Source organism: Lagenorhynchus albirostris, chromosome 9 (genome assembly GCF_949774975.1).
Source record: "Lagenorhynchus albirostris chromosome 9, mLagAlb1.1, whole genome shotgun sequence".
NCBI classification, from domain to species: Eukaryota; Metazoa; Chordata; class Mammalia; order Artiodactyla; family Delphinidae; genus Lagenorhynchus; species Lagenorhynchus albirostris.
Genome location: NC_083103.1, coordinates 58,439,542 through 58,511,630, shown reverse-complemented (window position 1 = coordinate 58,511,630; position 72,089 = coordinate 58,439,542). Strand labels below are relative to the sequence as shown.

Sequence of the window (72,089 nt, the reverse complement as noted above, 5' to 3'; positions counted from 1 at the left end):
CCCTGCTATTGACAGTATTGCAATGAGAACATTCCTTAGCTCTGGAAGTATTTTCTGCTAGACCACACCTACATGCATAGAACACAACTAAAAAGACTTCCCTGGTGGTTCCACTATAGGTCATGATTCAAAGATTCATTTTCTTAAAAATGATTTCCCAGATGTCTGTTCCAAGGTGGAAAAAGAAAACAGAGGTTCTTCTCACAAATGACAGCTAAGGAAATTTCCGGTGTCAACCTCACACTGAATTTCTAAGAATAATATGCCTATGAAAGTAAAGAAGTAGCTGAAACTTCAACTCAAAGTGACTGAGTTGGGATCAGCAAGCATGGGGCTATTATCAAGAGAGTTAAGGCAAAATGTCTGAGAATTAGGTACCAGTTGAGTAATTTCATTTCTACCTCACACTCAAATACCTTGTTCTCTTTCAAGAACTATTCAGTGTGGCTAAATGGCACTTTAACTTTAATTGTAATTCAGAAACCTAAAATCACTTTATATTCATTTATCCAATCACTAACCCACCTTACTATTCATTTGATAGCAAATTTGATGATAACAATGAAACAGAGAGAGAAGTGTACCCATGGAAAAGAAAAATAGAATCCTGATATGTTTTTCACTTTTTTTCTCTTACAAGGTTAGGAAAAAAAAAACTATTACTTAAATAAAGGGTAAAAAGTATATATAGATAGAGAACTTTTGCATTCAGGTTTGACAGGGTAATTTATCAGAAAGATCTACAGATCTTTCTGTAGAGTTTAGATAAAGACAGATAAACAAAATTGCAGAATGAGTCACAACTAGCCAGAAATTGGCCTATCATTCTTGTAAGGAAAAAGTGTTAGAGGCATTTTATGAACACTTTGTCCAAATTCTTCTCCCCTTTTACAGGACAGTGAAGAGAATTACTAATATTTCTTTTGTTTGGAGCTAGAGCAGAGAAGATGCGAGACTCTGGAATGTAAGAGAGGTAGCTATGAGTCATGTGGGAACCTGAGGTCCAAGGAGATGAAGACAGAAGTCTTTCAATAACAACCTGTATTTAGGGAGCACCAACTATGTGTTAGGCATGGGGGAGCAAATAGTGAATAAGACAAAAGTCTGTTGTCTTGCCAGCATGTACAATCTAGTGGGGAATAAACCATTAAATGATAAATACAGTGAAATGTGAGACACTGCAGACTGCTGTGGTAAGTAAACCTAATCTAGGAGGTCGGGTCTGGCTTCAGAGGAAGGAGATTCTTTAAGATAAGCCCTGAAAAGCAAGAAGTATGCACATATCCAGAAGGAGAAGAATGTAGAGAGGCACATTTCAGATAAAGGGAAAATAATGTACGAAGACCCAGTGATGAAAGAAAACAAGCACAAGTGAAAGACTGAAATAGTTTTTGGAATGTCTGGAATAGGATTGAAGTAAGAGAAAGACAGATTGTCTCAAGATATGTTAAAGAAGTAAAACTGAGGAAAAATTCTATGATACCTGGTTAAGGAGATTGGGTTTGATCCCAAGGACAAGGGGACCCAATGAATGGTTTTAAAGGGGGATGTAACATATCAGATTTGCATTTCAGAAAAATTAATCTGGCTATCGCAGTGTGTAGAAAGAATTGTAGAGGATGAGATGTGAAGGAGGACTGAGATGAGACATATTTTGTAGAGGCTGGGGAGAGATGTTGGTGGCTTGAATCAGAAAGGAGAAAGACAGACAGATGTGAAGGATATTTTAGAGGTAGAATTGATGATCTTGTGACTAATTGAACGTATAGGGAAAGGGAGAAGTCAAGAATGACTTCCAGGGCTTCCCTGGTGGTGCAGTGGTTGAGAGTCCGCCTGCCGATGCAGGGGACACGGGTTCGTGCCCCGGTCCAGGAAGATCCCACATGCCGCGCAGCAGCTGGGCCCGTGAGCCATGGCCGCTGAGCCTGCGCGTCCGGAGCCTGTGCTCCGCAACGGGAGAGGCCACAACAGTGAGAGGCCCGCGTACCGCAAAAAAAAAAAAAAAAGAATGACTTCCAGGGATCTGACTAGTTTAGCCAGAGTACAGTGCTTATCAGGTTTAGGCAGTAAGACTAATTCCAGAAACCACCACTAATGCACTAAGTATAGACGATTTCCCACTGAGTTAGAAAATGATTGAAAAATTAGGTGCTTCTTTTTGATACTCTGCCTTTCTCACTGAATTGTATGAACTGAATGCAATAATATATACGAGAGGCCTTATGGATGTTATACCATTCCTAAGTGGAAGTCATTATTAGTAGCAGACAGTTGGGGAGGATCCCTTTTGTTTGGATCAGACCCGTCTGGTGAGTAGAAATATGAAAACTGAGTCCCCCCCTGTCTTAATTATTTTGGGATGTTATAACAAATTTCACAAACTGGGTGACTTATAAGCAATAGAAATCTATTTCTCACAGCTCTGAAGACTGGGAAGTTCAAGATCAAGGTGCTGACAGATTCAGTATCTCATGAGAGCCTGCTTCCTTGTTCATAATAGCCTCCTTCTCCTTGTGTCCTCACATGGTGGAAGGGACTAGGGAACTCTCTAGGGGCCTTTTTATAAGGACACTAATCCCACATATAAGGGCCCTACCCTTATGTCCAGTCACTTCCCAAAGGCCCTAAATACCATCTCCTTGAGGGTTAGATTTCAACATATGAATTTGGGTGGAGGGTGCAAACATCCAGTCTATGTTAACACCCAAGAAATGAGAACTGGAAATTGGCTCAGAATTTGACTCTGGTTCCAGATAAGACCATGCCGTGTACTTGAAATAGCTGTTTCTTTGTAAATTTGTGGGTGTGGGGGGATCAGAAATGTTCACATCAGCCTTAATAGGTATTGAGTTATGAGCAGCAAAATCAATTTCAGACACCAGTGACTAGTGGGACAGGGCACGCTCAGGAATAACTTATATATTAAGTAAGGCTGATCCTGCAGGCTGAAGTCTTAAGTTTCTGCAGGACATTAGAGTCAAGAAGGATTGGATAGATAAAGAAGGTCACACAAATCAATTTAACATCCTAGCAAAAAGAGACTGTTTAGAACAAAAAAAGAATAAAATATTTTGAAAACTTGGTAGTGATCACTGATGTACCAGGGAAAGCTATTAGCTTTGGAATATATGCTAGATTCTCATTAGGGAAATTATAATAAATTCAAATTTAAAAGAGTAAAGCATCCTAGCACCTTTACCGATGAAGAGAGGGTAAAAAAAAAATTGCACAGAATTTCTCTCACAAAAGTTTTGGGGCTTGATTTTGTAAGCTATGTAAGAATGTTTTCACTATTCAAAGTAAGCAGTGCTGTGTTTGTAGAGATGACAATTTGGTATCTCTTGCGGTAGCAAATGTAAAAATGAACTGTGAGAACAAAAGGCATCAGTACTGGGAAATGTCCATTTTCTAAATGCAATCTACTATATGTTCAAACATTTTAGAGCATTTTCATAATAATTCACATCTTTAATGCTCTCTGTTGGCAAATAGGGCAAGCATGATAAGGAAGAACTGTCTGTCTTAAAGGAGCTCAGAGCTCTGTTAGGAACAATTACGGCACAATGAGAGGAGTAAGTGGGAGTAAAATTAGTGACATACTGTGACATGCAAAAGATGTTCCTGACTGCCTGAGGGGGTTGCGAAAGACTTCATAGAGATGCCAAAGAGTAGGGTCATGGAGGATGAAGTGTAGTTCAGCAGGTGAAGAAGGAAAGAAAGGGTATTCTGGGTTCACATAGAGGCATCAAATAATAAAGAACGAGCTTAGAAAAGAATGAGGAGCTCCATGTGCAAGGAGAGAATCTGAGACATATTTAAAGGGCCTTGCATGCCTTGTTAAGGAGTTTAAACTTGACACTATAGAAAATGAGAAATAATGGGACATAAGTGACCAATGTTTTTTGGAAGGATAGCTGGTAATGCTGAGGAGGTATGATCAGAGTTTCGAAGAGACGGGTTAGAAATTACCAGAAAAGTCCAGTTAAGCGAGGGTAAAGGCCTAAACCCAGGCAAGAGTAATAACACAGAGAGAACTCAGGCTGGAAGACTATTACTGATACAGACTTGATAGGAGATATGATTTATAAATATTTACGCAGACCACGATCTTTCATAATCCATAATAACAGAGTCAGTAACTTGAACTGAAAGACCAGAGTTCTACCAAGAACTTACACTGTATTTGATCAAGAAGGCCTCTCTTTTTGATGTCTAATATTTTATTTAGAAATTTCACATACTGATATGGTGCTACTTCCACCCCCAATCCCAGTTTTTTTTTCTATGATGTTAGAAGGAAATTCTCCATATTAAAAGAGTGGATAGAATTATTTTATAAACTAGTTGAACAATTCAGAACAACTAAAAGGGGCTTATAGACCTAGCACAGCAGGAATTTATGAATGAAAATTCATGGTAGACAAGCTGAGTTCCTTCCTTTGATAAATTCTCAAAATTAGTGGATAGGAGGGAAAATGTGATATATTTAGGCATTAGCAAAACATCTGATACTATGTCTGATGATATTTTACTTGCAAATTTGTTTTAAATGAGCTTAGATGACAAGAAAATCAGTCAGATTAGAATCGAGGAAAGGCTTATAAACAAAAAGTAACAAATGCTAGGTCTGGTCTTATTTAATATTTTTATTAAAGATCTAGAATGATGGAATAAATGGCATATTAATAGAAATGCCAAATGACACTAAATTTACAGGATTACAAAGTGTGCAGATTTCAAACTGTGAGGAGAAAGAAAATTGACCCAAATATAACAAGGATTTAAATATGAGCAGAAAGAAAAATTAGACACAACTTTTCTTTCAATAATCACAGTAATAAAAACATGTAAACAGGAAAATGTCGAGGGCAGTGGATAAAGTATTAGAAAAAATGAGTTCTTGTTCCAATTCAGGTAATGTCTCATTCAAATGTTCCAACTCCTCTGTAACATCTGTTTTCCCAAGTTTAGTGTTACAATACTTCCCTCATAGGCCAGTCGTATAATTTGTGTGTGTGTGTGTGTGTATATATACATAAATATATATATATATATATGCAGTTGTATACTTTGTAAAACATAGTAGGCTGGTAATGCTTCTAGTTCTTTTCGCTTAGTTTATTTTTCTTATCTATCACAGTGAATAATTGATTATAATACAAGCAATATGCTTCTGAAGCCATAAAAAAGTTCTTAACATTTACTATCCTGCTATATTATTATAAAAAACCAGCATAAAAATTCTGTATTCCTATGGATTTTAAAGCTCATTGAGGACTATAAACTGAGTTAGAAGACAGTGACTTCTCCCTAATGTACTTCTTTATTTTATACACCTAGGCCTAATGTACTTCTTTATGTTATACACCTAGGCCTTAAAAAGTATGTTTGAAGAGTTTTATAATTAATTTTGTTTTGAAGACATACCTTTCCCATTGTCTTTCTCTTGACTTTCTGCGTTTGCCTTTCAGTCATAAAGACATCGGAGTTGTAATCTGCAAGCACGTTCTGACTGTACTAGTACAGAGAAAGGGTCTAAGTAAGAACTAGAATGGAAACTGTATTGTAAACCCTTCTGTAATTCTCCTACTGAAATTCTTTTTTTTTTTTTAACATCTTTATTGGGGTAAAATTGCTTTACAATAGTGTGTTAGTTTCTGCTTTATAACAAAGTGAATCAGTTATACATATACATATGTTCCCATATCTCTTCCTTCTTGCGTCTCCCTCCCTCCCACCCTCCCTATCCCACCCCTCCAGGTGGTCACAAAGCCCCGAGCTGATCTCCCTGTGCTATGCGCTGCTTCCCACTAGCTATCTACCTTACGTTTGGTAGTGTATATATGTCCATGCCTCTCTCTCACTTTGTCACAGCTCACCCTTCCCCCTCCCCATATCCTCAAGTCCATTCTCTAGTAGGTCTGTGTCTTTATTCCTGTCTTACCCCTAGGTTCTTCATGACATTTTTTTCCCTTAAATTCCATATATATGTGTTAGCATACGGTATTTGTCTCTCTCTTTCTGACTTACTTCACTCTGTATAACAGACTCTAGGTCTATCCACCTCATTACAAATATCTCAATTTCATTTCTTTTTATGGCTGAGTAATATTCCATTGTATATATGTGCCACATCTTCTTTATCCATTCATCTGATGATGGGCACTTAGGTTGTTTCCATCTCTGGGCTATTGTAAATAGAGCTGCAATGAACATTTTGGTATATGACTCTTTTTGAATTATGGTTTTCTCAGGGTATATGCCCAGTAGTGGGATTGCTGGGTCATATGGTAGTTCTATTTGTAGTTTTTTAAGGAACCTCCATACTGTTCTCCATAGTGGCTGTACCAATTCACATTCCCACCAGCAGTGCAAGAGGGTTCCCTTTTCTCCACACCCTCTCCAGCATTTATTGTTTCTAGATTTTTTGATGATGGCCATTCTGACGGGTGTGAGATGATATCTCATTGTAGTTTTGATTTGCATTTCTCTAATGATTAATGATGTTGAGCATTCTTTCATGTGTTTGTTGGCAGTCTGTATATCTTCTTTGGAGAAATGTCTATTTAGATCTTCTGCCCATTTTTGGATTGGGTTGTTTGTTTTTTTGTTATTGAGCTGCATGAGCTGCTTGTAAATTTTGGAAATTAATCCTTTGTCAGTTGCTTCATTTGCAAATATTTTCTCCCATTCTGAGTGTTGTCTTTTGGTCTTGTTTATGGTTTCCTTTGCTGTGCAAAAACTTTGAAGTTTCATTAGGTCCCATTTGTTTATTTTTGGTTTTATTTCCATTTCTCTAGGAGGTGGGTCAAAAAGGATCTTGCTGTGATTTATGTCATAGAGTGTTCTGCCTATGTTTTCCTCTAAGAGTTTGATAGTTTCTGGCCTTACATTTAGGTCTTTAATCCGTTTTGAGCTTATTTTTGTGTATGGTGTTAGGAAGTGATCTAATCTCATACTTTTACATGTACCTGTCCAGTTTTCCCAGCACCACTTATTGAAGAGACTGTCTTTTCTCCACTGTACATTCCTGCCTCCTTTATCAAAGATAAGGTGTCCATATGTGCGTGGGTTTATCTCTGGGCTTTCTATCCTGTTCCATTGATCTATCTTTCTGTTTTTGTGCCAGTACCATACTGTCTTGATTACTGTAGCTTTGTAGTATAGTCTGAAGTCAGGGAGCCTGATTCCTCCAGCTCCATTTTTCGTTCTCAAGATTGCTTTGGCTATTCGGGGTCTTTTGTGTTTCCATACAAATTGTGAAATTTTTTGTTCTAGTTCTGTGAGAAATGCCAGTGGTAGTTTGATAGGGATTGCATTGAATCTGTAGACTGCTTTGGGGAGTAGAGTCATTTTCACAATGTTGATTCTTCCAATCCAAGAACATGGTATATGTCTCCATCTATTTGTATCATCTTTAATTTCTTTCATCAGTGTCTTATAATTTTCTGCATACAGGTCTTTTGTTTCCTTAGGTAGGTTTATTCCTACGTATTTTATTCTTTATGTTGCAATGGTAAATGGGAGTGTTTTCTTGATTTCACTTTCAGATTTTTCATCATTAGTATATAGGAATGCCAGAGATTTCTGTGCATTAATTTTGTATCCTGCAACTTTACCAAATTCATTGATTAACTCTAGTAGTTTTCTGGTAGCATCTTTAGGATTCTCTATGTATAGTATCATGTCATCTGCAAACAGTGACAGCTTTACTTCTTCTTTTCCGATTTGGATTCCTTTTATTTCCTTTTCTTCTCTGATTGCTGTGGCTAAAACTTCCAAAACTATGTTGAATAAGAGTGGTGAGAGTGGGCAACCTTGTCTTGTACCTGATTTTAGTGGAAATGCTTTCAGTTTTTCACCATTGAGGATGATGTTGACTGTGGGTTTGTCATATATGACTTTTATTATGTTGAGGAAAGTTCCCTCTATGCCTACTTTCTGCAAGGTTTTTATCATAAATGGGTGTTGAATTTTGTTGAAAGCTTTCTCTGCATCTATTGAGATGATCATATGGTTTTTCTCCTTCAGTTTGTTAATATGGTTTATCACATTGATAGATTTGCATATATTGAAGAATCCTTGCATTCCTGGAATAAACCCCACTGTAATTCTTTTTTGAGTTTTTTTTTTTATTTTCTGTAGGTTTTTATACAGATGGTCATTTGAAGCCTTCAGCTTTAAGATTTGCCCTTTGATTTTGAAAGCCTGTAAACCCTGTTGAGTTCCTCACATTCCTGGACCAACTCTCGTTTCCCATCCCTTATATCTGGGACTCTTAGATCATCAACAACTTAGTTTAGAACAGAAAGGACCAAACTGCAATACAATTCAGCTGCAGCTGACCATGGGTACTAAGAACATCCTGGAATAGTTTGATAATGGATAAAAACCAGCTAACAACAGCTGGAATCAAGTAGCCAAATCACAGTACAGAAGTAGAAAGATGGTGGTAGTATAGATCGAGTTTTGAAAATGTCCCCAACAAAGGGTGGGGATATGTATTCTTGACAGAAGTCATTAATACTCTTATTTGGTCAGTTCTTTTCTTTCTCAGTAACACCTGTCTCCTATCCCCTCAGCAACTGCCACCTCATCTCCATCAGAAATATCTAATACCCCAAAACCATTAGCATCATGCCTACTCAGTTTCTGACTTATTCTGGACTCATGATAGGAAGAGTGATCGTGACAAGAAAGTGAATGTAATTGGTAGTTAATAATATTCACCAGTACCTACTTGCTTTGATATAGACAGTTAATGTTTTCTCAGTTCTAAATAAAGTGCTATATAAATACTTCAAATCCACCTTCACCATCATCCCTTCCTGAAAGATCGTTGATCCTAAACTTCCATCTTACCTGAGGAATTCATCAAGTCTTGTCATTTTTCTACCTACATTGATGATCCAAAGGATTTGATTTTTTGTTACCCTCTATCAATTTGAGGTTAGTGTCTTACCTTCTGTCCATTTATCTTCTCAGATTGACAAGCAAGTTCAGACTTTTTGTCTACATCTGGACTTGTTTCTCCTTCAGAAATTGACTTCCAATGTGTATCCCTGGTTGCATGTTCAGTTATTACAGAAAAGAGTTTCCATGAGCTATAAATTCATCCCAGTCCTACAGCCTACATGCCCAGGTATGTCCACAACTAATTCAGAGAGGTTTCCATTCCAATATAAAATTGTATTTCTCATCTCATTGTATCTTTCATTATGGTAATCATTTGCTTTCATTTTATTTTCTAATGATACATGGAAAGAAATTAAAAATAACAGGGATATAGTATATTTGCTTTCTAGTTATTTGCATATAATATTTTCCTGAATCTCCCTGCTGGCAATATTTTAATCCACCTATTATTTTTCATTCATCCAAGTCCTTTATTTACTCACTTTCATAATGTTAATAGTGTTAATCAATTGTAAAATGTCTAGAATGTAGCCAAGAAGGAAAGAAGAAATACCTAATAACTGACCTTAGAATCAGTATCTGCCAGAGGTATCATATGGCCAAAGTGCCCTTCCATAGCCCATCACTTTCAGAAAAGGTCTCTCATATCTATACTTAGATACGGCTCTGATCCTAATCAGCAGATTCTATTATAGGCCTTTAAGTCAAAAAAAAAAAAAAGTGAGAGAGAGAAAAGAAAAAAAATGCTGATGAAGGCCATAAAAATAAATGAGGCTTATTGCCTCTTGACATCTTTAGCACTTTCTTTGGCTTCCTGAGTGAGCAGCAGTAGCAGACAATAGCTTTAAGATTGTGTGTAAGATAATGAGAAAAATAAATGCATCCTCAGATGCAGCCAACAGGAACTGCTGTTAACATTCATTATCCAGGGTCTTGAATGCTCCCAAGATGATGTTGTTAATTTACAGAATGAGCTAAGAGGTGTGAAAGAAAGCTGATGTTTGCTTATAACCTTCTTGACCATCACTTTGAATATTAACCAAGGAGGTCAAATGTATTATTACTTTGATACTGTATTTCTTTTTATGGGAGTGATGCCAGCAGGCAGCATTGTGTCAGCATATACCCTTATAACCACTGGAGAAAGAGGAATGAAAAATGTATGTGGATGTATACTTGTATTCAACTTCAGCCAGCAATTCGGGCCCATGTCCAATGTACAATTTCTATATAACTCTTACAGGCTCTAACATTCTCCTCAGTTTTACAGATTCTTAAGTTAGCTATATAGAGTACATTCTTGTTTCAAGCACCTTAGAAAAATGTTTTCATTGTGCTGATTGACACACAGGATTGACTATGTCATTCGAAGTCTTGCCAAAAAAAAAAAAATCTGAAACAGAAAACAAAACTTTTTTTTCCAGTAATCTCCCTAGGTCTTGACACATCTTTAAGTCTCCAAAGTCTATCCTTTCTAGTCCCTGTCATATATTTCGTAGCCTATAATTATTTAAAATGAGATACTCTTTGCCTTACTAAAACTTCTTTCTGACATAATGCAAAATAATTCAAATTTCAGACACCTCTAGTTAGCCCCATTTGTGTTTCATCAATTGCTTATTATGCATCTTAGATGTCAGATATGGAATACTGCAATCCTATCAGAGGGCAATTAAACTCACTTATAGGGGTACAATAGAATGAGCAGGATAAGCTGTTGATTTTTAAAGCTTTTCTGAAAGTGTAGTCCAGAGAGCACGGTAGGTCTCCACGACCCTTTCAGGGGATCTGTCAGTTTCAGAACTATTTTCATAGTAATACTAAGGTGATATTTGCCTTTTTCACACTTGTTCTCTCATTATTGTAAGGTGGACATTTTCCAGAGGTTTTATGACATGTGATATTGCAAAAGATTAAATATGGCAGCAGTTATGAGAATTCAGCTGTATTTATTGAAGCTACGTATTAAAGAAATTTGCAAAAATGTAAACAAATGACACACATCATACCAAATTCTAAAATGCAGTATGAAATCCTATATCTTTATTCCATTCATAGAATTAGTGCCAAGAAATGATATAAAATGAATTGAGCTTAAATGATTAGGTACAATTGAAAAAATCCAGAATGTTCTTAGGGGTCTTATGTTTACAAGAAAACCATTCCTCACATGATTGATTATGAAATTATTTTTCTCAATGAAAGTCATTGTGTTCATAGAACAAAATTAAACAATGCTCAGTGGAATTGCTTACATCAATTTCATTGACACTGGTGACCTCATTCAAGCAAAATGAATGACTGTGACCTCTAAGTAAGAATATTCCCAGTTACCCCAGTAAATTTATATGAATGTGGCTATAGAACAAAATTAATCTGTATACTCACTAAGTGGCAGAATAGAGAATTAGAAAAATAAACATAGCAAAAATTTACTAAAAATTCAAAGTGAGTTGGAATTCAAATCTTGAAATTCTAACTTTATTCAGTTGATTTCTTTGGATTTGGCTATTTTAGAAATTTTATTTGTGAGGGTGGAAAACACTTCTGGGGGATTATATTTTTTTAAGCAAGTAGAAAAATGAAAACTGTATCAGTTACCTATTTAACAAGGAAAGGCAGATCCTTCTTCTGTAAACATTTTTTTTAGTCCCTATATTATTCCAGGAACATCTCTTATCTTTGCATCTAGATGAAATATTTTTTAACAACAGTGGAAGGAGTAAAAGTGGTTTAGTCAGGAAGGGGAGGAAAGGGAAAGTAGGACATCTCAGTGAAAAGGAGTTTTGTGGTGTGGAAATTATATTCAGTTTTAGAACACCTTCAATGGTAATGATAGAACACTGAGTCAGAGAAATACTTTGGGAAAAAATAATAAAAAGGAAAAAAAACTGTGAACATCATACTAAGGGATTTGAGTTTAAGTTTCTGAAGTATTCATTACTCACTTTTCTACAACTTTCCAACATTACATTGAAAAGACCTCAGTTAAGAGATTTGACATCAAAATGTTGGTGATAATGAAGCTATAGAAATCCCTAAGAAAATGGGAGGACAAAAGAGAGGAAGAAATTCACACTGAATAAATTTACTAAGCACTACTTGGGAAAAGTAGATTGTATTATCCCTATTTTACAGTAGAAGAAATTAAAATTTAGAGATTATAGCATGCTTTGTATAAACTGATTTAGCTAGTGGGGGCCCTAGCTTTGATCTGTTTTTGTTTTTCAATGCCCAATATCAACTCAAATATTAGTAAATAAGACAATGCACTAACTACTGACAATAAAAATACACATGCAAAAATTAGTACACTTCCTTATGCCAACAATACTGGCTATAAATAAAAAAATAACTCTATATACAATTGTGAAAAACTCTATAAAATACTTGGGAATGAATGTAAAAAACAGAAATGGGACCTATGTGAATAATGCTGTAAAATATATGGGGAACACAAAGCAATAAAATTTGATCAAATGGGTATATAAGCTATGCCCCTCAGTGGGAATACTCAGTATTATACACTATGTTAATTATTTTACAACCCATTGTGATTCAAGAGCCTCCACAGGATTTTTAAGGGAACTGAACAAAATTATCTTAAGTTTATATAAAAAACATTTGACTACCACTAAGATAATTTTAAAATAAAATAACAGAACAGGGGTAACATCTAACTTCAAAGTACCAAATTCATTCTTTAGTCTTCAGTTTATTCAACCCATCAGGAGAATTTGATATCGCTGATTCCTTTCTTCTTACCAAAACACTTTCTTCACTTCTGGGAAAGTTTTCTCTTCATTTTTCCTACTGTTGGATGCTCTGTTACAATCTCTTTTGCTGGTCGCTCCTCAATTTGCTCGCACTTAAGATATTAGACTATCTCAGAACTCAGTCCCTGGACTTTTTCCTTTTCTTTCTGCCCTCATTGTCTGTAACCTAACCTAGTCCTATGGGTATATATACCGTCTATTCAATGACAAATCCCAAATGTGTATTTCCAGCCTGGACCTCCTTCTTAATCTTCAGACACACGCATCCAACTGCCTAGTTGTCTTTTCCACCTTGATCTTTAATATATTCATCTTTAACATGCTCCAAAATAGACCCCGCTATTCCCTCAAAAGTCTGTTTGTCCCATAGAATCAGTAGGCAACTCTCCATTCTACCAGTTGCTCAGGTCAAAAATCTTGAGGCCATTCCTGACTATTATCTTTTTCTTAAATACCACATTTATTTCTTCAGTAAATTCTATCAATTCTATCCTCATATTAAAAAATGTAACCTATTCTAAGTACTTTCATAGCTACTTCTATGGTCCAAGACAACTAGCATTTCCCATGAATTATTTTAATAGCATTCTAACTGGCTTCTTTGCTTTCATCATTGGCTGCCCACAGTCTGTTTTCTACACAGCATCCAGAGAGATTTTGTTAGACTTCTGCACAAAACCTTCTAATGACTTCCTATCTCACATACAAGAGCTGAGCCAGGTTCCTGACAACTACTGACAAGCTCTCTTTTATATCATTTCTTACTACCCTCCCCTTAGGTCAAAGTGCTCCTATCTCTTCCCGGGACATCCTTGTTTCAGGGCTTTCATACTTGTTATTTGCTCTGTCTAGAAAGTGCTTCTCCCAGATACCCAAGTGACTCATACTCTCATATCTTTTGAAGCTTTAATAAAATATTAGTTTTTTGAGAGATCCCAATTAAAATTTCACCCTCCATATAATCTTCTTTTATATATGTATGTATTGTGTGTATTTATTGTTTAGCATCCTATTTCTCCCACTAGAATATGAGTTCTGTGAAGGCAAGAATTGTTCCTTTTTTTCTCTATTGCTGTGTCCTTAGCTCATGAAATACAGTACATAATATGGAGGACATAATTTTGCCTACAGAAGGAATCTGGAGATTCATGATACCATGATTATAAATGATGATGTTGATAGCGATGATGATGATGATGATGTTAGAGGCTGATTTTACTGATCATTTATTAAGTTTCAGGGATTCTGCTAAGCACTTTATATACATTGCTTTATTTAACGCTCACAAGAGTCAGAGAGAGACCACAAGAAATCTTGCCCAGATGACAGGTGAAGAAAGGGCTTCAGCAAGGAGCAAGGGATCAACTGTATCAAATGCTTCTGATAGGTAAAATAAAGACTGAGAAATGGATTTGGCACCTTGAAGTTAGTGAGTTAGATCTCCACTTTATAAATTTAGAAACTGGAGCTTACAAACATTAAATAGCATCCCAGCTAGGAAGGGGCAGAAATAGTTTGGAAAGTCAACACTCTTGAGTCCAAAGCCTGAACTTATCACAACTCATCTTCAATTAATGAATTATCTCCTGGCCTAGGATCATTGTGACACAAGCACTGCTCATCTTGAAATTTGCATGGTTTTTGTTTATAAGCTCAGTTCTACCACTTGCCAGATGCTAGAGATATGGATACATTATGACCTTCCAAACAACAATCCAGATTAGGTATCATTTTCTATGTGTCACAGATGAACAAAGGGAGACAGAAATATTAAGCAAGTTGTTTCATCTTCTATAGCTAGTAGATGGTTTAACTGTATTAAAATCCAAATGAGATCGGCTCTCAAACCTTATATATCTCAACTTTTGTATTATTTTCACTAGAGGAAAATGTGAGAATTATAGGACTCAAACTTCAAATCCAGAAAGAAAATTTGATCTATAGATACTAGAATCCTGAATATTTGGTCATATGCTTATCCTGTTTATTCATTTATTCTATCTGTCTGGCTTCTAAAGACATTTGAATTTGGAATTCCTACATTGGATTGCCTGCAAGGAGACTTCTGGTACTAGAGTATCCCAATGTTCTCTGACAAGGATACGCACCCCTTGGTTCACAGCGGAGGGGTCTGAATCTTATCCAAGAAGAGGTTGAGGCAGGGCCAAGCTGTAAGTGTGGGATTTGTGCTTCATTACCTGGGTCTGTCCTCCAAGAAGAAAGATTGCGTGATGCTGCAACCCTCACTCTCCCAGTTTCCTTCATAATTCTTCATTTAATTAAAACCTCCAAAGATATGCCTGGAGCTTTTCTAAATCTCTCTCAAATTGGCCAAAGCATTGTATTCACTGGGAGATTCTCCTAAAACCTCACACCAAACTGCTTGGTTCATTATGTGCAGCAGAGGATATAATTTATCTGTTTGGTTTTAACAGAGATTTGCAAATGCTCATTAGACTCATGGTTTTCCAAAGGGCAGCCTTAAGTGTCTAAAGTACATTACATAGAATTGTTACTTTCTGCATTTTTGCTGGGTAGAGAAACAGGCAAAAGATAATTTCCCCAATCTAAGCCTTTTGTCCTGTTTCACAGGAGGATTCCTATGGTCAAGAAAAATGGAATCAACTCCCATGTGCAATAATGGAACATGTGGGCACAAACCTTTCTGTGAATGGACATGTCTATTCACAGTATCCCCATATGCACAAAGACCAGAATTATGTCCACTTTTGTTATTGAATTTTCTCTAGATTTAATTCTTGAATATGGTTGAGTTCAGGTGACTGTGAAGTCTTTTCAAAGAAAAGAACTGAAATCCAGGTATTTTATTTTACCTAATTTCTCTCTGTCTCTCTCTCTTCCTGTTTGTGTCTCTCTTTCTCATTAGAAATCAAAAGAGGACACTACTTATTATTTAAATACTTTTGAATCGAGTATTACTTGAACTCCAATAAATGCTGTGACCTAGGATCTATAAAGAAGTTTCAAGGTGGCGTTTCTTTCCAGAGATTAATTCAAACAAACAACACTGCCATGAATAAAATGCAGACAAATACTATTCAAAATATGTGCTACTTAGCGTGCTACTTAATCTCTTAGAGATGCCCTGGGCAAATTGATCCCCAGTGATAATGTACATTTTGATGGATTTGCCCTCATTCCTTCTTTCAGTCCTTCATTCCTGTTCTTGAGGTCACTTACCAAGATTATCACCTACATTAGAGACATAGTCCTAAGTAAGCTCTACTTTTGCAGGCTATCAAGGCTAAGTCATAAATTCAGATCTATCAATTTCCAAAGCTGTTTTTTGTTTGTTTGTTTGTTTTTGGTTTTTTTGCGGTACGTGGGCCTCTCACTGTTGTGGCCTCTCCCGTTGCCGAGCACAGGCTCCGGATGCGCAGGCTCAGCGGCCATGGCTGACGGGCCCAGCCGCTCCGCAGCATGTGGGATCCTCCCGGTCCAAGGCACGAACCCGTGTTCCCTGAATCGGCAGGCGGACTCTCAACCACTGCGCCACCAGGGAAGCCCCAAAGCTGTTTTTTATTGACCATAGTGTCAAGTGGAAAGCACTGACTAGAGTAAGAAGAAAGTAAGTTGGTGTCAGATATGTAACTTGTATCTGCATAATCCTAATTTAATACCTTTTTGGATTTAGAGCCCCAACTTTACCATATCATTAACTTCCAGAGATCCTCAACGTTAGTTCTAACTTCTGCTCCTAAATTCTAACTTTCCCATGCCTAGAGAATATTAAAGGGCAAACTTCAGAAATGCTGGGCTATGCTCCAGGACAGTATATCTCCATGTATTCATCTTTTTGATTTAATAACAAGGCCCCCTATTAGACCAATGCAAATATATTGCATTATATTGCAAATATTTTGGCAGGGAAGTCAAAAGAAGATATAGTTGAGATATTTAATATTGCTGCTCTGAGACCTTATTCATGTAATGGCAGGCAGCAACGAGTGGGCCAGTGAAGTATTAAATGCTCTTTATAAACTTGTTGGCATCCCTGGAGATTACTCAGAGACCAGATTGTGTACAAGGGACAGTGGGAATGGATTGCCCCATCCCACAGTAGGTTCATCTTCAAAAGCCTCATATATTGGAGTTATAGATAAGCTTTATTGTGGGAGGGAGAAAAGGATTTGAATATTTAGAAATGTTAGAAAACTTTGACATAAGTAAAAACTCACATTTAGATACAAGCAGTGCTATTGTGTGATCTGAGGGAAATTACTTATTTTCATTGAATATTGGTTTCCTTGTTTATAAAATGGGAAAACATAATAGTTTTCTGGGATATTATGAGGATAACAGTCAATCAAGATATATATATGATGGATAAACTACTACATGCATTGATTTGGCACTTGTTTGTGGCTCAATAAATAGCAGTTATTATGATTATTGTTTATGTAATTTGTTCATTAATTTACAAGACCTAAAACTTTTGAGTAATACACAAATTAGAAAAGCATACTTTCCTTATCTCTTATTTTGTTCATTTCTCGTTCATTCAGTTTCCACATTATTTATTCTTTTCTGTATGCATATAGCTCATGTATGTATGTTTACAACCTCCTATTTGCCAGGGAGTGTACTGAGTCCTGGAAATTTAAGAATGAGCAAGGTAATCGTGGTCCAGCCTCATAGAGTATACAGCTTTCTGTGAGTGAATTCACCATGTAAATATTCTGTTATAATTCAATATGATAAACAGGGTATTGGGAGCACAGAGGAGGGGATGATTAATCAGAAATTCTTCCTGGAGGACTGAGGTCTAAAGATGAAGGGGGTGAAGGAAATGAATTTCAGACAGAAGAGCATAGGCAAAACTTAGAGGTGAGTGGCAGCGGGATCTCTGCAGAAGAGATGCTGGGGAGGATAAAGAGTTGAACTCGAGGGCTCCTAAATCATGCTCAGGAGTGTGGAGGGAATTGGGAAACTAGTAAAGATTTTTAAAGCAGGGAAGTGTCTGGAAGTTTGCATTTTACAAAGATTATTGGCTGTGGTGTAGAAAATTGATTTGAAGTAAGAAAGAATGGCTATAGAAGGCATTTTTGTAAATCCGGTTAAGGCATTAGGAAACTGGTATGTATCAGAGAAGAAAGGATTCAAAATATACTAAGGCTGTCTAAGATGGAAGAAATATTAAGATGAGGCAATTTAGAAGAGATTGATTTACAAGAAAAGGAAAAAAAGAGATAATATCCAGAAAATATTTAATCCTGTCATTCCCCAGCTCAAAAGTTTTAATGGTCATTGTTGTAAAAAAAAAATCTTAGTGCTTACTTGTTATCCTTCCTCAAACTTAACATTCAGCCTTGTATTCTACATCCCATTCCCATATCACTTTCTCAAAATTTCTTAGTTTCATTATGAATTTTTCTGCCTGTGACTTAGCTTATCTACCATTATCTCTAAATTCCCTTCCATGTATCAAAATTCCTCCCACTCTTCAAGAAACATATCTCAAATATTACTTTTTAGGTGAATTATTCTTTCATCTCTTCCCATTACTCTCATAGCAATGTGTATGTCTTTCATAGCAGAGGACCATATTTCATTCATTTCTGTACCCTTCCTAGAACCTTATACAAATCTTTATCTGAACAGATTTGGTGTTCAGGAAATGTTTGGAAATTGAGATGAATAATATATAGGGCACCGTATATCTTTGATGATAACTGACAAAAACATGAGCATAAGATAACCTCAAAGGAAAGATAGAACCATCAATCCAAAGACACATTTGGAAGGAACAAGAAGAGGGATGATTTTGATTTAAATATTAACAATAAATGTGAAAATTAAAACTGAACACTGAAACACAAAATTGCATTCTGTTAATTTCATGGGCATTATTTAATTGCACAGTATGTGCCATTTTATGGGTATTAACATTAAACCTGCTTTAACATTTTTACTTTCAATCAAAGATTATTTGTAGAAAGACCATTCTTATACCACATCACCTCTGCAGTTCTGTTTTCACAGTTTATTATTATATATAGAGGCTTGATACAATTGAACATTCCTTTCAAAAAATGAAATACTTTGGTGTGAAAAGGCAATGCTGAGAATTGGACTCTGACAAAACATTTTTTTCCCTTTCATACACAAAATTGAAAATAAATGCTATATATCCTTTGACTTTCTTGAGTATTTCATAGGTATAAATTTGAGTAACTATAACCACAGTATATAGGGTCATAGTAATACCAGATTGGGACTTTTTCCCCCGATAAAACCCTTCTCCATTCCTGACAAGTACCTCTCTTCTGCTGATAACTTAGAGAAAGCATTAGGTTTATGCATATGACATATTAAATAACTTGGTTGCAACATTTCAAAATTCTATAGTTAACCAAAGTTGATATAATATACAATGGTATTGCTTAATATATATAAGAACACATAAAAATATATATCCATTGTACTCAATTTAAGATTCTATTTCACTCACAATTTAAATGATAAAATACTGATTTAACATTACCCTCAAGTTCACTCGTAGCTAAGAGGGGTGTCTAAAATTAAAAACAGAGCTTCTGTGTTCAGAATAATGGACTTATACTCAGTAAAACCTGTGCAAGTTTGATCTGTTTATAGCCATTGATTGTAGGTCCTTGCCTCACCTTTTGCTTACAAGCCAAAAGCTATATAGCAGAAATGTCATTGCAAATCTAAAAGTACTATAAAATAAATGTTTAACTGCTGCTAATTTTGGATCAAGGGCATTGCCTAGACTTGCAAAGAATTGCATTTTAAACTATTCTAAACCTGTCTAGGAGTTGTTAAAGTTTTGATGTTTTGAGATTCATGATGTCAGGGGTCATGTCTTATTTATCTTTATTTACTTATTAAAGAGATAGTTATTGAGGGTCTACTGTGTGCCAAGTCCATGCTCAGGGACCACAGTCTAGACTTGACAGGGAAGGGAAGTCCTTGCTCTCAAGATGGTTACACTCTGACACTCTCCTTGGAAGAAGACATTCAATGAGCAGAAAAACAAACACAGGGACAAGATTTAACATAGTGATGAGTATTCAAATGATTAAAATGGTGTATATCATACACAGTTATGGAACGTGTAGATGTGGGAATGGAGTGAGTGAGAAGTAAGATGAATGATCAAGAAGGTCTCTGAACATTTTAAAACAACATTGTAGTTGGGACCTGGGTGATAAACAGGAGTTAGCCATGTCAAGACCCAGGGATAGAGTCTTCCAGGCAAGGAAACACCAAAAAAGATCCTAAGTTGGGAACTTGTATGGCATCTTAGAGAAACTGAAACAAGGCTAATATGCTGGCGTTTACTGTTTGTGGTAGCTTTATTCTGGGAATAATTGTTGTGTGAGCTGAAAAATGTAGAAGTTAACTGTGTTTTTCCCTCTTTTTGGCTTGTTGATGTGACTAGAATACATAATACACTTAATTTATGAGAATATATCTAATTAAAAACAACCCTTATTGTAGTTGTTGAGAATGGGTATGTAGCTGGACACAAGTGTATCTGATCTGTTAACTCAATCATAATTTATATCTGTAAAATTTTTAATATACATTTACACCTTAATACGTAAATGATCACCTGGTTGCTAAAGGATATCTTCATTTTATAAATGAAGAAACTATAACCTAAAATTTAATCATTTGGCTTCAACCAGTCAGCATGCAGTTGTGGAAGCATGTAGACTTCTAAATCAGGACAGATGGAGTATTTTTTTTTAAATTTATTTTACTGAAGTATAGCTGATTTACAATGTTGTGTTAATTTCTGCTGTACAGCAAAGTGATTCAGTTATACATATATATGTGTGTGTGTATATATATACATTCTTTTTCATATTATTTTCTATTATGGTTTATCACAGGATATTGAATACAGTTCCCTGTGCTATACAGTAGGACCTTGTTGTTTATCCTTTCTATATATAATAGTTTGTATCTGCTAATCCCAAACTCGCACTCCATCCCTTCCATCCCTCCCTTCCCCCTTGGCAACTACAAGTCTGTTCTCTATGTCGGTGAGTCTGTACAGATGGAGTTCTAATCCAGCTACGCCTCATACAAATAATGTGGCTTTGAACAATGCATTTTACCTGTTTCATCTTAATTTATTAAAGTTTCTGTAATATTAAAATAAATAACACTTAGAACTTGTTTTTTATTTATTTCTTGTAATATACATTATTTTCTCTAAGATAATATCCTTTAGTAATAATAATGGCTAATATTAACTAACACTGCATGCCAGGGATAATTCTATTCTAAAAACTTTATTACTCTATATCTATTAATTCATTTCATCTTTATAATAACTCCATGAGGCAAATACTATTTTAAAAAATAAAATAAAATGATATAATAAAATAAATTGAATTCTGCTCAGCCAACATGTATTGCAATAATGTTCCACCACAATTCAATGTAAGATGTGTAAGAATCTGTAAAAATTACTTCCTGCTACTATAACTCCATGCCCATGAATTGTATTCCCCCCATTTCTGTGGTAGAGCTCTCAGCACAGCAGTTAGTAAAAGCCTGCCCTGCAACCCTATCAATTCTGTGTCTCAGTCCTTGCTCTGGTCTCCTGCCGCTGTTGAGATCAGATTCAAACTCTGTGCCCTTGACAGCAAAGTCAGAACACAGAAAACTCTTACATTTTTCTCTTATCTTACACTTTATCTTTCCTTATCACCAAGACCTACTAACAAGTTTGCCTGATTTCCAAGTGAGCAAAATTAGTCATTCTTCCCACAGCATATTTTGGGACCTCTATTAAAACGATGTTCCAACTTTCAATGGGCTACATTCTAAAGTTGGAATTATAATGTGGTTTTGCACTGAATTTGTGGTTTGTGGAAAAGCAGCATGGACATCACCTGGGAGCTTGTTAGAAATGCAGAAACTCAGGCCTTATCCTCTGCTTACTGAATCCGAATTTGCATTTTAACATGAACTCCCAGTGATCCTATTCATATTAAAGATTGGGAAGTACCAGTCTAGAGGTCTGCAAGGATAAAATTCTGGACTCAATCTAGCAGACAGTGGGATGTCAGGAAAAGCCTGTAAAAGAGTGAATTCTGCCAGCCCAGCAGGAGGTGACCATAATCCACATTTATTAAGGGAGTATACTGCATGAATTCTCAACTAATTTTTATGTATATTAATTCATTTTATTCTGAACACAATCCTACAAGGTATTTGATATTATTACCACCTTTTAATGAAAAAGCTGAGACCCCCCGGAGGTTAAGTGACTTCCCTGAGGTCACACAATAGATGGATAATAGGCTTGGATTCAAAAACAGGCAGGTTGGCTCTAAGCCCTCGTTTTTAATTATTATCCTGTGCTGCCTCTTTTTCAATAGCCTATTTCACCTTCATTTACTGGCACTGTTCCTGGCTCTTTATGGGCAGGCATTCAATAATTGAAAATGAATGAGGCCCTAAATTCAGCAAATGGACGCATTGTCTTCACTGCCACCGGTAAACCTACCACTACATCTCCACGCTAGTCTGTGAAGAAGCTGCCTGAGTGATAAGAAATCAGCAAACTCATCAATACCTATATTTTTCTTTCATTTTACCATCTGTGTTCCTCACAACCTTCTATCCACCCTGAAGCAGGCAGCCTCTAGTTGTCTTGAGTTGAAGTTACTGACTGCAACTTCAGCAAATGCTAAAATGAATTGAATGAATACTAGATATACAGCTTTATACTAGGTATTTCATGTTATTTGATTTAATACATACTAAGGGAGACGCTATTATCTCCATTTCACAAACAATAAGGCTGAATTCAGAAAAGTCAAGTCAGACGAGTCGAGTCATGCTTTAATTCCAGTTCTTTCTGATTCTAGCAGTAGCATTCTTTCAACTATTCAATATTGATACCTGTGCTTTTCCTTGCTATTTGATGGAATCAATCTTGAGAGATTGTGGTTTTTTGTTTTTGTTTTTGAATTTTTCCTTACCTCAGTCCATTACATTGACAGTTCTCAAACTTTAAGCGTTAAGAATAACCTGGGAGACTTGTTAAAACACTGATTACTGGGCCCTATCCCCAGGGTTTCTGAGTTAGCAGGTCTGTGGTGGAGCCTGATAATTTTCACTTCTAACAAGCTTCAGGAGATGCTGCAGCTACTGCTGGCCTGGGGACCACACTTTGAAAACCACTGCAGGCAATAAACCTTCCTAACTCTCCATATGTCCGTATGTACTTTTCATTCCCACTCTGTCTGAAATAGATTCCAAAGCAGTGCCCACAGGAGAAGCACTAGACAACAGTGGATCTGAATCCATGTTTCACAGAGGCATAAAACACTCAGATAGGGATATGGGAAGTGCCATAGGACACCTGCCCAAGGAGACTGATTCTAAAAAGATGCCTCCTGTCATTTTATTAACGTTTGCTGCTTGTAGAGACAAGTAGACTTAGCACTGACAAAATTCGCAACTGAATTCACGTTTTTACAATTTTATCAGGTTTCTAGCTCTTGATATTTCCCTCTTCTGGAATGTTTTTGAGTTACATTATGATTTGTATTTAGTTGAGGGGAAAAACTGTGAAAAGCTGTCTATTGCTCAGTACTTTGATTGCTAATCATCATGGCTCCTCCCACACAGCGCATGCAGGTGAAGTAGTCGGGATTCGTATTGACTGAATAAGCATCTGGCTACTAAGATAAGGAACCCATCTGTCTAGGTTTAGAGGACCCAGATGCACCCTTTCTGCAGTCATCTACCCACAAACACATCCCATGCTGGGATGGAGGAAATATGTACTTGTGGCTTTATAAAATGACTTCCCTAATTCCAGGTCCCAAGAAACTGTTTGGTAAATTTCCCCCGAGTGTTTACTAGTTGTAGGAAAGTAAAATCCCTCCCCAGGAAAATAACCCTTAAAATTCTTCATTTAAATTACCATAACAGGGCTTCCCTGGTGGCGCAGTGGTTGGGAGTCCGCCTGCCGATGCAGGGGACACGGGTTCGTGCCCCGATCGGGGAAGATCCCACATGCTGCGGAGCGGCTGCGCCCGTGAGCCATGGCCGCTGAGCCTGCGCGTCCAGAGCCTGTGCTCCGCAACGGGAGAGGCCACAGCAGTGAGAGGCCCGCATACCGCAAAAAAAAAAAAAAAAAAAAAAAAAATTACCTTAACAATTTGTGCCTTCTGTCATCCTCCTCCTTCTCCTGTGAAAGACAAAGAATCACTTTATGGACCCAACACAAGGAGCCATTTTCTCTCGTCAGATAATAATAGTATCAGTTAACATTACTGAATAAAATAAAGTCCTGTGCTTATGGAATTCTTGATGGATGATTTTTATGTCTTATTTCATGTAATACTCACACCCTGTAGAGTGGGTTTTATTATCTTCATTTTAAAAGGTGACAATTGAGGCTCCAAAATGTTAAATAGCTTAACCAGTTTTCACAATTAAGAAATGGTTTGGCTAAGTTCCAAGCTCAGGTATTTTTCACTTCAAATAACTCTCTCTTAACCAAATCATGTTACTTTGAAAACTAGTTCTGCTACTTTTCATGAGAAAGTCCACAAAAGGAGAGTTCATAGCATGTGGAGAAATCTTTAGCTTTTGAAAATTCACAGGTATATTAGGGTATGAAAAATATTGTTTTCTATCCTTAGGATTCATTAAACAAATATTATGAGTATATAGCTACATCTCTAGATTAAAAAAAAAATATATATATATATATATATACGACCAAACTCAGTAGCTTAAAAAAAAAAAAACAAAAAAAACCCAGCCATTTGTTATCTCTCATGACTAAGGTTTGACTGGGCTTGGCTGGGAAGTTCTGTTTTCCATGCTGTTGGCTGGAGCTGTAGTCACCTGGGAGACGCCCTCACAGAGCTGACAATTGGTGCTGGCTGTCACGTGGGCCAGTTAACTAGAGCGCCTCAGTTCCCCTCCACGTGACCTCCCTACATGGTTGGAGCTTTTTATTTATTTATTTAAAAATTTTTTTACTTATCCATGTTATACATTAGTGTATACATGTCAATCCCAATCTGCCAATTCATCCCACAACCACCAGCTCCCCCACCGCCACTTTCCCCCCTTGGTGTCCTTATGTTTGTTCTCTACATCTGTGTCTCAATTTCTGCCCTGCAAACCGGTTCATCTGTACCATTTTTCTAGGTAACAAATATATGCGTTAATATGCGATGTTTGTTTTTCGCTTTCTGACTTACTTCACTCTGTATGACAGTCTCTAGATCCATCCACGTCTCTACAAATGACCCAGTTTCGTTCCTTTTTATGGCTGAGTGATATTCCATTATATACATGTACCACATCTTCTTTATTCATTCGTCTGTCAATGGGCATTCAGGTTGCTTCCATGACCTGGCTATTGTAAATAGTGCTGCAATGAATATTGGGGTGCATGTGTCTTTTCGCATTATGGTTTTCTCCGGATATATGCCTAGGTGTGGATTTGCTGGGTCATATGGTAGCTCTATTTTTACTTTTTTAAGGAAGCTCCATACTGTTCTCCGTAGTGGCTGTATCAATTTACATTCCCACCAACAGTGCAAGAGGGTTCCCTTTTCTCCACACCCTCTCCAGCATTTGTTGTTTGTAGATTTTCTGATGATGCCCATACTTACTGGTGTGAGGTGATACCTCATTGTAGTTTTGATTTGCATTTCTCTAATAATTAGTGATGTTGAGCAGCTTTTCATATGCTTCTTGGCCATCTGCATATCTTCTTTGGAGAAATGTCGATTTAGGTCTTCTGCCCATTTTTGGATTAGGTTGTTTGTTTTTTTGTTATTGAGCTGCATGAGCTGTTTATATATTTTGGAGATTAATCCTTTGTCCGTTGATTTGTTTGCAAATATTTTCTCCCATTCTGATGGTTGTCTTTCCATCTTGTTCATGGTTTCCTTTGCTGTGCAAAAACTTTGAAGTTTCATTACGTCCCATTTGTTTATTTTTGTTTTTATTTATAATACTCTAGGAGGTGGATCAAAAAAGATCTTGCTGTGATTTATGTCAATGAGTGTTCTTCCTATGTTTTCCTCCAAGAGTTTTATAGTGTCTGGTCTTACATTTAGGTCTCTAATCCATTTTGAGTTTATTTTTCTGTATGGTGTTAGGGAGTGTTCTAATTTCATTCTTTTACGTGTAGCTGTCCAGTTTTCCTGGCACCACTTATTGAAGAGACTGTCTTTTCTCCATTGTATATCCATGCCTCCTTTGTCATAGATTAGTTGACCATAGGTGAGTGGGTTTATCTCTGGGCTTTCTATCCTGTTTCATTGATCTATGTTTCTGTTTTGGTGCCAGTACCATATTGTCTTGATTACTGTAGTTTTATAGTATAGTCGGAAGTCAGGGAGTCTGATTCCTGCAGCTCCATTTTTTTCCCTCAAGAATGCTTTGGCTCTTCAGGGTCTTTTGTGTCTGCATACAAATTTTAAGATTTTTTGTTCTATTTCCATAAAAAATGCCATTGGTAATTTGATAGGGATTGCATTGAATCTGTAGATTGCTTTGGGTAGTATAGTCATTTTCACAATGTTGAGTCTTCCAATCCAAGAACATGGTATATCTCTCTATCTGTTGGTATCATCTTTATTTTCTTTCATCAATGTCTTATAGTTTTCCGAATACAGATCTTTTGTCTCACTAGGTAGGTTTATTCCCAGGTATTTTATTCTTTTTGTTGCAATGGTAAATGGGAGTGTTTCCTTAAGTTCTCTTTCAGATTTTACATCATTAGTGTATAGGAATGCAAGAGATTTCTGCACATTAATTTTGTATCCTGCAACTTTACCAAATTCATTGATTAGCTCTAGTAGTTTTCTGGTAGCATCCTTAGGATTCTCTATGTATAGTATCATGTCATCTGCAAACAGTGACAGTTTTACTTCTTCTTTTCCAATTTGTATTCCTTTTATTTCTTTTTCTTCTCTGCTTGCCATGGCTAGGACTTCCAAAACTATGTTGAATAATAGTGGCAAGAGTGGACAACCTTGTCTTGCTCCTGATCTTAGAGGTAATGCTTTCAGTTTTTCACCATTGAGAATGATGCTTGCTGTGGGTTTGTCGTATATGGCCTTTATTATGTTGAGGTAGGTTCCCTCTATGCCCACTTTCTCGAGAGTTTATCATAAATGGGTGTTGAATTTTGTCAAAAGCTTCTTCTGCATCTACTGAGATGATCATATGGTTTTTATTCTTCAATTTGTTAATATTGTGATTGATTGATTGGTGTATATTGAAGAATCCTTGCATCCCTGGGATAAATCCCACTTGATAATGGTGTATGATCCTTTTAATGTGTTGTTCAATTTTTTTTGCTAATATTCTGTTAAGGATTTTTGCATCTATATTCATCAGTCATATTGGTCTGTAATTTTCTTTTTTTATAGTATCTTTGTCTGGTTTTGGTATCAGGGTGATGGTGCCCTTATAGAATGAGTTTGGGAGTGTTCCTTCCTCTGCAATTTTTTGGAAGTGTTTCAGAAGGAGGGGTGGAAGCTCTTCTCTAAATGTTTGGTAGAATACACCTGTGAAGCCATCTGGTCCTGGTCTTTTGTTTCTTGGAAGATATTTAATCACAGTTTCGATTTCATTACTTGTGATTGGTCTGTTCATATTTTCTATTTCTTCCTGGTTCAGTCTTGGAAGGTTATACATTTCTAAGAATTTGTCCATTTCTTCCAGGTTGTCCATTTTATTGGCATAGAGTTGCTTGTAGTAGTCTCTTAGGATGCTTTGTATTTCTGTGGTGTCTGTTGTAACTTTTCCTTTTTCATTTCTAATTTTATTGATTTGAGTCCTCTCCCTCTTTTACTTGATGAGTCTGGCTAATGGTTTATCAATTTTGTTTATCTTCTCAAAGAACGAGCTTTTAGTGTTATTGATCTTTGCTATTGTTTTCTTTGTTTCTATTTCATTTATTTCTGCTCTGATCTTCATGATTTCCTTCCTTCTGCTAACTTTGGGGTTTCTTTGTTCTTGTTTCTCTAGTTCATTTAGGTGTAAAGTTAGATTGTTTATTTGAGATTTTTCTTTTTTCTTGAGGTAGGCTTGTATAGCTGTAAACTTCCCTCTTAGAACTGCTTTTGCTGCATCTCATAGGTTTTGGATCATCGTGCTTTCATTGTCATTTGTCTCTAGGTATTTTTTGATTTCCTCTTTGATTTCTTCAATGATCTCTTGGTTATTTAGTAATGTATTGTTTAGCCTCCATGTAGTTGTGTTTTTTATGTTTTTTCCCTCTAATTGATTTCTTTTTTTTTTTTTTAAATTGGACCCTTAGTTTCTGCACACACACAAAAAATTATTTTAGCATGCTATATACAAGCTGCAGTGCAACAGGATGGTAATGTGATAAGACAGGGCTAATGCTCTTCTCTGCCCAAAAGAAAATTTCCAGAATTTCACATTATTTTCTTTAAAAAACCCATTTGCTCTAGTATTAAAATATATTTATTAAGATATAATCAGAAGCTAATAAGCTCAGAAGTATAGTCTGAATGGAAACACACCTTCTATAGGCAGGGTTTATTACCTCCTCACTGGCTAAAAACATGAAGTTTCATAGTTTTCATGGACTTTTTTCTTCCCCCTTTAGATTATTTCTGAGAAATTAAAAGAGAATTTACAGAAAGGTACAGAAGCTTCTCTTCAGATGTTTGATGAAAAACAAGAAAAACAGCACATTTAGTGTTAGTGACAGAGAGCAAGTCCGGAGCACCTACAGTTGAAAAGCAGAATATATTTTTGCTCCCACTTACACAATTACATTAAAATATGGGCACAGGAGTATTTTTCCATATTAAATATCTAAAGCCAATTGTTTGTTCTGTAACTTTTCTTTAAATGACACTCATGGATTCTTTACTTATTAAAGTCCAATATGTAACCAAAGCCAAGTGAACTATGTACCACCAACTATTCCAGAACTGTAGAACTTCAATGCCCTCCCCTATCCCCACCCCACAAAAAAATAAAAGGAAAGAAAGAAAATATTTCCCCAACACCCCACAGAGGCTGCTTAGCTCCTGGCAAGACATGCAAATCATATTCTCTAAAAAAATACACCCCTGCAAACTTCAAGGCATTTTATCCAGCATTCTCGCAGGGCTCATAGTATAACCAAAAGATCAAGGGAGGAGTGGGGAAAAATGTTGAATCATTCTGGGTTCCCCGTGATTAGTGTATCACTTTAGTCACAGAACAAGATACAGAGATCTTTTAAGTGGATTTGCCTTTCCAGTGGGTCATTTGTTGCCCAAGTTGATGACAGCAGGAACTTTAGAACCACGCTTGTTAATAAGTCCATATTCATTAATCACTTGCATTCACACTTAAAAACGAAAACTAACAAAAGAAAAAAGAAAAAAAACTATTCAGTACCAGAGATTAAATAACCATGTGTAGTCTCTTGAAATAAATTTGATTCCTTAAGAAGTCTAATTACTTTCAGGTGCCTTTTTTTTAAATAACTATATATATATATGTGTATATATATATATTTGTATATATTATCCTGTGATTCTACTTATGGTTCCTCTGCTGCGTTGAAGATCTAGGAGCATAAAAGCCTTGTGTCCCCCATGAACGGTGGCTCTAATGCTGCAGAAAGGTTACAAATAGGCAGTCTGGTCCTTCATTGATCTGGACTATCCATGGCTTCATTGTAAGTGATTATCCTTTTGAGATCTTGCTTCTGCAAATTCCAAACAGATTCCATTTCTTTAGTGTGATATACAATAGCAGCCCTCAGGTCAAAAGAACCCCAGCTATCATTCCTTTCTAGGCCTCTCTGGTATCTCTGTTCTTTGGCGGAGCCTAACAAAGTGTTCGTAGGAGACGCCAGAGGATTTTGATTTTCTATCTCATAGTCCTTTGAGAGAAACACTAAAGCACCTTGACTACTGGTGTCTGCTTTTTGCAGGTCACCTATATGACTGGGTTCCAAGGATAAGGCTCCACTCTCACTAGTAGTCCCAGATTTTAGAATGCTACCCAGAACTTGAGGACTAGTCCGTTTTTCCAGCTCATAAGCCTTGGGAAACACAGGATGCTCAGTTCCTGAGGGGATTATTTCAGCACCCTGTGAAACCAAAGTGGCAGGATATTCCCCTTGAAATGTCACCTCCATCACTTTATGATCTGATGATTTCCCAATAACAGTCTCAGGGCCAGCACTGGGCTCATTGATAAATGATAAACCCCACTGATTCTGGAAGATATCCCCCAGGTTTTGCTGATCTGTCTGAGAGGGTAGATCCACTTGTGCTGTGCTCAACAGCACAGTTTGCATATTTGAAGGGTAGATAAAAAGGCTGGACTTAATTTGTTCAACAGCTGCTGAAGTCAGACTCATGTCTTGGAGAACTGAATCAGTCCCAGAAGAGATGGGTGTTAGAGTATTAGCAGCAGTAGTTAGCAGTGGCTGACCCCCAGGAGAATACACACTTGCATCAGTCCCTGCTAAAACTGGCCCATTAGAGAAGCTGGCCGAAGTAACAGATTTCAGCGCTGACATAGGGACCTGGGATAATCGACTTGAAGATTGGGTCTGAGTTTCCCCAGTAGATGACGAAGAGGATGAAGATGAAGATGGTGACACGGAAGAGTTCTGTACAGTTTTGTTGAGGTTTTCCTTAACTTTGCTTGCATAACTTATTTTAGGAACTATTTTAGCACTGCTATTGTCCACTGGAAAAACTGGGGGTGGTTTAAATAGGGTCCACGAGTCCTCTTTGGAGGCAACAGCAGAAGTATGCTTTCCTTTGGGCCGATCATCAAACTTTTTGCTGCTCACACCAGGCTTAATATCAGAGCTTTTCCTCAGCATATCACCCACAGCAGGTTTTCCTCGACTTGGTCCTCCAGGCCCAGTTTCATACTTCCAAATGGGCTTTGAACCATCTACTCGATTTCCCTTTTGTTCACTGTAGTCAGGCTTGAAAGTTTCAAGTCCCTGTTTTAAGGTTGGGACATTGGTCTCTTGTTGCATTATTTTGTCCTGCACTAAATTAAGGTTTTCACAACCCTTGGCACTATTGCGCCTAGCTTTCCTTTTTTTAGGAGTGGTATATCCTCTCTCAGATCCACTACCATCATTATCTGCTCCTTTGCCCATATAACCATTAGCAATATAGCCAGAATTATTTGTTACAACACCATTTGGAATTGCTACGGTATCAGTCTTGTCTACAGATTGGTTCTCTCCGGATTTATTTTCATAAGACTTCCCATTCTTTTTGTCCATACTGTTTTTCTGAATAAAATTCCTGGTTTTAATTCCTGCTTTCCCAAAGGTGCTGGACTTTACAGTCTGCTTCAGATTAGTGTCTACAACTTGTTGGTTGCCATTGAGGACCCTGGAAATAGGGTTGGTGGCTTCATCAGAACCCAGGTTCTTTAAAGATATTTCTCTTTCTCCAGCATTACCATTTAGTTCACCATAGCCTGTTTTCTTCTTCGGCGTTTCCTGGTGCTGCTGGAGGGCGTGTTTCTGCTCATGTTTCAGCGGCTTTGGCTGGGCCTTGGGGCTGCCCTCGGCTCCATGCTGCAGGTATTGGTGAGGCTGCTGGTGATGGTGGTGGTGATGGTGGTGGTGATGGTGGTTGTGGCTGTGGTTGTAGAAATAATAATGGTGGTGGTGGTGCGACTGCTGCTGCTGTTGCTGCTGGGGGTGATGGTGCGGATGGTGGTGGCTGTGATGGTGCTGAGGCTGTGGCTGGCTGGGCTTCTCCTCCATTGAAAGCGGCTGGGACTCTCTAGCTGAGGCTGCGGGCTGCTGCACCGTCAGGATCTGAGGCCTCTAATTGATTTCTAATCTCACAGCGTTGTGGTCAGAAAAGATGCTTGATATGATTTCAGTTTTCTTAAATTTACTGAGGCTTGATTTGTGACCCAAGATGTGATCTATCCTGTAGAATGTTCTGTGCGCACTTGAGAAGAAAGTGTAATATGCTGTTTTTGGATGGAATGTCCTATAAATGTCAATTAAATCTATCTGGTTTATTGTGCCATTTAAAACTTCTGTTTCCTTATTTATTTTCATTTTGGATGACCTGTCCATTGCTGTAAGTGAGGTGTTAAAATCCCCCACTATTATTCTATTACTTTTGATTTCCTCCTTTATAGCTGTTAGCAGTTGCCTTATGTATTGAGGTGCTCCTATGTTGGATGCATATATATTTATAATTGTTATATTTTCTTCTTGGATTGATCCCTTGATCATTATGTAGTGTCCTTCTTTGTCTATTGTAACATTCTTTATTTTAAAGTCTATTTTATCTGATATGAGTATTGCTACTCCAGCTTTCTTTTGATTTCCATTTGCATAGAATATCTTTTTCCATCCCCTCACTTTCAGTCTGTATGTGTCCCTAGGTTTGAAGTGGGTCTCTTGTAGCCGGCATATATATGGGTCTTATTTTTGTATCCATTCAGCAAGCCCGTGTCTTTTGGTTGGAGCATTTAATCCATTCATGTTTAAGATAATTATCAATATGTATGTTCCTATGACAATTTTTGTTAATTGTTTTGGGTTTGTTTTTGTAGGTCCTTTTCTCCTCTTGTGTTTCCCACTTAGAGAAGTTCCTTTAGCATTTGTTGTAGAGCTGGTTTGGTGGTGCTGAATTCTCTTAGCTTTGCTTGTTTAGCTTTAGGTATCTCCACTGAATGTGAGTGAGATCCTTGCCAGGTAGAGTAATCTTGGTTGTAGGTTCTTCCCTTTCATCACTTTAAATATGTCATGCCATTCCCTTCTGGCTTGTAGAGTTTCTGCTGAGAAATCAGCTGTTAACCTTATGGGGGTTCCCTTGTATGTGTCATTTTTTGCTTGATGCTTTCAGTAATTTTTCTTTGTCTTTAATTTTTGCCAATTTGATTACCATGTGTCTCAGCGTGCTTCTCCTTGGGTTTATCCTGTATGGGACCCGCTGTGCTTCCTGGACTTGGGTGGCTATTTCCTTTCCCATGTTAGGGAAGTTTTCGACTATAATCTCTTCAAAAATTTTCCTGGGTCCTTCTCTCTCTCTTCTCCTTCTGGGACCCCTATAATGTGAATGTTGTTTCATTTAATGTTGTCCCAGAGGTCTCTTAGGCTGTCTTAATTTCTTTTCATTCTTTTTTCTTTATTCTGTTCCATGGCAGTGAATTCCACCATTCTGTCTTCCTGGTCACTTATCCGTTCTTCTGCCTCAGTTATTGTGCTATTGATTCCTTCTAGTGTAATTTTCATTTCAGTTATTGTATTGTTCATCTTTGTTTTTTTCCTTAATTCTTCTAGTTCTTTGTTAAACATTTCTTGCATCTTCTCAATCTTTGCCTCCATTCTTTTTCTGAGGTCCTGGATCATCTTCACTATCATTATTCTGAATTCTTTTTCTGGAAGGTTGCCTATCTCTACTTCATTAAGTTGTTTTTCTATGATTTTATCTTGTTCCTTCATCTGGTACATAGCCCTCTGCTTTTCATCTTGTCTATCTTTCTGTGAATGCGTTTTTTGTTCCACAGATGCAGGACTGTAGTTCTTCTTGCTTCTGCTGTCAGCCCTCTGTTGGATGAGGCTATCTAAGAGGTTTATCGGTTTGAACTTTTTAGATACTGGATACTGATCATGGAATAGTGAATCAAAAAGGTAAGCTACAGATTTCTTAAAAGCCCATTTGAAGTTCACTCTAAGAATTTACACAGAGTCTCTTTTGTCTCTTTCTATCAATTCTAGCAAATTCCAGGCAGACTAGATTAAAAAGAAGGAATGGCAACAAATTTGGTCCAACTTTAGTCCACCACAGTCTGCCCTCTGGTCATAAATTATTCACATTTCTCCAGAAATATAAATATATACCCCCTCTTTCAAGACCACCAAAAGTTTTATCTTGTTATAGCATCAAGTTCAGGCTTAAAGTACAACATTTCAGTACCCAGATCATGTCCAGGTGTGGATGAGGCACAACAGTGTTGGCTTCACAGGCATTTTTTGTTTGTTTTTCATTTTTATTTTTTTCAAATGCAGAGATTTGTGATCTAAAAAGACAATTTATCTTCTCCAATAAACAAAAATCATTTGGAGATAGTGATAAAATAACTGCAATAGACAGTCAAAAAGGGGTATAAAACACGCATGCTCCAAATCCTACTGTTTCCAGGGCAGTGAAGGTATGTTTATTAGGAACCCAGTTTTCCCCCTTGGGTAGTTCTCTGGGGGTCTTAGCTCTGCCTTGTGAGTCATGCTTCCTTTTCTGTAAGAAATCGTCCATATTTGTAGCTGCAAAATTTTGTTATCCTGTTCTCTGCCCATAGAAATATTTAGACTTCGAGTCACCTTTTCCTTTTTAATTGTTTTTCTCCCCCCTTTAAATTCAAGCCAGTTTGCTTCTACTTTTCACGAGAGTATGTCCTAACAACTTCGTATATGTTCTATAATGAATCATAAATTAATAAGGAATAACTCATTTTTGCTTACATTTCCTGAGAGGGAGGAAGAAATCTCACTTGATTCTCATGTTTTGACAGTCATTGTGTCAAGCAATTAACACACATTTTGTACAATTCCAACAACAGTCATGGAAGTTACATGTGCACATGTTTATGAATGAGAAAATCAAAATGCAGAAAAGAGAATTTTAATTTTCAGGTAGCTTATAAGTAGCAGATGCAAGATTGCAAACCAAATATGTCTAGAACCAAACTCTAAGCATTTTCTGCTATAATATATTGCCTTTAATTCTAGAAAATTTTGCCTTCATATTGTATGTTTATTCATAACCTCTTTTGAAAATAAAGTTGAGGCAGCAGACAGCTGTAAAATGGATACTTTTAAGGCTATGTCATTTAGGCAATTATCTAGCAAACCCTTTCCGAAAATTTAAATTTAAAATGACTGAATTATTTTAAATTTGATAAACATGGAAGCATTCAGAAGTACTGTTATTGGGGAAAATGATGGACACCCTTGCTCCAGGTCATAAGCAGTGCCAACTTGACTGCATAGTCCTGATTATATCTGTAAGTTCAGTTAGAAAAGTTAGCAAATAGTATCAAATATATTTTTTAATGAAATACTGTCAAAAGAATAAATAATTCTATGGTTATATAATTTATTAAGGAGACATCTCAAACAAACTTAGTTGATTTCTTTAGTTCAATAATCCTTAGAGCCTTCAAGATGCCAATAGTCTTTATTTTCTCTGAGGGCATAGTATATAGTACTTAAAAATATATTTGATTTGGGAAATTTTTGTGAGCAGTCTTATATAAGGAGTAAGAACTTGGTATACATTCTTAGAAATTATGCCTTAGAAAAATCTAGAGTACTGTGTAAACTGAGATAGTATTTGAAGAATATAACATTACTATATTTTCATAGCTAAGCCTATGTTATTCCTTAAAGTGTAAAATCATTCATTTTATTGCATGTGCTCTAGCTATGAGAATTTGTTACCTGATTATGTGTTTTGTTTTGTCTTAGTTGTATTTAAACTTAAAACAATTATATTGCTTTGGAAGATAATGTATTTTTAAGTTTCAACATTCAAAACTAGAGCTTTTATTCAGTTTATACTATCCACTGTAGTCATCTGGGTTGTTTCTGGTCAGGATCTAATCTGATTTTCCATACACCAATAGGCTGGTTAATGTCCCCATCTGAATAGTGCTGTACTACTTGATATATATTTAAATATCACTCCAGTTGTGTTCCATCACCTCTATCCTGCCCACTAATGCTTCTCTCAGTCTCTGTAAGTAATCATTTTTATGTTTTTCCTTGTATATCCTTTCAATATTTCCTTAAGTAGGTAAAAGTAAATATGAGTATATATTAGTATCATTGACCCTTTTAATTATAAAAGGTAGCACATTGTATATCCCATACTATAATTTTCTTTTTTTAGTTGACAATTCATCCTTGAGTTTTGGGTTCCCCTCCCCCATCAATATATAGAAAGATTTTTCATTTTTTAAGATAAGCTCAGTAGTGCATTGTATGACTGCCCCTTGGTTTATTTAACTAGACCTCTATTGATGAGTATTTGTTTTGTACCTATTATTTTGTTATTTGAAAACAATGCTGCAATACACAGTTTGTACATATGTCAAATGTATGTGGGTATTTTTTAAGATACCAAGAGGTGAGATTGCTAGATCAAATATTAAAGGCATTTGTAATTTTTACAGATATTTACAACTTGCCTTTTTTAAGTTTCATTATTTTGAACTCACACCAACAATGTATGGAGAGCCAATTTTTCCAGTGTTTGGAAATTTTTGTGGAACTTAGATTTTCAGCATGATAGGTGAAAAATGATTTCTTGGTGTGACTGTACTTAGCATTTCTCTCAAAATAAGTGAGGATTTTTTGTTTTTAATATACTTAAGGACTGTTGTCTTTCCTCTGTTTCTCAAGGTCTATTATTCATATTAGCTGTTCTTAAGGAAATTACTTAAATTCCACCCAAACAAGGGAAAGATGAGAAATCTCTAGGAAAAGACAACACTATAAAAGCTTTTATAATACACTAATAGGTATATGTTAAAATAAAAATAATAATATACATGTAATTCAGCAAAGATAAAATTTATCATTTGTATTAAAAAACTAAATGTAAACTCAAAAGAAAAGACAGACTGGATCAAAAAACAAAACCCAAATAAATGCTGTATCAAAGAGATACAGTTGAGACAACATGATTCAGAAAGTTTGGAAATAAAAATGATTAATGAAAATTGTTTATGATATACCTGTGCATATAAGATAAACATATAGCAAAGATTTTATTTAACTCATTAACTAATGAGAGCAAATAATATGTTATAATTCTTTCAAAGTAGATTTCAAAAATACACACACACATAAGCAATCAGGAATATTGAAATGAATTTATATATAAGTGTAAAACTGGTCAGTATCTACAAGAAAATAATCCATTCCATCTTCACTGATCATGATTTTCTTTTGTTTTCTATGTATAAGAATCATTTGCCTTGTGATCAGTTTTTTTAAATTATAGAGTTGTAAAATAGCTCAGAGGCAATGAATGGCATGAATAACAGAGAAGAATATACTAGACAGGACATCCAGTAATATTTTTGCCTGTTTTTCCCACTAATTAATATTAGACCAGTTAGGTCAGAATAAAAAGTATATAAGGAGGAAAACAGGATATTTTATAGTTCTAAAGCACACATCACAATTGGCAATGAAGATATGATAGTCACCCATTTCTCCATAATATCTTAGCAACAGCTTTCAGCAAATGGGAAAAACAGGAGATACAAAACAAAATAGACAACATTCTAAAAATAGAAGACTTAATTTACCTCTCTCAGTTCAGGTCAGATCAAAATGTTTGGTTTTGACTACTTTTGTAGAAGAGACTTCTAACACATCATAGTATCCTCTGCTTCATCTTTCTGGAACTACTTCAGCCTCAGTGCTCATCACCAATTCATGCCACCTCTGTTGACTCCTGTCCCTGTAAAGAAAAAAAAATCAGCCTTTCTTTGTAGGAAAGTCTAACAGATACAAAGCATTAAAGAAAGACTAGCACCTTATAGTGCACACCTTCTCATAAAATCATAGGATTAAGAGAGAGTTTCAGAAATAATTTTGAAGAAATTTGAGCACCAAACGTCTTATATTATCATCAAATTCTACTTTGTCCAGTTATTGTTTTCATTATCAATATAATAGAGAACTTATGGGGTTTTATACAAGGAACGCTTCAGAACAAGGAAGAAAGGGAAATCTATTTCTCAATAGATTACTTCATATATGTGTCTCTTCCCTTCATCTTGTCTTGCAATCTCCAAAGTTGGGTTGCACTTGCTAGTTCTTTTGATGTTGGCTATTACCTCATCACTTATGACCAACTGTTGTATTTGGCATGGTATCAAAATATCGTTAAAGTATTAACAACAACTCTGTTATTAAAGTATTTTAATAATGGTATTTCTCTGGAGCTGAAGCAGAAAACTGAGTTTCTGATTGCTGAGTCACAGACGTGACATTTTAAGGTTAATGGGTCTTGGGTTGGTACATTGAATAAAACATTTCTGTGAGAACTATCAAGAGGTATAGACCCCCCCCCCGCTTTAGAATCACTGGGCTACTTGTTAAAATACATATTTAAAGGAATTTAAACTCTGGAGGTAGCACAAACTTTGTAATTTTAGCAAACTTCTCAGGTGTTCTTGATTCATACTCCTGTTAGAGAACCGTTAATGTGGATGTGTTTTTCCCCTTCTGTGGTAAATTGCATTCCTGACCATGATTCTCCATCCCTCTCCATATCTCCACCATTGGATAAGTGATTTGTGCAGTGCAATGTCTCACCCCTGTGATTTTTTTTAACTAATGGATGTTAGAAATATGGTACAGACAAATCACTGGTAAAATTGAGTTTGCTAACACATGTGCCTCTGCCATCACCAGAAATGCCTGTGCTAGCCTGCTCCTTCTAGGAGGATAAGAGGCTTGTGGAGGGCATTTTCCACAGAAAAGCTTAGGTCAGAGCAGCTGACACCAGGCACTCCGCAGATCTCTAAAGATAATTGATTGTTGTTTTAAGCCACTGAGTTTTGGAGTGATTTGTTACACAGCATTTTGCGGACACAGTTAACTGACACATTTACATTGTATCAAAAGTGAAAGGAAAATTAAAATTGGTGGCACACAGTAAAGACTTTAAAATAGAGGGTCCAACCCTGTCTCCAATACCAGATGTCCCTGGATTCCCATCCCACTTTGTTGTCTGACAAGTTACTACACTTCTAAGGCTCAATTTCATTAAATGTTAATTTATTATACAGTAAGACCACTACATATGAATGAGTTCCATTCCGAGAGCATGTTCATTAAGGCCAATTTGTTCGTAAGTCCAACAAAGTTAGCCTAGGTACCCAACTAACACAATTGGCTATATAGCATGGTACTGTAATAGGTTTATAATACTTTTCACACAAATACATAAAAACACAACACAAAAATAATGAAAACATTTTTAATCGGACAGTGCCTTGAAAAGTATAGTAGTACAGTACAACAGCTGGTATCCAGGGTCTGGCATCCAGTGAACAGGCAAGAAGAGTTACTGACTGGAGGAGGGAGAGGAGGTGGGAGATGGTAGAGCTGAAGGACCATCAGCAATAGGAGATGGAGGGCAAGCTGCAGTTTCACTGATGCCTGACGTTGATGGCACAGGTTCTGGTTCCTTGCTGGATTTAATTCTATCTACCCTCTTGAAAAAACGATCCAGTGATGTTTGGATCACCACTGCTTTTATGCTTGCTTCCAGACATCCTAGGAATAAAGGTACTGTACTACTGTACTCTATGCAATACTGTACAGTAAAGTACACAAAAGCACAACCACTTGTAGAGGATGCACACACGTGACAATGTATGCCAGACACATGAACTAAGTTACGTGATTGGACATGCAAACACATGTTCGCATCTTTGAAAGTTCACTACTTGAATGTCCGTATGTAGGGGACTTATTGTAATAATAGTTACTTTGCAGGATTTTTATAAATATTAAATACAATGATACAAAGAGTATCTTGCATTATTTCCATCTGTTTCTCTTCTCCATAATGTAGATGCCTTTTATACTGAGAGAGACACAAATAGTTGGATTTGCCTGGTCATTTTTCTGCTAATAACCTCCTAAAGGAAAAAGAGAAAATCACCTTGAAAAAACATGTGAAATGCTTGTAGAATTTTATTTTTTAAAGGTGGTGAGATAATGGCAGGACTGTTAATTAGTCTTAGCATGGAATGTAAACCTGAGTGCATAAGAATTTTTTTAACTTCTTATTTAACAAAAGTTTAGTAAGAACTTGCTTCCCATCTTAAGCTTATAAAATGTTTTCATTAATCATTTCTATTATATCAAACTTGTGCTGCTGAGCATATGATGGCCATAGTCCCCACATTGATTAGAGAGTCTTAATGTTGTATAATTTATTTTCAAAATAAATAAGTCTCTAAATACATAATTAAATATGATCATGGGTGGAGGAAAGGCTTTTTCCACAACTTTCTCTGATTTATGCTTAGGAAAATGTTATCATACAGAAAGGATTCTTCAGTTTCAGCAAAATCAGACTGAAGTTCCACTATCAAGTTCATATCAATTGCCAACAATGTTATAACAATGTATTAATGCAAGAGAGATAGTGAAGAATAGTGGACAACAGGGACTTTGAAAGTAGTAGCACAAGATTTAGATTCTTGTTTAACCACTTATTGTTGCATAATTACAGACCTTGGTTTCCTTGTTTATAAAATGTGGATACTCATAATTATATCACAAGATTGGTGATTTGATATAACATATATAAGGCTTAGCACTTACAAGTGATCCATAAATTAGTGTTATTTTAGGAACACTCTGACTTCCAACACAATTTTAAAGTGTAAAGAGTCAAGCCTATTCCATCTTCAAGAAAAAGTGACAGAATGTATTAGTCAAGCAATAAATTTGATAATAAATCATGGTATATTGCCACATATATGTTCTTTGAAGTATAGATGCATGATGAAAAGTTCAAGAGCTATAAAATCATCTGGTTTGGTTCCAGTTCAAGCTTCACTACATATAAGTTATAAAACTTTGAATAGCATGATTAACTACTTTGTGCTTTATTTATGTGTAAAGTGGGGTTAGCGGTATTTATGATGATTGTTATTGTGATTATAAAATTCCATAATATGTGTAAGTCACTTAGCACTCTCGGGTATATGAGAAAACTTTAATGGCAATTTTGTTAATGTTATTATCGTTACTTTCAGTAGTAGTAATATTTTAATCTAGTTTCTAATGCTAGCTCTCTAAATTAATGGAGCTAGCCAATTCATTTAACATTTCTCGTTCTACCAAAAATAAAATGGACTGTTTATGATGATCAGTGAGAATAACACTTGCAGAAGTCTCTGAATGGTGCCTGGCAGACAGCGGGTGCTATCTTATATTTTAGTCACACTTTTCATTTTCTCCAACAAGGATGTGATTTGGGTGTTTTGAAATAGGAAATATCAAAATGAACTGGTCAGTCTGTGCAGACATATTGAAATAAGTGAGACATGAGTGGTTTCCAAAGTTAGACAGAAGTGGGACAAATGAAGATGGGCGAAGTTCACAGAGTAAGAATGAGTGTCGAGTGAGAACCTTGGAGGCACAGAAAAAAACATGTGGGGTAAAAGGATATAATGTTGAATTGAAAGTATATAAGGCTGCCTGGCTGAGAAGGGTGGCAGAGTGACTGATACACACAAGTCCAGACTGCTGGCAGTGGTAGGCGAGGGGAGGGAGATAATGAGATGAAGTAATAGTGGTGGGTGTGTAGACTAAGGTTAAAAAGGAAGTGGCTTAGAATTAAGAATTTAAGGAGTATATGTTCAGAGAGAAACAAACTAAAATATATTTTGTTTTGTGGCATGTTGATGAAACATGGTTGGTTAAAATTTTTAATTTTGCCATTACTCTTGCCATTTTGTAAATATGACCTAAAACTTTTAGGTATCACAAGGGCAAGACGAGTTGTAATAGACCTGGTAGATGATGTTGAAACATAATTTCTCCTATATGTCTTTGATTTTTGTATTCTTTCTAAATGTTAGGAGTCTGAGTATCATTTGAGTATTGCCCATCCTGTGCCAAGAGACAAGAATGGTATTCATTTCCCAGTTCTGCCAGTTTCTAGGTGTGTGACTTTGGACAAATTGTTTTCCTAGCCTTGGCTTCCTCATGTGTTATATATAGGAGTTTTCTGAAAAATATATCTAAGGTTTCAGACCTCCAAGGATTATATGACTTGTCTGATGTCTGAAATGTCTTAAGCATGTCATATTGGGTGAGCCATTGACCTCTTCAAGTTTCATTTTACTGAACTGAGAAGTGGGAATAAGGTTACCTGCTTTGATTAATGAGTTATTGAATGATGGGGATGAATTGAGTTAGTAGATATGAAAGTGCTTTGAAAATGGCAATTGCCATATAAATATCAAGCGTGGTTATTATAAATTAACACAGCTTTACTGGCTCTGGCTCTGCATAGTAAATGAAAGGAGTGAAGTTGTTAATTGAGAAGAAACAGGAGCAGCAACCTTTCTCATAGTGGCTAATCCAGAATTTATGTTGTCTAATGCTGTGGTTAATTGATTGGAGTTGGATCTGGTGAGTAATTAAGTTTAGTAACAGTCTGCCAATACAATTTTCTGTCTCCTGTCACATTAAATCACTTACAATGAACTCAGCTTCAGGGAGAATATAAACTATTGTATGACCTATAGCTATATGAGGAACAAGTACATTGAAATTGTTGGGAATGAATAAGAGGGGCAGATGTTGAAATCTGGCAAAAAAGGGAAAGTTTGGAGCACAGTTTATGAAGTCAAGGTGTCCAATTCAAAGTCAATGACCTTTCTTCTTTACTCATGTGTAGAGGAGCCTTTTCTCACATGTGAAATGCAAAAGACAGCTCTCTCTGTCTCTCCTTTTCTCGCTCTCTCTCTCCTTCCCCCCCGCCCCCATCCCCCTTTATATTCCTTCTTGGAGTTCTATCAATCTCTATAGTTATAATTATTTCTGAAATATTTGTATGATTCTCATCAGATCTGCATGTTGATAAAAAAAATATGGTACTGTGAAAAGAATATCAGGTGTGGAAATAGACAGACTTGGGGTTTGAGTTTTCACTCCATCATTAACTGGGTGAGTAATATTTCTGAGCTTCCATTTCCTCCTCTAAACTATAAAAACTATAAAACTATAAAACTATAAACTATAAGACTATAGCACTAACTTCTACCTTAAATGTCTAGGCAGGGAAATCATCTAATACAGTGTCTAATTCTTTGCATCAGGTCAATGAATAGTATTTTTTGCTATATTTTCCCTTCTTCAAGGCTTGGACCATACCTTCCCTGTGTTTGGTTGTTTTCCTACATGTTGCCATTCTAGTGACTTCTCTGCCTTTTCACCTGTGCACAGGGACACTTCTACCATCCACATAGGATCTTGCCTCTAACCTTCTAAATATAAAACTTGCTTACAAATCACTTGGCCTGCGGTGCTGACTTAAGATATCATGTAGTAATATTGGATTAATAATGAGAAAATTAGTCTAACTCTTGATGAAGAATGTAGATAAGTTTATAAATTAATCTCGAGTTTTAATGAAATGGGTGGGATACTCAGTCACTTTTATAATGAAATAAATGCCAGATAAAATAATAATGAGAAACCTTGATGCTTCTTGACACATTGGCAAATATTAACACATTTGAGAAAAGGCAATGCTGACAAGGTTGTGGATAAATAAGCACAGAATCACTGCTGGCAGGATTGTGATTTGGTTCAACACCTTTGGAGCAGGGGAAAAGGTGTGACAATCTGATTGGAAAGGGGCCTAAGGCTATGTGTTGAAGCCATGCCTGCCTGACAGACATGACATTTTTACTTAGATTATGTGTTTATGTGAGGACGTGGGGGACACTGGAGAAAAAAGGACTTGTCTAGTAACTGTTTGAACAGCAGACTTATTTTTTTTTTAACTGATAGTCTGTGTTTATTTGGAGTAAATTAGAGGTGGGGGTGTATAATGGAGATTTTGAATTTTGGAATGGTCTACCAGCAATACTTGGATGCCCTTATAGAGTAAAAGTGGATCTATATATGCTGTAAGCACCTCTAAGCTAAAGTGAGCATACATACCAAACCACAAAACAAAACAAAGATAACGTTCAGAATGGAATATACCCCTTATTTTTGTAATATCATATGTAGATAGATAGATGTATATATGCACACATGCATATATATTTGTATATTTATTCAAATATTAATTGTCTACTATGTGCTACAAAGGGGAAAAAGGACGGAAACAGAAAATACTTTGAAGAATACTATTAACAGAAGATTGAGGCAGACAATCTAAAGGGGAAGGAATACTTAATTTTCACTGCATACCATTTGAAATTTATCTTTTTTATCATATACATTTTAAAAGCTCATTTAATAAACAGTTTTAAACCATCCATTTTAGAGACAAATGAATTAAGAAAATCAAAGCAAGATTCAACAAGTAGAACTGCATTAGTTTCTAGCATCAAAACTCATCCTACTATTGACCAATTTAACACAAATATGTATTGAAATTATGCTATGTACATTCCCTGTATTAGGCTCAATTCCATTTTTTTTAATTAGCAGGACATATCACTTTATAGTCCACTAACTTGCAAATAACAGGTTTATCAAGACTGATTTAAAGCCAATAAAATATATGAAGCAAACGTGAGGTTCAATGAAGCTACAATTAATAAGTAATCATTTAATGCTCTTGTTGATTGATCAAGTTAGTCTATAGATACAATTTAGGTTCAGTCTCTCGTGTTTCCATACTAATATATATCAGTTCTTTCCATGTGCACCATGAGAATATGGAATCCTGGTGGTTTACAAGTTTATTACTGTATTTTTATTAAATACAGATGGAGAATATAGATATCTAATTAAATCTGAAATCCAGTTTTCCTTGAGGGAGAGCAACATACCTGTGGATGTTTTTCTATTCCCATTTCAACATGCAGAGTTGCTTTCAATCAAATACATTTATTTCACCAGGAAATGCCCATAGTTGCTTAGTTATACCCTGGTTCTTTCCCAGCAATTATTTTTCTAAGGCAGCTGTTGTTTTCATGTAAACTGACTGTAAATATGAAATATGGTACAGAAATATTTAAATGCAGTTAATTAGGAAAGATTAAAATTTTTAGCATAGATCCATATTTATAAATGCATATGTACATAGAAAGAGCTTTTGCACAATCATTTTTAAAGAGTTCACATGAATTAAATTAAGAGGATAAAAGATAAAGAATTAAAGATGATATGTTTACATGGTAAATACATGACACATTTATTGATATACGGTTTCCTACTCCAAGTGTGTGTGTGTGTGTGTGTGTGTGTGTGTGTGTGTGTGTGTGTGTGAATGTTGCATTTAAAAGTTCAGTTCCACATGGGGTTAAAAAAAGGTATCTTGTGCTGAGGAATTTAGAATCACAAATCATTCCCCACAGTTGACTAGAAATCTCTCCTCTGATTTATTATAGCATCCTGAGTGACTCTGAGAAGTTAAATACATTTACAAGGTTACACTTAGAAGTATGTAAAAGCAAGAGTTCCTCAGAGTCAAATATAAGTTCAAAAAATGGAAGAACTTTGTAAAATCAAGAATATTAAAATATAGGATGGTCCATATGTAAGAGTCAGGTCCGTACCACTTAAGTGTTTTTAAAATTACAATAATCATTTGTCAGAAGTGGTGTAGATATTTTCCTGCAGCAGGGTGAGAAGGAGGAGGAAGGGGTTGTACTAGAGTACACCAAATACTTTCCCAATGGAACTGAGCATGAGTCTAAGGTACACATATAGAATTGCTTATTAGACAAGGTGTAAGGCAACATTTAGATTATATATTTAGGAGTCAATACCTGGGATCCACTTCCAATTTCTGACTCAGTAGCTCTGAGGTTGGGTCGAAGCATTGGTATTTCTTATAAGTCCCCAGGTGATTCTGACATCGCAGGTCCAAACTACTGCTCTCAGATACAGCATGGCAAGTTTAGAGTGAAAGTGTGCTGAATAATTTAAGTAAGTTAATTAAATAAGCTAATCATATTTCTTCATTATAACTATCATCTTTCCATTTTTCTACATCAATGGTTGCATATATATATATTTGAATATCTTTAGATGAGGTGTGCTGCATGCCAGTATACATAAGTAAGTATACTAGTAATTTACTCCTATGTTGAAATAAACATTTATGTTACTTACCTCCCCCAGGAGGTTTTTGACTCTGTGAATTTCACAATGGTCCCCTTGGGCAGTTATACTCATTGTTTGAATTACCATCTGTAGCTTAATAAAATTACAAATCTCTTTCTCCCACACAGAGATTTCTCATTCACCATAGATATACAGTTGACCCTTGAAGAACTGCAGGGGTTAGGAGCACTGACCCTCCGTACAGTGGAAAATCCCGTATCATTTATAGCTAGCCCTCTGTATCTGTGGTTCCTCCATATCTGCAGTTCCACATCCACTGATTCAACCAACCACAGATCATAGAGTACTTTAGTATTTACTATTGAAAAAGAATTAGTGTATAAGTTGGACCCTCACATTTCAAACCCATGTTGTTCAAGGGCCAACTGAATTAAGTGCCTTCTACATGTCAGACATTGTGTGAAGTGTTTGGAGCTTCTAATACTTCAGTAAAAAATTCTGGTTATTTATATTTGTCATGGCTCACATCGCACTACCATTAGTCACTACTTAAGAGATGAATGTCTCTGGTCATCTGTCCTCTACTATAAATTCACCCTTATATTTTTCTCTAATTCTTATACCCTCATCTAACTTCCTTCTCTTCCTATAACTAATGGACCCCTCTATCCCTCTATTATGCTGTATGGATAATCCATTTCATAACTACCACAATCCTCTACTTCCTCAAATTTTTCACTGAATATTTCCCATACCTTAACATTGTTTTCTTCTGTGAATCCAACTTACCCTGCAGTCCTTTCAAATGGAACCTCCTTATTTTTTCATATCTTAAATACTTTGGTGTTCAGAAATGAGTACCATGTCCTCCACACCTTTCATTGCTATTCCAAATAACAATTCCTTCCTAGCTCTCTGAAAAGTTTGTCTTCATTGAGTCTCTGGCTACACCACCATCCATCACACCCTTGTTGATAACTTCTGGCCTGAGTAAGTTAAGATCCTTGCTTCTCCTCTATAGACTAATTCCTGCCATCATTTTGTGTCTTCATTCTCCTTGTGCATGGTCTTTTTAACATTCTGGCTCTCATCATGGCATTTGCCAGCCTAAATTATAATTTCATACTGAATTGTTGGTAAGGTCATGCAAGTAGTGATGGTCCTTTGAAAACTATTTTTATCTTCCAACCACCTAGCAGATACTGTTTAGTGGTATTTTACACTTGTTGAATAAATGGCTAAATGAATGAGTAAATAGTACTGTGACAGTGTGGCAGTATTACAGAACAAAAGGAATTTTTGTGTGTTTATTTATAGTAGGGGAAAATTCAAAATGTAGAAAAAGAGAGAATAACCATTAAAGAGGGGGAAAATTGCAGAGAAGGAGAGATTTCACTGAAGAAGCCAGTGGAATGGTCGATAGGGTATCAGGACTTCCAAAGAAGTATGGTTGATAAAGATGCTGATGATAATGAGAATAAAGGAAAAAATAACAGGACAAAGAATCTCTTGCCAGGGAGGTACATGAGAAGGAAATACAACATATGGGAATAATGTTTTCAAGTCCTAAAAAAAGAGAAATGAAACTAAGTAAAACGTTGTCAACAAAGGAGTTTATAGATTCACTGCTCATCAATAAAATACCCAAACCATAGTGGAATAAAACTAAAATCATATTTGTTATCAATTACAGTTTTCATGAGGCAGTTTGAATGGTTCTGGTTGTAGTCCAAGGTTGAGTCATTTGAAGGTTTGATTAGGTTTGGAGGAGCCACTTCCCAGGTGACTCCCTCACATGATTGGCAAGTTGGTGCTTGTTTTTGGTAAGAACAGGAACTATAATTATCTCTATTTTTTAAATAACTTGTCCAAGATCATACCGCTAGTATTTGGCCAAGCCAGGATTTGATTCAGACAATCTTTAGAGAGTTCCATTCTTGACCACTGGCCTAGGGCATGTACATTATTGATTGAATAGATTAATAGACAGACAACTTAGACTGGAACAGAAAAATACAGAAATAACTAATTTATGAGGAATATTTTGATATATTCTTTCCATGTACTTATTTACAAATGTATCAGGCTTTAGACAAGGTGCCATGGAGGCAACAAGACATTGGCTTATGAGGGAGAAAGACAGATAAATGAATAATTTTACTACAGCAGGGTGCTCAGCAAGTTAAAGAGCAAGCATAGATTATTATTATAGAAACTGAGAACTTAAGAATCAGAATAGGCTCACTAGAAGAGGTAATAGCTAATATGATTTATAAAAGATGATAATAGGTGCTCACTGAATAAAGATTTTGAATAAAATGTCCGAGGCAGAGCATAAGTAGAAACACCAAAATATAAGGAAGTACATTTTGTGCCCAGTGGCTTCATGTTGCTGGAACATAAAGTAAAAGCCAAGAACTTTAAGAGATGAAGTCAGCAGAGCCAAGATCTCAAAGTTGTCAGGTCAGAATTGAAACCAATAAAATATACAACACCTTTTGGGTAGGATGGATATGAGCTGTGTTTTGAATGACTGTGCTTTAGGGAAGAGTTCTCTAACTGGAGGTTGTTCCAGTCTGTGAAAACAGCAGAAGCAGAGTTAAAAATTGTATTATATTTTCAGGGAACAATGAGATGGTGGTATCAAGACATCATAAGGTTATTTCATTCATATTTACTGGGAAAAGCTCAAATTATGAGGTAAGTTAGCATAAAAATGCTGAGATTGGCAATTGGTAAATAGAGAAAATGAGAGATAAATCCATTCCCTAGCAATGTAACTTCAACAAGTCACCTAACCTTACTGAACCTCAATTCAATCTAGGTAGTATGGAGAAGGTAACATTGATATTGGAGATAGGAATAATTAACCTTGCATGCCAAGTGCCAGGCTAATGCCTGGTACTTCACATGGGTGAGATAAAAAGTAATACTTCTGTAGTTGTTGTAATTACTGTTACTGTAAAGAGTATGGCAACACAGAAAATGTGGGGTGAGGAAAGGAATGCAGCTGTCATCATGAATATTGTCATTATGAATATTATGTTGATGAAAGCAGGACTAATTTTAGATCCTAATAGCTGATGACTCAGCAATTCCTTGACTGTGTCTAGATTGTAACATGGACACACTAAGTAATTTCTTACCTGGGTGCTTAGACCACAAAGGCAAGTCATCATTGATGAAGCCTAGAAGAGGTAGAGGCACAGGAGCCTGTATTCAGCATATTGCTTTATAACTAAAAATATGGCAGGGAAAAGGTCACACTTCTGTCATTTGGAAGTCTTCCTTTTCCTTTCAGTGCAATGAGTTCAAAGGTCAGTGAGCTCCTGAGATTGCAGGCTTTGTCAGATATCAAGGTCTTCACTTGTGTTAAGACAGATCATGGGGCTAGAGGACCTTCAAGATGGCAGAGCAGTAAGACATGGAGATGACCTTCCTCCCCACAAACACATCAAAAATATATCTACATGTGGAACGACTCCTACAGAACACCTACTGAACGCTGGCAGAAGACCTCAGACTTCCCAAAAGGCAAGAAACTACCCATGTACCTGGCCACATAGCTGCAGCCACAAGTATCAGGCCAGGTATCAGGCCTGAGCCTCTGAGGTGGGAGAACCAAGTTCAGGATATTCGTTCACTAGAGACTTCCCAGGCTCTTGTGATATCAGTCAGTGAGAGATCTCCCAGAGATCTCTATCTCAGTGTTAAGAACCAGCTCCACTCAACAACCAGCAAGCTCCACTGATGGACACCCCATGTCGAACAACTAGCAAGACAGGAACAGAACCCCACCCATTAGCAGAGAAGCTGCCTAAACACATAATAAGTTCACAGACACCCCAAAAGACACCACTGGACACAGTCCTGCCCACCAGAAAGACAAGATCCAGCCTCATCCACCAGAACACAGGCATCAGTCCCCACCACCAGGAAGCCTACACAGCCCACTGAACCAACCTTACCCACCGGGGGCAAAAACAAAAACAATGGGAACTACGAACCTGCAGCCTGAGAAAATGAGAGCCCAAACACAGTAAGTTAAGCAAAATGAGAAGACAGAGAAATACACAGCAGATGAAGGAGCAGCATAAAAACCCACAAGACCAAACAAATGGAAAGGAAATAGGCAGTCTTCCTGAAAAAGAATTCAGAGTAATGATAGTAAAGATGATCCAAAATCTTGGAAATAAAATGGAGAAAATACAAGAAATGTTTAAAAAGGACCTAGAAGAGCTAATGAGCAAACAAACAAAGATGAACAACACAATAAATAAAATTAAAAATTCTCTAGAAGGAATCAATAGCAGAATGACTGAGGCAGAAGAACGTATAAGTGACCTGGAAGAGAAAATACTGGAAATAACTACGGCAGAGCAGAAAAAGAAAAAAGAATGAAAAGAACTGAGGACAGTCTCAGAGACCTATGGGACAACATTAAATGCACAAACGTTTGAATTATAGGGGTCCCAGAAGAAGAGAAAAAGAAAGGGACTGAGAAAATAATTGAAGAGATTACAGTTGAAAACTTTCCTGATATGGAAAAGGAAATAGTCAATCAAGTCCAGGAAGGACAAAGAGTCCCATACAGGATAAATCCAATGAGAAACACACAAAGACACGTATTAATCAAACTATAAAAAAAATAAATACAAAGAAAAAATATTAAAAGCAGCAAGGGAAAAGCAACAAATAACATACAATGGAATCCCCATAAGATTAACAGCTGATCTTTCAGCAGAAACTCTGCAAGCCAGAAGGGAGTTGCAGGACATATTTAAAATGATGAAAGGGAAAAACCTACAACCAAGATTACTCTACCCAGCACCAGCAAGGATCTCATTCAGATTCACTGGAGAAATTAAAAACTTTACAGACAAGAAAAAGCTAAGAGAATTCAGCACCAAAAAAAAATCAGCTTTACAACAAATACTAAGGGAACTTCTCTAAGCAAGAAACACAAGAGAAGGAAAAGACCTACAATAATAAACCCAAAATGAATAAGAAAATGGTAATAAGAACATACATATTCATAACTACCTTAAATGTAAATGGATTAAATGCTCCAACCAAAATACATAGACTGGCTGAATGGATACAAAAACAAGACCCATATATATGCTATCTACAAGAGATCCACTTCAGACCTAGGGACACATACAAACTGAAAGTGAGGGGATGGAAAAAGATATTCTATGCAAATGGAAATCAAAAGAAAGCTAGAGTAGCAATTCTTGTATCAGACAAAATAGACTTTAAAGCAAAGATTATGACAAGAGACAAAGAAGGACACTACATAATGATCAAGGGATCAATCCAACAAGAACATATAACAATTGTAAATATTTATGCACCCAATATAGGAGCACTTCAATACATAAGGCAAATGCTAACAGCCATAAAAAGTGAAATCAACAGTAAAACAATCATAGTAGGGGATTATAACACCCACTTTCACCAATGGACAGATCATCCAAAATGAAAATAAATAAGGAAACACAAGCTTTAAATGATACATTAAACAAGATGGACTTAACTGATATTTATAAGACATTCCATCCAAAAACAACAGAATACACTTTCTTCTGCAGTGCTCATGGAACATTCTCCAGGATAGATCATATCTTGGGTAACAAATCAGGCCTTGGTAAATTTAAGAAAATTGAAATCATATCAAGTATCTTTTCTGACCACAACACTATGAGACTAGATGTCAATTACAGGAAAAAAGTCTGTAAAAAATACAAACACATGGAGGCTGAACAATACACTACTAAATAACCAAGAGATCACTGAAGTAATCAAAGACGAAATTTAAAAAAAAAAACCTAGAAACAAATGACAATGAAAACACGATGACCCAAAACCAATAGGATGCAGCAAAACCAGTTCTAAGAGGAAAGTTTATAGCGATACAATCCTACCTCAAGAAACAAGAAACATCTCAAATAAACAACCTAACCTTAAACCTAAAGCAATTAGAGAAAGAAGAACAACAACAACAACAAAAAAAACACCCCAAAGTTAACAGAAGGAAAGAAATCATAAAGATCAGATCAGAAATAAATGAAAAAGGAATGAAGGAAACAATAGCAAAGATCAATAAAACTAAAAGCTGGTTCTTTGAGAAGATAAACAAAATTGATAAACCATTAGCCCAATGGGTCAAGAAAAAAAGGGAGAAGACTCAAATCAATAGACTTAGTAATGAAAAAGGAGAAGTAACAACTGACACTGCAAAGAAATACAAAGGATTATGAGAGACTACGGCAAGCCAACTATATTCCAATAAAATGGACAACCTAGAAGAAATTCTTAGAAAAGCACAACAAATTCTTAGAAAAGCACAACCTCCTGAAACTGAACCAGGGAGAAATAGAAAATATAAACAGACCAATCACAAGCACTGAAATTGAAACTGTGAGGAAAAATCTTCCAGCAAACAAAATCCCAGGATGAGATGGCTTCACAGGCTAATTCTATCAAACATTTAGAGAAGAGTTAACACCTATCCTTCTTGAACTTTTCCAAACTATAGCAGAAAGAGGAACACTCCCAAACTCATTCAACAAGGCCACCATCACGCTGATACCAAAACCAGACAAAGATGTCACAAAAAAAGAAAACTACAGGCAAATATCACTGCTGAACATAGATGGAAAATCCTCAACAAGCTACTAGCAAACAGGATCCAACAGCACATTAAAAGGATCATACACCATGATTGAGGGGTTTATGCCAGGAATGCAAGGATTCTTCAATATATGCAAATCAATCAATGTGATACACCATATTACCAAACTGAAGCAGGAAAACCATATGATCATCTCAATAGATGCAGAAAAAGCTTTCAACAAAATTCAACACCCATTTATGATAAATACCCTCCAGAAAGCAGGCATAGAGGGAACTTACCTCAACATAATAAGGACCATATATGACAAACCCACAGCCAGCATCATCCTCAATGATGACAAACTGAAAGCCTTTCCACTAAGATCAGGAAGAAGATAAGGTTGCCCAATCTCACCAATATTATTCAACATAGTTTTGGAACATTTAGCCACAGCAGTAAGAGAAGAAAAAGAAATAAAAGGAATCCAAGTTGGAAAAGAAGAAGTAAAATTGTCACTGTTTGCAGATAACATGATACTATACGTAGAGAATCCTAAAGATGCTACCAGGAAACTACTAGAGCTAATCAATGAATTTGGTAAAGCAGCAAGATACAAAATTAACACACAGATATCTCTTGCATTCTTATATGCTAACGATGAAAAATCTGAAAATAAATTAAGGAAACACTCCCATTTACCACTGCAACAAAAAGAATAAAATACCTAGAAATAAACTTACCTAAGGAGATGAAAAATCTGTATGCAGAAAACTGTAAGACACTGATGAAATAAATTGAAGATGATAAAAAATGATCAAGAGATATACCATGTTCTTGAATTGGAAAAATCAACATTGTGAAAATGACTGTACTATCCAAAGCAATCTACATATTCAATGCAACCTCTATCAAATTACCAATGGCATTTTTCACAGAAGTAGAACAAAAAATTTCACAATTTGTATGGAAACACAAAAGGAGCCGAATTACCAAAGCAATCTTGAGAAAGAAAAACGGAGCCAGAGGAATCAGGCTCCCAGGCTTCAGACTATACTACAAAGCTACAGTAATCAAGAAGTAATCAAGACAGTATGGTACTGGCACAAAAACATAAATATAGATCAATGGACCAGGATAGAAGGTCCAGAGATAAACTAACGCACATATGGTCACCTTATTTTTGATAAAGGAGTCAAGGATATACAATGGAGAAAAGACAGCCTCTTCATTAAGTGGTGCTGGGAAAACTTGACAACTACATGTAAAATAATGAAATTAGAATATTCCCTATCACTGTATACAAAAATAAACTCCAAATGGATTAAAGACTGAAATGTAAAGCCAAACAGTATCAAACTCTTAGAGGAAAACATAAGCAGAACACTCTATGACATAAATCACAGCAAGATCCTTTTTGACCCACCTCCTAGAGAAATGGAAGTAAAAACAAAAATAAATAACTGGGACCTAATGAAACTTAAAACTTTTGCAAAGCAAAGGAAACCATAAACAAAAGAAAAGAGAACCCTCATAATGGGAGAAAATATTTGCAAATGAAGCAACTGACAAAGGATTAATCTCCAAAATATGCAAGCAGGTCATGTAGCTCAATATCAAAAAAAACAGCCCAATCCAAAAATGGGCAGGACCTAAATAGATATTTCTCTGAAGAAGATATACTGATTGCCAACAAACACATGAAAGGATGCTCATCATCACTAAAATTAGAGAAATGCAAATCAAAACTCCAATGAGATATCACCTCACACTGATCAGAATGGCCATCGTCAAATAATCTACAAACAATAAATGCTGGAGAGGGTGTGGAAAAAGGGAATCCTCTTGCACTGTTGGTTGGAATGTAAATTTATACAGCCACCATGGGGAACAGTATGGAGGTTCCTTAAAAAACTAAAAGTAGAACTACCGTACGACCCAGCAATCCCATTACTGAGCATATACTATGAGAAAACCATAATTCAAAAAGAGTCATGTACCACAATGTTCATTGAAGCACTATTTACAATAGCCAGGACATGGAAGCAAACTAAGTGTCCATCAACAGATGAATGGATAAAGAAGATGTGGCACATGTATACAATGGAATATTACTCAGCCATAAAAAGAAATGAAATTGAGTTATTTGTAGTGAGGTGGATGGACCTAGAGTCTGTCATACACAGTGAAGTAAGTCAGAAAGAGAAAAACAAATACTGTATGCTAACACATATATATGGAATCTAAAAAAAATAAAATGGTTCTGAAGAACCTAGGGGTAGGACAGGAATAAAGATGCAGAAGTAGAGACTGGACTTGAGGACGTGGGGAGGGGGACGGGTAAGCTGGGATGAAGTGAGAGAGTGGCATTGACATATATACACTACGAAACGTAAAATAGATAGCTAGTGGGAAGCAGCCACATAGAACAGGGAGATCAGCTTGGTGCTTTGTGACCACCTAGAGGGGTGGGATAGGGAGGGTGGGAGGGAGCCGCAAGAGGAAGGGGACATAGGATTGTATGTATATGCATAGCTGACTCAGTTTGTTATACAGCAGAAAATAACACATCATTTTAAAGCAATTATACTCCAGTAAAGATGTTAATAGGAGAAATATATAGATCACGGGTATTCTTTACTTTCAAGAAGAAATTGGCCCAGTGCCCACAGAAAATCCGATTTAGGTAATCCCCTTTTTTTTTTTTTTCAATTTCAATATCTGTTTTGTGAAAATTAGCACAAAAGGTGTGTAGCCAGTATCTTGGGCAATCCAAATTAGAGTCAGCATTTAAATTTTACAATCACCTAAATAATGGAATTACCTTGACCACAATCTCTGGGAAATGAAACATAACCCGAGGGGTGGTTGAGGCCTGGGATACTTTTGCAGAATAACTCAAACTCTCCTCCCTGGTGATACCAGAGTTGACAGTTTCCTTCTTTTTTTTTTTTTCCTTTCCACCACTTCAAGCTATTTTCCTTTTATTATAAATGGGATAATCTCTCTTCCTTAAACAAACATACAAAAAGATGACATTAAGTGATTTCTTGGTTTTGTTTTGGTTTTGTTCCTTTATCATAGCAAAAATTGTCTTCATAAGAGTTTCTTACACATTGAGATAATTTATTCAAAAGCAAATGTTCTCATTGCAATTTCCAAAGGAGAATAATAACTTCAAAGTAAATTAATTGCTTCAAATTATTAAAGCTTTCAACTTCTCCTTAGTGAATATCAAATGGTCCAAATTTTGTGAAGAGCTGTTGATAATCTGACTCCGTACTTTTCTATAGAAAAAGTACAATAGAACTGTCAAGAAACCAATTAAAGTGGTAAAAATATGTTTAAAACATTTTAAAGTATTCTGCTCTGCAGAAGCTTTCAAAACATGCTAGCCCTTCATTTTAAACAAAGTCCATATTTTTAAGTTATTTAAAAAAATACCTCTAAAAACTTTATGTTAGTGTTGCTATGACAGAAGTCATTTGCCACCAGGAAGGTAAGTATATTACATAAAAGCCAACTGTGTATTTATTTTCAGGTCAAATAGAAGCCTACAACTTGAACATATGTGGTCCTATGTTTCTCTGTTTTGTTCTACCTTTGTTGTAAGAGAATGTGGGGCTTATATAATCCTATTCTCTCTTTCTTGGATAAATAATATTGAAAGCCAGTTAATATGCCAAACACAAGTGTTAGGCTAAATTCCTGCCAAGTTTCATCCCTCTAGTGGTCTTGGCTACTGAAGATCTCCCTTCCAAAATACAATAGATTAATTTAAAGAAAGATACCATAACATGACACAGCATAGAGCTGCATAGTGCTTACAGTATAGGACCATATTTACATATTATCTTATTTAATTCTTACAAGAACAATATTAGTTTACTTTCACTGGAGTCTTTTTAAAAATTTTTTAATACTATTTTTACCATGACTTTATTAACTTTCTATGTGAAAAAAAAGGGAAATAAAGAGATTAACTTTTCTAAGACTACAAAACTTGATTAGCTTGAACTTATATGTTCTGACTCCAAATCCTGTGTATGTCCCCATCCTCTATTGGAGCCTATATCTAGTTCTGAAACTATTTGCCTTTTAATCAGAAATGGGAAATGTATTTCCTAATTACCTGAACACTTTACCTAATATCTCTAATCTCTTGAAAAATGTCAGTTTTTATAGGTTTCTGTTCTGCATTTCAATTGCATGTCCTTCTCCATTTTGTTTGGTTTAGCACGTAATCACTTACTTCTTTAAAAATCAGGAAACATTCTAACCCATTTCCAAAGAGACTAGAAACTTGCTTAAAAGTTAAAAAAAAAAATTAAGGAATACTATCAGAATGTCATTACTAATAATGCTAGTGTTTTACATCAACTATGTAACTTAGTAAAAAATACAGTTAACCTCCGCAGACTTATCTGAACTTTCTTTACATTGAAATTTTTCATCTGACAACAGCCATTTGGATAATAGGGCAAACCAAATAAAATTTGGTAATTTTTACCTGTAAGTGCTTTATTTAAAGGTCATTTTTATAGCATGGAAGATTTCTGCATTTTTACACTAAAATTAAGTACTAACTCTTCAACAAATATAAAACCTATGATAGCAAACTTAGCACAAAAAGTAAATATGTGAAAAACATGGAGACTAGTTCTTTACTGGAAACAGGGAGTAAGCTTAATATCCAGTGTGGTATATAAAATATAATATGAATATGTATAATTTGATCAGGCATAGAAACACACAGAGAGAGGTAGGTGGAATAATAATGGAAATTAAAATATGTTACTCTTATCTTGTCAAGGAAAATAGAAGAACAAATTTGAGATAGTTATTAAAAGATGGGTAAAATTTAAACATGTAGACATAGTAGAGGGACAAGAGAAAACATAACCCACCAGGTATGGCCACCAAGACAGGGAAATATGGGGTGTCTGAGATTGTAGAGCAAATCTTGCCATTCATAAAATGAGCACCTCAAATTCATCCATTCGATAGGGTATATTAAAAATTTCACAAAATGGACTCCTTTTTTTCCCCAAAGAAATAAATTTGAATTCTGTATAAAGTGAGAATGAATATATATAATGTTCCAAATACTTACTTAGTGAAAGAGCCTAAATCAGACAGCACAAAATGGCAGGATTCATGTATATATACACACATATATACATATATCAATATATATACATTTTATATTATCCACTTTATAATATGGTGATACTATTTTATATACACACACACATACACACATATATATATATATATATATATATATATACACATATATAATATTAGCACCATATTGTAAATTTTGGGGTACACATCTTTTGTAAATATCAACAGATCAACTTTGCTTCATTTGGCTCTTCTACATTATGTATGCAAGAGATCAGTACCTGCATTTAGTAATTTTTAAATGTAGCATTCCTTGATTAGGCAAATTAGTTTCTCTTCTTTATTTTATTAGTGTTTTGCCACTTTTTAAAATTCTTGCCTCTATTTGCTCACCCATGTATTTTTATAAACATGAACTAAATACCTAAATTCTTCAGGCCTGTTCTAGGCAGTAGTAAAGTGTTATCCCTAATCTTGAGGATCTCTGACTCTACTGTAGGAAGTAGATACACAAAAAATACTAATAAGATCATGTCTTAATATATAAAAGGAAGAATGTGATTTGCTATAAGTTTCTGACAAGCCAAAGGAGACCGAACTCGAACAACATCTTGAAGGTAAAGTATGAGTTTTGCAATTGAAACAGGGGACGACATTCTAGACACAGTGAACAATGAGGAAAGGTATGGAAAGTTGAGTGCCCAGGCAGCTGGGAATGGCTGGATGTGGAGAAGTGATGGAGGATGAGCTAGGAGGATAGGGAGAAACACTTCATCATGGACCTTCTAGTGAGCTACATGGAAGAATTAGAAATTTATTCTATAGATGATGAGGAGTTATTAAAGAGTTACAGTAAAGGAGTAACATGCTCAGATTTGCATCTAACTCATATTTTATAACTTTAAAAATCATAAATCCAAGGAACCAGTATCTTATAGATATATTTATCAAAAATATAAAATAATAGATTTGTTTAAGAAAAATAACAATAAATTATTTATAATGCTTCAAAACTCTAAGGAGATATGTGGAATCAATGTTACAATATTACTACCTTTTTATAAAGAAGCTATATTTTTAGCTGTAAAATATGTCTGTCAGCTGAAGATTTGATATCAGCTGGAAAAATAATTGTTAAGACAATCCAAAGAAATGTAGTATATATGTATATACACATATTGTACATGGACTTAGCTGAAATATAATCCAAATTTTATGATATCCTAGTAAGGCCCAAAGGTGGAATTAACACATATGGAGAGAAGGAGGAATACATTCATTGGGCTCCTGGGGACAAAATGATGCCTTAGAGCTTCAGTGAATGAAGCTCAGTGAATATTATGCTTCAGTGAATATTATGCTATAGATTCAGCTCACTAATAGCTTCTGGCATATCTTTCCCAGAATTCTAGAGTTCATTCTTATGTTCAGCTGTGATAGTGCATCTAGAGACATTAAAATCTACTGCCGGAATGAATGGCTGCAGACCATGCTTGTAACTTAGAAAGCTTCTGAGTGGCTCAGAAATAAACACATGCAAACTATTTCATGGTTTGGTCCATCAGTATTGCTGTGAATTGCCTCGTTATCTCAAGCATGTTCAGGAGACAGTTCTCTCTAAAACTTTAAATTCTTCTTTATTATGCATTAGACTTTTACAAATGGTATTTCTTCATTCAAGCACATCTTGACCCTAGAAGAGAAGAGGTATTTTATGTGTGGTTTTCAGTGCAAAATTCACTTAATTTAGCTTTACATTTGGAAAAACTTGTATTTTTATCCATGTGGAAATAAGGTAATATCATTTGTCTTGCTAAAATTGTCAGTTGTTTTAATGTGTTCAGTAATATTTGGCATATGGCATGTTAAAAGCAACAACAATAATAATGAATTAGTAACTTTGAAATTAGAGCTTAACATGTAAATGTTTGTCCAAATTTTTAAAATAGGATTATTTTAATACAAATAATTTGCTTCACACTGACACACACAGGATTGGACATGTACATGCATACATACACACTTTATGCATGTTTTTATTTGCATAAAGTTCAGTAGCTGTTTTCTATGCAAGATGCTTTTAGGCATATCTTGACTATAATAGTACAAAAACAAGTATCATCATTAATGTGCTGCAAAATTATTTGCCAGCCCTAAGGCCTAGATAAAAAATTTCCTCAGCGATACACCAGTTCCTGGAATATAGTGTGTTCTCAAAAAACGATTTGCATAATGATGAATAAATGAACGCACGATAATTAGATGGAATAAAAGGCTCATGGCAATTAAGAAGATCTTCTACGGAAATAATATCTATCAATACTACTAACTCATAGTTTTTCTTTTCAAATTATATCATGGCTCATCTAAATGATGAAAAAATAAACAGCTTTGAGAAAAGAAATCTTTTCATCTATAACACCAAATTTTGGTAACATGAAATTGTTCATAATAGACATCTTAAAAAATAAAGAAAATTGAAAGTGAAAACACATCTTCATATAACAATCTATGTATAATATTATCAATATTTTGGTGCTTTGGTTTTTTTCTCCTGTGCATAGCTTTATCTGTATTGTATCTCTGTATACATTTATATCTACATTTAAAATGATAGCAATATTATCTATTCTGCAGAATTATTATATTTCTGTATTGCAGTGTTCTGTGAAAGTGCTCTAGGGTAGCTAATTAAAATTTTATTTAAAAATACATTTTATCCATTTTTAAAATTAGCATACAAAAATGCCACCATATTCAAATGTGTCAGACTATCTTAGGAAGACCTTGGAAATTATTTTTTCTACTCTCAAGATATAACTGATATTCTTTCATGTGCAACTAATTGGAAACTTTAAAGATATACATGAATGTCCTACATAAATGGGGCCTGAATGTGGCCTGCTACACAGAGTGCAAGAAGGGGTTATTATTATAGCACCTATACATCACCCCAATATCTCAGGTCAAATTTTCAACAAGGAACACCCTCTCTTCAGAATAAAATAATGTTTTGCAGTGAAAAATGTATATCTTCTATGATTATATCATATTGTATAGAGTTCCAGTATTAGGTATAAATTTTGGTTATTTTTTTTCTAACTTTAATATCTATAAGCTATACAAGCTATATCATTTCTACTTAAAATCACAGTTTTACTACTCTACATTTAAGGTTTTGAATAAGGTTAATTTAATTTATAAGATGACTTGTTTTATTAACAGTTTACTAAAAATTCTTTTACCATTCAAAATTGTAGAAAAATAACAATTTCATAAAATAATCTAAAAAACAATTTTTTTAACATCTTTATTGGAGTATAATAGCTTTACTGGTGTGTTAGTTTCTGCTTTATAACAAAGTGAGTCAGCAATGCATATACATACAATCCATATACCCTCCAAATTGCATCTCCCTCCCACCCTCCCTATCCCACCCCTCTAGGTGGTAAAAGAGCACCAAGCTGATTTCCCTGTGCTACGTGGCTGCTTCCCACTAGCTACCTATTATACATTTGGTAGTGTATATATATCCATAACAATCTCTCACTTCATCCCAGCTTATCCGTCCACCTCCCACATCAAGTCCATTCTCTACATCTGCATCTTTATTCCTGTCCTACCCCTAGGTTGTTCAGAACCATTTTATTTTCTTTAGATTCCATATATATGTGTTAGCATACAGTATTTGTTTTCCTCTTTCTGACTTACTTCACTCTGTATGACAGACTCTAGGTCCATCCACCTCACTACAGATAACTCAATTTCATTTCTTTTTATGGCTGAGTAATATTCCATTGTATACATGTGCCACATCTTCTTTATCCATTCATCTGTCGATGGACACTTAGTTTGCTTCCATGTCCTGGCTATTGTAAATAGTGCTTCAGTGAACATTGTGGTACATGACTCTTTTTGAATTATGGTTTTCTCAAGGTGTATGCTCAGCAGTGGGATTGCTGGGTCATATGGTAGTTCTGTTTTTAGTTTTTTAAGGAATCTCCATACTGTTCTCCATAATGGCTGTATCAATTTACATTCCCACCAACAGTGCAAGAGGATTCCCTTTTCTCCACACCCTCTCCAGCATTTATTGTTTCTAGATTTTTTGATGATGGCCATTCTGACCAGTGTGAGGTGATACCTCATTGTAGTTTTGATTTGCATTTCTCTAATTTTAGTGATGTTGCGCATCCTTTCCTGAGTTTGTTGGCAATCTGTATATCTTCTTTGGAGAAATATCTATTTAGGTCTTCTGTGCATTTTTGGATTGGGTTGTTTGTTTTTTTGATATTGAGCTGCATGAGCTGCTTGTAAATTTTGGAGATTAATCCTTTGTCAGTTGCTTCATTTGCAAATATTATCTCCCATTCTGAGGGTTGTCTTTTCTTTTGTTTATGTTTTCCTTTGCTGTGCAAAGGCTTTTAAGTTTCATTAGGTCCCATTTGTTTATTTTTGGTTTTAATTCCATTTCTCTAGGAGGTGGGCCAAAAAGGATCTTGCTGCGATTTATGTCATAGAGAGTCCTGCCTACGTTTTCCTCTAAGAGTTTTACACTGTTTGGCCTTACATTTAAGTCTTTAATCCATTTTGAGTTTATTTTTATATATGGTGTTAGGGAGTGTTTTAGTTTCATTCTTTTATATGTAGCTGTCCAGTTTTCCAGCACCACTTATTGAAGAGGCTGTCTTTTCTGCACGGTATATTCTTGCCTCCTTTATCAAAAATAAGGTGGTCATTTCTGCATGGGTTTATCTCTGGACTTTCTATCATGTCCCATTGAACTATATTTCTGTTTTTGTGCCTGTACCATACTGTCTGGATTACTGTAGCTTCATAGTATAGTCTGAAGGCAGGGAGCCTGATTCCTCCAGCTCCTTTTTTCTTTCTCAAGATTGCTTGGGCTATTTGGGGTCTTTTGTGTTTCCATACAAGTTGTGGAATTTCTTGTTCTAGTTCTGTGAAAAATGTCATTGGTAGTTTGATAGGGATTGCATTGAATCTGTAGATTGCTTTGGGTAGTATACTAATTTTCACAATATTAACTCTTCTAGTCCAAGAACATGGTATATCTCTCCATCTGTTTGTATCATCTTTAATTTCTTTCATCAGTGTCATAGTTTTCTGCATACAGGTCTTTTGTCCCCTTAGGTAGGTTTATTCCTAGGTATTTTATTCTTTTTGTTGCAGTGGTAAATGGCAGTGTTTCCTTAATTTCTTTTCAGATTTTTCATCATTAGTGTATAGGACTGCAAGAGATTTCTGGGCACTACTTTTGCATCCTCCTACTTTACCAAATTCATTGATTAGCTCTAGTAGTTTTCTGGTAGCATCTTTAGGATTCTCTATGTATAATATCGTCATCTGCAAACAGTGGCAGTTTTACTTCTTCTTTTCTGATTTGGATTCCTTTTACTTCTTTTTATTCTCTGATTGCTGTGGCTAAAACTTCCAAAACTATGTTGGAAAATACCAGTGGGCAACCTTGTCTTGTTCCTGAACTTACTGGAAATGGTTTCAGTTTTTCACTATTGAGAACGATGTTGGCTGTGGGTTTGTCATATATTGCCTTTATTATGTTGAGGTAAGTTCTCTCTATGCCTACTTTCTGGAGGGTTTTTATCATAAATGGGTGTTGAATTTTGTCGAAAGCTTTTTCTGCATCTATTGAGATGATCATATGGTTTTTCTCCTTCAATTTGTTAATATGGTGTATCTCGTTGATTGATTTGCATATATTGAAGAATCCTTGCATTCCTGTGATAAACCCACTTGAGCATTGTGTATGATCCTTTCAATGTGCTTTTGGACTCTGTTTGCTAGTATTTTGCTGAGGATTTTTGCATCTATGTTCATCAGTGATACTGGCCTGTAATTTTCTTTCTTTGTGACATCTTTGTCTCGTTTTGGTATCAGGGTGATGGTGGCCTTGCAGAATGAGTTTGGGAGTGTTCCTCCCTCTGCTATATTTTGGAAGAGTTTGAGAAGTTTAGGTGTTGGCTCTTCTCTAAGTATTTGATAGAATTTGCTTGTGAAGCCATCTGATCCTGGGCTTTTGTTTGTTGGAAGATTTTTCCTCACAGTTTCAATTTCAGTGCTTGTGATTGGTCTGTTTATATTTTTTATTTCTTCCTGGTTCAGTTCTGGAAGTTTGTGATTTTCTAAGAATTTGTCCATTTCTTCCAGGTTGTACATTTTATTGGTATATAGTTGCTTGTAGTAATTTCTCATGATCCGTTGTATTTCTGCAGTGTCAGTTGTTACTTCTCCTTTTTCATTTCTAAGTCTATTGATTTGTCTTCCTTTTTTTCTTGATGAGTCAGGCTAATGGTTTATCAATTTTGTTTATCTTCTCAAAGAACAGGATTTTATTTTTACTGATCTTTGCTATTGTTTCCTTCATTTCTTTTTCATTTATTTCTGATCTGATCTTTATGATTTCTTTCCTTTTGTAACTTTGGTTTTTTTTTTGTTCTTCTTTCCCTAATTGCTTTAGGTATAAAGCTAGGCTCTTTATTTCAGATGTTTCTTGTTTCTTGAGGTAGGATTGTATTTTTATCTTTCCTCATAGAACTGCTTTTGCTGCATCCCATAGGTTTTAGGTCACTGTGCTTTCACAGTCATTTGTTTCTAGGTATTTTTTTATTTTGTCTTTGATTTCTTCACTGATATCTTGGTTATTTGGTAGTGTGTTCTTTAGCCTCCATGTGTTTGTATTTTTTACAGATTCTTTCCTGTAATTGATATCTAGTCTCATAGCATTGTGGTTGGAAAAGATACTTGATACAATTTCAGTTTTAAATTTACCAAGGCTTGATTTGTGACCCAAGATATAATCTATCCTGGAGAATGTTCCATGAGCACTGGAGAAGAAAAGGTATTGTGTTGTTTTTGGATGGAATTTCCTATAAATGTCAGTTAAGTCCATCTTGTTTAATGTATCATTTAAAGCTTGTGTTTCCTTATTTATTTTCATTTTGCATGACCTGTCCATTGGTGAAAGTGGGGTGTGAAAGTCCCCTACTATGGTTGTGCCACTGTCAATTTCCCCTTTTATGGCTGTTAACATTTGCCTTATATTTTGAGGTGCTCCTATGTGGGTGCATACATATTTCCAATTGTTATATCTTCTTCTTGGATTGATCCCGTGATCATTATGTAGTGTCCTTCTTTGTCTCTTACAATAGTCTTTCTTTAAAGTCTATTTTGTCTGATATGAGGATTGCTACTCCAGCTTTCTTTTGATTTCCATTTGGTTGGAATATTTTTTTTCATCCCATCACTTTCACTCTGTATGTGTCCCTAGGTCTGAAGTGGGTCTCTTGTAGACAGCAAATATATGGGTCTTGTTTCTGTATCCATTCAGACAGTCTATGTCTTTTGGTTGGAGCATTTAATCCATGTACATTTAAGGTAGTTATGAATATGTATGTTCCTATTACCATTTTCTTAATTGATTTGGGTTTGTTATTGTAGGTCTTTCCCTTCTCTTGCGTTTCCTGCCTAGAGAAGTTCCTTTAGCATTTGTTGTAAAGCTAGTTTGGTGGTGCTGAATTCTCTTAACATTTGCTTGTCAGTAAAGGTTTTAATTTCTTCTTTGAATCTGAATGAGATCCTTGCTGGGTAGAGTAATCGTGGTTGTAGGGTTTTCCCTTTCATCACTTTAAATATGTCCTGCCACTCCCTTCTGGCTTTCATAGTTTCTGCTGAAAAATCAGCTGTTAATCTTATGGGGATTCTATTGTATGTTATTTGTTGCTTTTCCCTGGCTGCTTTTAATATTTTTTCTTTGTATTTAATTTTTGATAGTTTGATTAATATGTTTCTTGGCATATTTGTCCTTGGTTTTATCCTGTATGGGACTCTCTGTGCTTCCTGGACTTGTTTGACTATTTCCTTTCCCATATTAGGGAAGTTTTCAAGTATAATCCCTTCAAATATTTTCTCAGTCACTTTCTTTTTCTCTTCTTCTTCTGAGACCCTGATAATTCGCATTTTGGTGCATTTAATGTTGTCCCAGAAGTCTCTGAGACTGTCCTCAGTTGTTTTCTTTTTTTTTCTTTATTATGCTCTGCAGTAGTTATTTCCACTTTTTATCTTCCAAGTCGCTTATCTGTTCTTCTGCCTCAGTTATCTGTTAGTTATTCTTCTAGAAAATTTTTAATTTCAACTTTTGTGCTGTTCATCATTGTTTGTTTGCTGTTTAGTTCTTCTAGGTCCTTGTTAAATGTTTATTGTATTTTCTCTATTCTATTTCCAAGATTTTGGATCATCTTTACTATCATTACTCTGAATTCTTTTTCAGGAAGACTGCCTAATTCCTCTTCATTTGTTTGGTCTTGTGGGGTTTTATGTTGCTCCTTCATCTGCCATGCGTTTCTCTCCCTTCTCATTTTGCTTATCTTACTGTGTTTGGGATCTCCTTTTTGAAGGCTGCAGGTTCGTAGTTCCCATTGTTTTTGGTGTCTGCCCCCAGTGTCTAAGGTTGGTTCAGTGGGTTGTGTAGGCTTCCTGGTGGAGCAGACTGATGCCTGTGTTCTGGTGGATGAGGCTGGATCTTGTGTTTCTGGTGGGCAGGACCATGTCTGGTGGTATGTTTTGGGGTGTCTGTGACCTTATTATGATTTTAGGCAGCCTCTCTGCTAATGGGGGGTTTGTGATCCTGTCTTGCTAGTTGTTTGGCATAGGCTGTCCAGCACTGTATCTTGCTTGTCATTGAGAGGAGCTGTGTCTTAGCATTGAGATAGATATCTCTGGGAGAGCTTTCGCTGTTTGATATTATGTGCAGCCAGGAGGTCTCTAGTAGACCAGTGTCCTGAACTCAGCTCTTCCACCTCAGAGACACAGGCCTGACACCCGGCTAGATCATCAAGACCCTGTCAGCCACACGGCTGCTAGTGTTGGTGGGTCTCCTGCAGAAGCACGGGGTGGCTGTGGCTCTCTGTGAGGACAAGGATGCTGGCAGCCAAAGTTCTGGGAAGTACTTCTTGGTTTCAGCCCTCCCAGAGTCCACCATTAGCTCATCAAAGAGCCCTAATGAATGGTTTTGATGTAGAAGCTTACATATGGTTGCCAGTGCCATCTATCACGCCTGAGTTCACTGAAAAGTAGTAGTACTATAAATGTTAGATTTTAACACAAAAAATGTATAAATATTAACTTAAATTTATACCATTTGTATATTACACATTACGTTTGTATATAAATTTTCAGTGGAAAATGATCTGTTCCAAGAAATGTTAAAACCTACAGACATGAAGTAAAATGAATTAAAAAAAAAAGTTTCCATGCCATGTAAAATTCCTTAAAATATTTGTGATTATATCTTATGCCATCGTATATAATTACCATCATATAGATAACCAATATTGAAATTGTTCCCTATTTAATTTGCCCTTTATTTTTGCTACTATAAAGAATGCTTTGGTTGAACATCATTATTCTTAAATGTCATAAGTCATTTAACTGAACTGTTTTCCAGAGAGATTTACTAGTTTCATGACCACCTCTGACAGATGAGACTTTATATTATAATAGTCTCTCTAGCATTATTCGAGGTATAGCTCTTCTGAAAATAAAAGTTTGTGTATAAATGTTATTTCCATTTGCACATATTGTTTATTAGTAAAGTTTAACTTTTTCATATTTATATTAGTTGCTTCCATTTCCTCTTGTGTGAATTGCTCATTCATGTTCTTTTCTAGTATCTAAAAATGTCTTCTTATTTTACACCTATCTATACAGGGACAGCTTTCTGTTGGGCTCTCTGTTTAGTGATCTGGGCATACAATGATGAATGAGACCAGCAGGATCCCTACGTACCACCACATTGTCCTGTTTATCACTGTGAAGGCAGATTTTTTTTTTTTTTTTTTTTTTTTTTTTGCGGTACGTGGGCCTCTCGGTCTTGTGGCCTCTCATATTGTGGAGCACAGGCTCTGGACACGCAGGCTCAGCGGCCATGGCTCACAGGCCCAGCTGCTCCGCGACATGTGGGATCTTCCCGGACCAGGGCACGAACCCGTGTCCCCTGCATCGGCAGGCGGACTCTCAACCACTGTGCCACGAGGGAAGCCCAAGGCAGATATTTTTACTGAGTTTATTTGAATTTAATTTTCCTTGCCATGTATCATGAAATATAACATTTTTTATTTCAAATATATTGAACCATTTCTTTGGAATTTGTTTTTTTTTCCACTCTTTTTAAACTTAAAAATGACTCTCTAATATCAAGAGGAGGTAAATTAATTTTTTCTATTTTAAATTTCTCAATTTTCATATCTAACTTTTAAACAATCTATTTGAATGTATTTGGTAAATGAAGAAAATATCTTTAACTCTTAACAGTAATTATCTGTAGGTACACAATCATGACTAATTTTTCATGTTTATTCTTTTCTGTATACTACACAATCTTTGTTTCAGAGCACTAAAAATATATAGGAGTGAAAGTCCAACACGTCCCAAAAAGGGACTATATCTGCTTTCAGAAATTTTCTATGAATATACACTATACTGTCTCTAACATTTTTCAACTATTTTTTTCATACAAAAAGCATCACATGGGCCTTCCCTGGTGGTGCAGTTGTTGAGAGTCCTCCTGCCGATGCAGGGGACACGGGTTCGTGCCCCAGTCCGGGAAGATCCCACATGCCGTGGAGTGACTGGGCGCGTGAGTGATGGCTGCTGAGCCTGCACGTCCAGAGCCAGTGCTCTACAATGGGGAGGCCACGGCAGTGAGAGGCCCGTGTACCGCAAAAAAAGAAAAAAAAAAAAATCACATGGTAAACATCTTTGTCTGTTGGTTAATATACTTATCTCATTCTTTCCAACAATAACATTGAATTCCAATTTTTGAATAAAATAAAATTTAATGAACACTTCTCATGTGAAGATATGCTCTTTTTCGTTTAAATCTGCACTGTTCAGTATAGTAACCGCTAGCCACTTTTGACTTTTAAAATTTGATTTAAATTAAATTAAAAATACACTTTCTTAATTATACAACTACATTTTAAGTGCCCCACTAGCTATATGTAGCTAGGGGCTACCATACTGAGCAGTTCAGATTACAGAGCTTTCCATCACCACAGAAAATTCTATTGGACTCTACAGAGAATAGGGCTAGATATAACTAGCTAAAAGTTGTAGGTATAGGTCTTTAAATAATGTGCTTGATGAGCTTGGATTTGGTGTTTCCCCAAGGCTCTGTTGTGAAGAATAGCTTTTGCTCCTTATTTTTGGCCTGTTTTCCTCTGTTCTGTCTTTACCATAGATTTGACCTCATCTTCTTCTTAACGTTTAGAACTTCCTTAATCTTTTTCTTCCATTGATGATTGTCTTTCTGTTTCTTATTTTTAACACTATTATTGTAAATAAAAAATAAAGCTATTAGACATAAAATGTATAATGTGAATTATATATATAATGTGTCCATAGCCTTCACTTCAGGCTCAAAGTACAAATTAGAGGAAGAAAGGGAACCAGGCCTGGCATACAAAGTGATAAACTAGATGGTACAGAGAGTCAGCTTACCACTTCCATCATGTGGTTGGGAAAGAGAGAAATGAAACTAATTTAGAGTAATTAAAAGAAGTACCAAGTTTAAAGCAGAAGTCCAAAGAAATAATTCCAGCATCATTGGGAAGCTCCTCAGGCTAAGAGGTTGTTCAGGCAAGTCTGATAGTACTGATGGCAAATGAACTTGTCCATTCAATCAGATTTATTTTTGTTTTTGTACTTTGTTTTGTTTTTCCTCACTTTCTTCCACACCAGGAGATACAGATTTGGTGTCTCTTCATGGGAATAGATGTCTGTATTTCCTACCAGCTATTATTTTTGCCCACAGAGTTATCAGAAGGATTGGATATGAAGATATAATTTGTTGTTCCTCTCAGTGGCCCCTCTCCCTGAAATTGGAAACCAGAGAATTCTATCTCCATTGCCACTGCATCCATCTTTATGAATCACGAAGACTCATAGTAACAAAACCCCTCAGCCCCATCACATATTGCTATACTGCTTTAGAAAAGGCCTTTATAGGATTTCTATTTTAGAATATATTTTTCTAGCATGGGGGCCTTGGCTTTTTCAGTAGCACAGAGCTATTCTCCTTGTGGTAATGTCCTCTGTTTAGTTACAGTTAACTGACTAAAGAGAAGAAATGTCTTACTCTCTCAACTAGAAGGAGAGAAGTTTAGAAATGGCAGGAAAGATATATTTTACAAACAACCTACCTCCTGGGCACTGCATCTGATTTCTGTGACTGCTGTCACTCCTGTCGATGGCTGGGGAATTTCTAAAATGGCAACTATTCTGTAGGGTTGCTGTTGCATTGTATGTAATGATTCTTAGATTCTGGCAATGTACCTTCATTCAGGAGAAGAGAGGGGCTGTATGTACCTGCTTGAAAGCTGCAGAGCAGGAAAACAATCTAAAGTGGTGTTTCTATTAATAATTAAAATAACTTTAAAAATGAAATAAAAATTGGATAAAAATCTGTCATAGAATTGGCAGACAAACCCAAGATCTGGGTTCTGCCAGTCCCAGTATTACTGCTTAAAGTTAGAGTTGAAAGTGACTTAATATACCTGTTGCATAGTGTGTGGGAGTCCAGGATCTCCAAAAAGCCCAGCTCTGCCACTTAACAGCCTCTGTGCCTCCTTTCCCCATCTGTAAAATGTGGTTGGTATTAATAATACCTATGCATTGTTTTGTGTGAATTAGTGAGGTAATCCATGAAAACGAACTTGGATGACTGTGTTTTCTCTCCCATACCTCTCACATTTAAGTGAGAACAGGACTTTGGGGGATTACAATGGTAGACACTCAAAGGAGGTCATGGTAACTTATGCCCAGGAAGCAAAGCACATTTGGATTTGAGGTAGCCTAAGACAGGCTAGGGTGTGCAATAAGGTCCTAGTGAAATAAGAAAAGGGCTAAAGGAACTAGCTTAGCTCCAAAGAGACAACTGGAATATTGAGGCACTATGTTTACAGTGGTGAGCCAGCCAGGCAAACACAAGCAAGGCATCCAGCCTGGGATAAAAAAATCTGAAAAGAACCTCAGTCCTCAAAACAACAGAATTATTATTAGCAGTATTAACATTAGTATTACATTGTATTTAATCTAAAATACAGATCTGAGAATCAGCTTTCCTGCTGGACCTCTCAGTGGCTTTCTGTCCTGCAGAGGTTAAGGTCCAAGCTCCGTTTCATGAGTGCAGGGCCCTTAATGTCCAGGCCATGCCTTATCTCTTCAGACTCATGCCCTGTCACTGCCCACATCATACTTTCTGTCCCAACAACACAGAAACACTTGAAGTTCCTGTGATTTTTGTCTCCTTAATGATTGTTTATTCTGTACTCTCTGCCACTGTCTCCCCCTAGCCTACCACTCACCATTTCTCATGTCTATCCCACAACCAGCTTCAAGATCAATTTCAGGCACCCCGTTTCCAGAAATCACCTCCCTCTAATCCCAGATTGGATTAGGTGACTCTTCTCTTTCTTCCTATGGTGCCCTCATGTTCACTTCCTGCATTGTTTAATGATCATCTGCTTATTGTCTGCTTCTCTCAGTAGACCATGAATGTTTGAAGGGGAAGGATCAGAACTCCTCCAGTTAGATGGCATTTGTCTTTCCTAGTTAGATGTGCCTTCTGGGAATCTTCAAACTTGATATTGATGGATTCTAATTGGTATTTTCTTATACAGGAAAGGCCATTTACAATATAGCTTTCAGGGGGTGTCCCAACTTTCTCTAGATGCCATTCCAGATACATGGCAAAAGTGAGGGTTGGAGAAGATACCACACTCCTCAAGGGAGTCAGGCTTGGAAATAAAGATTCTAGTTGGAGAGATATTTTGCCTAAAATTAGCCTAGGAGAACAAGGCAAACATACTGTAAAAAGTACCTAGAGCAAGAGGATGTATCGCCGTGGTTTGTTCGCTTTAAGTGAGAACATCGGTTTTGTGGTCAAACCTGCATTTCCATCACAACCCTTCTGCAGACCTGCAGAACCTCTCAATGTTTCAAGTCCCTGTTCCCCAACTTCAGCATCTCAAAAGGGAAGATAGATACTTGCTTTGCAGAGTTTTTGTGAGGTTAAACTAAATGACATTAGCAAAGATCATAATAGGTATTTAATACTTTATATTGTATTGACAGCTGATCATCAAAAGAGAAAATATAACCTGGGAAGAGAGTTCCCATCTCCTTTTCCCCAGATATTTAACTCCAACATCAAACACCACCTGAAAGTCTGCCTGAAGCAATTTGTATTTTAAAATACATGCAACTTCATTTTTACAATTAATGCCATTTAAGGGCCCATTTTTTTCAATTACATAAGCTTATAATCAGTGTGAGTACATTTACGAAGTGTGCATATTCAATTCATTTATTCCGCACAAGCGTAAAATCTTAATATTAATACTGGACTTGCATTTTTATAGGTAGTTTGGGCAATATTGAAGCCTGAGTTTGAAAGGATCCAGATGGTTTGAGTTTTATTGAAACCTGAGTTTGAAACAGCCTAGCTGCTTAAGGAAAAATTTTAGAAAAGTGCAGAACCCGTTTCCGAAAGTGTTAGTATGCTACCCACACTGAACCATCCATGGAGTTCCATAGCTCTTCATCACAGATTTGCCTTTACCAAACTTTGTGCACATCTTCTCTGATAGGGTACAGTTTAGATAAGCAAGGCTTGAGGTGTGTGCTCCATAAAAATGCCATCCAGTCTCCAAAGTCCTGATGGCCGACACCTAGTTCTGGCCATGTCAACATCTCATAATCCTGGCAATGTCAATCAATGCCTATTTGTTGCATA

The 72,089-nt window shown here is 36.0% G+C and overlaps 1 protein-coding gene across 1 annotated transcript; it reads right to left on the bottom strand.

The window, feature by feature from the left end:
- Window positions 1–28,006: 28,006 nt before the first annotated feature.
- On the bottom strand, window positions 28,007–31,495 carry LOC132525320 (FMR1-interacting protein NUFIP2-like). The gene has a single exon (XM_060157863.1). The coding sequence runs from the start codon at window positions 31,459–31,461 to the stop codon at window positions 29,359–29,361; it is 2,103 nt and encodes a 700-aa protein (XP_060013846.1). The 5' UTR covers window positions 31,462–31,495; the 3' UTR covers window positions 28,007–29,358.
- Between the last annotated feature and the right edge of the window lie 40,594 nt (window positions 31,496–72,089).

What these genes read in the sequence shown, in the direction of transcription:
- LOC132525320 (XM_060157863.1), bottom strand. Translation starts at nt 31,461, where the DNA reads ATGGAGGAGAAGCCCAGCCAGCCACAGCCTCAGCACCATCACAGCCAC.